Source organism: Lissotriton helveticus, chromosome 3_1 (assembly GCF_964261635.1).
Source record: "Lissotriton helveticus chromosome 3_1, aLisHel1.1, whole genome shotgun sequence".
In the NCBI taxonomy this organism is placed as follows: Eukaryota; Metazoa; Chordata; class Amphibia; order Caudata; family Salamandridae; genus Lissotriton; species Lissotriton helveticus.
Window position 1 is genome coordinate 2,044,924,469 of NC_136061.1, and position 72,089 is coordinate 2,044,996,557.

Genomic DNA, 72,089 nt, shown 5'->3' on the forward strand with positions numbered 1-72,089 from the left:
TGGTACATTGTAATCATAGTGAAGACTACACATCCTGGAACAAATACGGAGCCCGCCATGTGTGTAAGGAGTATTTATTTACAATGGTGACATGTGAGGGGGTGAACATTTACATTGAGGTGATTAGTGTAGCAGTGAGTTGATAGTTATGGTAAATGAGAGAATTGAGTAGTCATTGAGTTTACCATCTGCTCGAGGAGGCTCCTTTAGGCCCGCTCACCGAGGTTGATCGTGGATACGATTCCTTTTGTGAGTGGATCTCTGGGGCCCTCGACTCTCTGATCCCTATGTGTTGGTCGAAGGGTCGTCGGAGAGACCCGAGTCCTTGGTATGACAGTACCTTGGCATCTCTTAAGAGGGCTTGTAGACAGGCCGAAAGACTATGGAGGAAGTCGTATGATCCAGATTTGAAGATCTGTTATTTTGCCAAGATCAAGATCTACCACAGGGCAGTGTGTCAGACACGTGCTTCCTTTTATGCTCATGAGTTTCAGAACTCGGTTAATCCATCGAAACTCATTTTTAAAGTATTAAAGGACCTGATGGTTAAGAGAGCTACTGCGGTGGAAATATGCTCGGACACCCACTGCGAGGGTCTGGCCTCCTTCTTCCACGAAAAAGTGCAAGCCATCTATCGCACTTTTCCTATGGGTTCCCTGATGTTACAGCAGGTTGGTTGCACCTTAGGTGAGGGGGAGTGTCTTTCTATCCTGCCCCCCTTATCTATGGAGGTGTTTGACTCCCTCAGCGTTAAAATCAAGTCTGGCTCTCCGGCAGACCCGCTGAAACCGGCCCAACTTAAGACCCTGGCGCCGGTCTGTCGCACCCCGGTGCTGTCTCTGATCAACCTGTCTCTTTCTTCTGGAGTGGTTCCCGTCAGATGGAAGCAGGCGGTAGTCACACCAATCTTGAAGAAAGCGACCTTTGACCCCCTCAAACCTGAAAACTACAGCCCTATCTCCCTTATTCCTTGGGCCACGAAAGTAGCGGAGGCCCATGTGAATGCCACTCTTTCAGACCATCTTGGTAGGTTTAACATTCTTGACCCTACTCAGAACGGGTTCCGTGCGGGTCACAGAGACAGCCCTTCTCTCTATGGTCGAGCACTTGCGTTCCGTGCTGGATTCGGGTCGAACGGCGGCACTACTGTTATTAGATCTCAGTGCCGCCTTCGACACGGTCTCGCACGGGATTCTGCTTCGGCGATTGGAGGAGGTGGGCGTCTCTGGCCTCGCCTTGCGCTGGTTTCGATCCTTTCTTATGGATAGGTCATTCCAGGTGGCGATCCCGCCCGGCAAGTCGTCATCTTACCCGTTAGACCAGGGGGTCCCTCAGGGGTCATCGCTGAGTCCCACCCTTTTCAATCTTTATGTGAGACCGCTGGCTGCGGTCGTCAAGCGGTGGGGCCTGACCATGGTCTCTTACGCTGATGACACGCAGCTGGCGGTCACACTGAGCGGGGACTCAGGTCTGGAGGCTCCCAGGTTCTGTGATGGTCTGCGGGAAGTGGCTAACTGGATGAATTCCAACTGTCTCCAGTTAAACTCCAAGAAGAGAGATTATGGTGGTTGGTAAACAGGTGGCTTTGTGGGGTGACAAGTGGTGGCCTTCGGACTTGGGTGTGACCCCCCTCCCAGCGTCAGAGTTAAAAAATCTGGGGGTGTGGCTTGACCCCTCTTTGAATTTCATCTGCCATGCCAAGAAGGTGGCAGCTTCTTGCTATGGCATCATTAGAGGACTTCGACCCATCCTCAAATTCTTTGACGCACCCACAAGACAACTGGTGGTCCAAGCATCTGTGCTGTCCAGTTTGGACTATGCCAGCTCGTTACTGGCGGGAGTTAATCAGTTAGAACTCTCACGATTGCATCGGGTTCAAAACGCCACGGCCCGACTGGTGACAGGTTTGCCTAGGCGGTGCCCGGTGTCCAACACCCTGCGCTCTCTTCACTGGCTCCCTGTGCAGCAGAGGATTAGATTCAAGGTTCTTTGCCTGGCATTTAAGATCCTCAAGGGCATATCCCCACAAATTTTGGAAAATCTGTTGATCCCTTACGTCCCCTCCCGCACTCTCAGATCACTCGGCCAGAACTTAGCTGTGGTCCCGCGTTTTAGGCTCAGCAGAGTGGGTGGACGCTCCTTCCGAGTTCTGGCGGCGAGCTGGTGGAATTCGCTGCCTCCGCAAATCCGGGCCATTGATGAGCTCCTTCAGTTCAGACGGGCCATTAAGACCTTTCTATTTATCTAGTCCCTTGTGGTGCCTTTTTTTCCTTTTATTTGCTCTTAATGCTGTGTTATGTCTACCTTTGCAAAGCGCCAGGACGCCCCTTTGCTGGGGCAGCTGTGCGTGGTACAAATAAAAATAACGTAACAAATAACATAACATAACCACATTGATGTGGTCACCCAGGCCAACAGATAGATGCCATTCACAAGTCAGTGTGGGTAAGGACAGTCCAAAAAGTCAAAATGCAGTAGTGAAGAAGGTTTCCTTCATGGCTGGCTCTGTGACTGACGTTTGGCAGCTGCTTTGCCACGGGATACTCCCAGGGATTTCTTGGGATGGCCCCTTTGTCTCTTGGCAGGGGAGCCTCTGCTGTAGGGCCAGTGGGGTCTGAGGACTTACCCCTCTCTGTGACTGCAGGGGAGGATGGTGAACTGTCATCCTGCCGCACACCAGAGGGAGGTGGAGTTGTTGGTTGTGGCGCAGGCCTGTCCCTCAGTATGGTCACTAGCTTTCCCAAGAGGTCCACAACTTGGCCCATGCGGGTACCCATGGGCCTTCCCATAAAGAGGAGCATGTGTGAATCTTCTTATGACTGGCCCTTTTGTCCCTGGGCCTGTTCATAGGCCCCAAGGACTCTGTTGATGTTGTCCTGGGCTTTGGTCCCAGGGCCTGGTTGTCTGTGACTGACCCTTGCCCTCCCACTTGCCCTGCTGCCACAGACCTGTTGCCTCACCACTGTGGGCCCCCGCATCCTCTACCTGCCCTCCTCAGTTGGTGGGGTGGGGTGGTCATCCTCTAGAACAGCAAGAGTTTTGCAGGCAGCACTGGTTGTGGTGGTGGTGGACGATGCACAGTCCATAACAGCAGGGGTCTCTCGATAGGTTGGTGTTGCTGCAGAAGTGGTGGGGGGATGATGATGTCCTGGGACCTTTTGCTCTCTGGCACACCAGATGGGCCGGCTTCGAGCTCCTCGTCCTCTGAATCCCAGGAGTCAACATCAGAGAGTCCATATTCTGAGGGGTCAGACTGGCTCTGCAGGTTGCTGGTGTTGTCCTCTTCAGTCAGTTCTTGGTCACCTGTGCTGTGGACAGAGGGTAAACTGTAATTGTATTGCACCCACAAGCTTTGTGTTAGATGTGCATTATTCACTGTTTGTACACCACACAGTTGACTAATCATCACATTGTTTGTATGCACACTACTGTGCCTCCTGGCATGATGTTGAGGTACATGCATTACTTGTCCATGGTGTGATGTGTTGAAACGTACCATGCACCACGTTTATATTTTGTGATTACAGGGATATGTTGCCATCCAGTGACTAGCGCAACAAATAATTTATGTCAGGCCTCTTTGTTGATTACTCTGCCTGCCAGATGTTACATCTGAGCTTGAACTGGCCATTGTCATCTCATGCATACCTTTGTCATGTCATGTGCAAATCGAAATTTGTACCACCAACCTTTCTTTCTTTGCTTTCATATGGTCCTTGATGCTCTGGCCAATTGGCACTTACACATGGCATTCCGTGCTGTGCATGATTGTGCACAGATTTTCTTCTACATGTGAATTGGTGTGTCACACTTTCGTTGCTATGACAGTTACATTTGTTTAGCTGTCTGCACACTGTCAGTGGCAATAGGATCTGTGTGTATTTTTGAGTGATCGGAGGGCTGGTGCTGTCATATGGCACCATGCTTTTTGAGAGGAATGGCTGGGTGCATGTACTGGCTACTTACCTGTTCTGTTTTCACATTTGTGTTAGATTTGTGAAACATCTCTTTGTGTGTGTGCTGGAGGCTTCCATCCTGCTCAGGGGTGGGACAGGGGTGTCTGGTGGGAGTAGTATTACAGTCCTCCCACCCCTAAACAGAACAACCTGGTAAGATGGCTACCTACCTGTTAGATGAGGGTGAACAATGCAATGGCTGCCACATGCATCTGGGTGGGTGGGGAGTGCTCCATCTTGCTAAGCTGGAGAACAAGGAAGCATGCTGGGAGTAGTAGTGCAGGCTTCCTACCCCCAAACAGTACAACCTCATCTAACCTACCTGTTAGATGAGGGTGAACAATGCAATGGCTGCCACATGCTTATGGGTGGGAGGCAGTGTTTCATCCTGCTCAGGGGTGAGACAGGGGCATGGTGGGACTAGTAGTGCAGGCCTCCCACTCCCAAACTGCCTTCTCTAGGAAGATGGCTACCTGCCTGTTAGTTTGAAGTGTACAATGCAATGTCTGTCCCATGCATCTGGGTGGGTGGGGAGTGCTCCATCTTGCTCAGCTGGGGAACAAGGGAGCATGCTGGGAGTAGTACTGCAGGCCTCCCACCCCTAAACAGATCAACCTGGGTAGATGGCTACCTACCTGTTAGATGAAGGTGAACAATGCAATGGCTTCCACATGCTTCTGGGTGGGGAGGTGCTCCATCTTGCTGAGCTGTGGCACAAGGGGGCCTGGTGGAAGTTGTAGTACAGGCCCCCACCTCCAAACACCCCTCCCTGGGAAGATGACTACCTACCTGTTAGGTGAAGGTGAACAATTCAATGGCTGCCACATGCTTCTGGGTGGGGGGAGTCTTCCATCTTGCTGAGCTGTGGAACAAGGGGGCCTGGTGGGTGTTGTGGGGCAGGCCTCTCCACCCCAAACACCCCTTCCTAGGAAGATGGCTATCTACCTGTTAGATGAAGGTAAAGAATGCAATGGCTGCCACATGCTTCTGGGTGGGGGGGTGCTCCATCTTGCTGAGCTGTGGCACAAGGTGGGCTGGTAGAAGTTGTAGTACAGGCCCCCACCTCCAAACACCCCTCCCTGGGAAGATGGCTACCTACCTGTTAGGTGAAGGTAAACAATTCAATGGCTGCCACATGCTTCTGGGTGGGGGGAGTGTTCCATCTTGCTGAGGTGTGGAACAAGGGGGCCTGGTGGAAGTTTTGGGGCAGGCCTCTCCACCCCAAACACCACTTCCTGGGAAGATGGCTACCTACCTGTTAGTTGAAGGTGAACAATGCAATGGCTGCCAGATGCTTCTGGGTGGGGGGCTCCATCTTGCTCAGCTGGGGAACAAAGGAGCATGTTGGTAGTAGTAGTGCCGGCCTCCCACACCCAAACAGAACAATCTGGGAAGATGGCTACCTACCTGTTAGATGAAGATGAACAATGCAATGGCTGCCACATGCTTCTTGGTAGGGAGGTGCTCCATCCTGCTGAACAGTGGAACAAGGGAGGCTGGTGGGAGTTGTAGTGCAGGCCTCCCATCCCAAACACCCCTCCCTGTGAAGATGGCTACCTACCTGTTAGGTGAAGGTGAACAATGCAATGTCTGCCACATGCTTCTGGGTGGAGGGAGTGCTCCATCAGCTGTGGAGCAAGGGGGCCCGGTGTGAGTTGTGGGGCAGGCCTCTCTTCCCCAAACACCCCTCCCTGGGAAGATGGCTACCTACCTGTTAGATGAAGGTGAACAATGCAATGGCTGCCACATGCTTCTGGGTGGGGGGAGTGCTACATCCTGCTCAGGGATAGGACAGGGGTGCTTGGTGGGAGTTGTAGTACAGGCCTCCCACCCCTAAACACCCTTCCCTGGGAAGATGGCTACCCACTTGCTAGGTGAAGGTGAACAATGCAATGGCTGCCACATGCTTCTGGGTGGGGGTAGTGCTACATCCTGCTCCGGGGTGGGACAGGGGCATGGTGGGAGTAGTAGTGCAGGCCTCTCACCCCCAAACTGCTTTCTCTGGGAAGATGCCTACCTACCTGTTAGTTTGAAGTGTACAATGCAATAGCTGATCATGCATCTGGGTGGGTCAGGAGTGCTCCATCCTGCTCAGGGGTGGGACATGGGTGCCTGGTGGGAGTTGCAGTACAGGCCTCCCACCCCCAAACAGCACAACCTGGGAAGATGACTGCCTATCTGTTAGGTGAGTGGGAACCATACAATGGCTGGCACATGCTTCTAGATGGGGGTGAGTGCTACATCCTGCTCATGGGTGGGACAGGGGAGCCTGTTGGGAGTTGTAGTGCTGGTTCCCTAGAGACGTACAACCCTGTATGTTACATCTGTGGGACATGTGTTGGATATTGTGGTGTATTTGAATATACTTGTGCCTCTGAGATGTAGCTTTGTAGTTGTGCGGGACAGTACATAGCAGTGTGATGGTCTATACTTGTTTGTACTTACCAGCCTACACTTCACAGGGTATTCCTGTGAGACTATCTGGATGCAGAATGGCAAGCACCTTCTCCTCCCATACATTGAATGTCCTTGGTGGAATGGGAGTGCCACCACCAGTCCTCTGAGCCAGCTCACGGTTATTGTTCCTCTTTTCTTAGACAATCCTCTTCAAGTCATGCCGCCGCTTCATGATTTCCTGCTTGGAGCGCGGGGTGGTCCCTACTGCAATGACTTTGTCAACTATCCTCGCCCACATTTGTGCACTTGTGGCTAATGGAGTCTGTTGGACCAGTCTACCAAACACATGTGGTTCTACTCTGCTTATCTCATCTACCCTGACTGTCAACTCACTCTCTGTGAATGTGGGCATTTTCTGTGGTGCCATGGTGTGTGATGTGCAGGGGGGTTAGAGGTGCAGGGGTATAAGTGGTGGAGTTCGGGGTGATGTGTATGGTGTGTGATGTGCAGAGGTGTTGGAGTTGCAGGTGTGGAAGTGGTAGTGGTGCTGTGTGTGGTGTGAGTAGTGATAGAGTGTTCATTTGCATCTACTTTCAGCTGTGGTGTATGTCCCTTCACTTCTGGAGTGTTGCAAGGATTGTAGTCAGGAAAGGTGCTGGTTTTATACTCAGCTATGTGGGTGTGTCAAAATGGGGTATTGCTGTCAGGTGTGTTGTGTGGGTTGTCCTGGGATTTGTATTTTTGTAGTTGCCATGTATGTGTGCCATTGGGGTGTGTTAGGTGTTTTTGGGGGCAAGGCTAGTTTGCTATGTGCACTTTGTGGCCTTGTTGTGAGTTTTTTCTGTCAACCACCATCTTTGTCACGGAGCGTCAGCAGCGGTGGCCATACTACAGTTCTTCCGCCGGCTCTCCAATTCTTCACGGTTAGCTAACGCGGCGGTCGGAGACAGTGGAAGGCACCACGGTCATATCGGGGATATCCTAATTTCCTGTGCAGTCTCTCCGCTGTCCTGGCGGCGGCTTGGTGATTTTCCGCCACAAATTGGACCGCTGCGGGAGGAATTTTGCCTTCCCTGGCCGCTACGGGAGGTTTTTCGATGCCTCGTTCCGCAGCGGTCGGATTTTTTGGGCAGTTGATCCTGATTGTACCGCCATTTTTTCTGCGGTACTGGTGGGCGGTTGATTTCCACTACCATGGCGGTCGGGGTGGTTTTCCGACTGCCATCCCCATGGACCTCTAAGTGATTTGCCCAGAATTACAGGATGTTAAGCGTCATTGCCAAGACTCGAGCCCAGTTTCCCAGCTTCAAGGTCGACCGCTCTAGCCGTAAGGCTACATCCTCCCCCCAATGTATCTGTGAACTATATTACAGTATGGTAATGTGTGTGTCGCATGGTATGAATGATCACTAGATAACCAGCCATATCATCCCAAAGGGCACTAATAGGGACTCTCAGATCCTGATGAAAGCCACTGTTTTGGGGTATGTGGCAAACACTAGTTGATCATATTTAGGGCCAAGGAGTGATCGTAATTCCATTTAACTCAACTTCCCCAGTTTTTAATCTTGCCAGATGTACACTGGAATAAACATAGATATGGGCACTGCTTAGGGAAATGTATCCATCACTTCATATAGATACCACACCCTTTTCCTTAAAAACTACTCCATTATATGGAAAGAGGCATAGCATGCCGATCATCAGAGTATCTGGAAGAGCTCCATGATGAAGCATGTCAATGTATCTTAACTGTAGGAATTCAAAGTACTGGATTCAGAGACCTAGCATGTGTGTTTGTCACTGAGCAGATATTATCTGTATAGACCAAACGGTGACATGCTTCATCATTGGGGCCATCCCAGTTCTCTACGAAAAGGGGCGTGCTGCGACTTGCGAATTACGTATACTTGGTTGTGAAAGACTATGTGTGGTATGAGTGAGATAGTGGTGGAGTGGGTGTGAATGATTAAAAATACCGTGCTAGTGGGCCTCAACAAATTTATTTTGCTCCTAGTTTAGTATAATAAAATGGGGTATGACACTGCAATTTAACCTTTAATGGAGATCAAATCAGTGTTCGGTCGACATGTTTCAAGCTCCCCAAAGCTTTTCATCAGGACCATATAGGGGCCAGCCCTATATTCACCACTCATATGTTCCCCTAATGGGGTAGTGCATTATATGTTAAATAAAATGATTTTTAACGCTGTCTATTCTAAAACATGCGTTGCATACATACGTTTTTTAACTGTTTCGTAGTTTCTGGAAAAATAATGACACATGGTTAGTGGCAAACTTACCCTTTCTGAAAGAAAGGGTTTTCACAAATTTTTTCACGTTTCATATCCAAGAATATGGTGTCCCTTTTGCACCTTATTGGTGCGTGCAGGCTCTCAAATCTTGTGCACGATAAAACATAAGGAAGTGTAAAAAACGTAGTTGTGGATTTATACAAAACAACACAAGACTTAACGTGACTGTTGACTGACAACACACAAAACCCATTTAGGCAGCAGCAGTATATTTACATGTAAGGGTGCCTAATAGCACAGCATGGTCGCTGGTAGGGGGCAAAAAAGATGCAAAAAAGAGAGCCAGTAATAATGACAGGGAGGCCTTGTTGGAACCCAAAGTGAAAACGCCAACAGAAAGTAAAAGACCTATCTGCATCACAACTTTCAACCCAGTATCTGACACTGTAACTAAGATAGTGAAAAAACATTGGTCTATGATCAACAGTAGCGGATTAACCATACCGACACCAATGTTCAGTCATCGACGAAGCCGGAATCTGAAAGACTACTTGGTACATACCCGAGCTCCACCCACAGTTTCAACTCAGAAATTGCAACCACTACCGATTGGGCACTATCCTTGCAATAATTGCAGCGTGTGCCACCTGACTGAGGTGTCTAAATCTATCTTCTTCAACAACAACATGAAATGGGAGCTACGTAGTTATTCCAATTGTAATACCTCCGTAGTCATCTATTTGATCACCTGTACATGCAACCTACACTATGTAGGTATGACCACCAGGAAGGTGAGTACCCGAAATAGTGGAACACAGGTGCAATATCCGATGCAAACGTGCCACCACTCGGATGACCAACCACTTCATTGAAAAAAAAAACACACACCCAATGATTTGACATGGGTGGTGTTGGAAAGTGTCAAGAATAAAGAAAACATTGAGAGGATTCTGCATGACCGGGAACAAAGATGGGTTTTCAAACTACGTACGGATGTACTGGGTTTGAACGATGACATTCCTTGGGGTGCTTTTGGGAACTAACCAATGTGGTGCAAAAGGTCCCTGACATTTATCTATGAATCTTGTGGAGTGCCCCATTTTTGCAGTCTTGTACAAACGTTCCTTTCCTCTGTGTAAAAAACTGAACTCGAAACCTCTGGATGTCCATACATGTAAGGACGCCTCTACTGTATATGCAATATGGAACTATTTTTTAATTTGTTAGTATTTTGTTCTGTCAATATAATGGATTCTATTTTCTAATCAGCGTTTTTGCATAATATCGATCGCTCGTATTTTTTAACGTTAAATTAGTGCAATCGTACGGTTGTACTAATATAAATTGTCTGAACGACATTAGGAAATAAAAAACTAACCCAAGTAAACTACACTGTAGGTTTGTTCTCAACAACTTTATTGTTACCCCGTTTTGCATGCTTCTAAGATGGCCACCACGGACGCGCTGTCTAGTGTTTACGGCCCAAACCCGGAAATCCAAACGCTCAAAAACATTTCTCCCAGAACCGGCTCTAAGATGCGGTCCGGAGGGGCAACAGCTAGGTATCCCAGTGCGGGTTCTCCGTAAAGGAAGTAAGTACGGCATTTGAGATATACGACGTGGAGGTCTCCGATTTTGTACCAATGGCAGTAAGTTCGACCTTTGGAACAAACCGGCCGCTCATTTACCGTTTCCCGTACTTTTTTCCATCTACAGCAATGTTTCCATAAGGCGATCCTGCCCCCTACCAGCGACCATGCTGTGCTATTAGGCACCCTTGCATATAAATATACTGCAGCTGCCTAAATGGGTTTTGTGTTTTGTGTGTTGTCAGTCCACAGTCCACGTTAAGTCTTGTGTTGTTTTGTATTAATCCACAACCACGTTTTTTACACTTCCTTATGTTTTATCGTGCACAAGATTTGAGAGCCTGCACGCACCAATAAGGTGCAAAAGGGACACCATATTCTTGGATATGAAACGTGAAAAAATGTGTGAAAACCCTTTCTTTCAGAAAGGGTAAGTTTGCCACTAACCATGTATCATTATTTTTTCAGAAACTACGAAACAGTTAAAAAACGTATGTATGCAACGCATGTTTTAGAATAGACAGCGTTAAAAATCATTTTATTTAACATATAATGCACTACCCCATTAGGGGAACATATGAGTGGTGAATATAGGGCTGGCCCCTATATGGTCCTGATGAAAAGCTTTGGGGAGCTTGAAACATGTCGACCGAACACTGATTTGATCTCCATTAAAGGTTAAATTGCAGTGTCATACCCCATTTTATTATACCAAACTAGGAGCAAAATAAATTTGTTGAGGCCCACTAGCATGGTATTTTTAATCATTCACACCCATTCCACCACTATCTCACTCACACCACACATAGTCTTCCACAACCAAGTGCTCCTACGTAATTCGCAAGTCGCAGCACGCCCCTTTTTGTAGAGAACTGGGATGGCCCCAATGATGAAGCATGTCACCGTGGGGAAACCCCGGTGAGTGAGGGGACACTAGAAAGACATTTTTCTTTCTTTTTGGTTTATACAGATAATATCTGTTCAGTGACCAACACACATGCTAGGTCTCTGAATCCAGTACTTTGGATTCCTACAGTTATGTTACTTGTTTAGGAGGCTGACCTAGCCTTTGTTTTCCTCCTTCTCCCTCCCTTCCCTTACTTCGCATGTCAATGTATAACATTCAGTGAGTCAGACTTCACGTGAGCTGCCTCCCTTCACAAGATCCAGGGTTGACTCTCTTTTGGTTGCTACACTATATAGAGGAGGATGAGACATGAAGGAGGGTGAGTCTCAACCTCCTGTTTCCCTTCTTCCTCCCTCTCTTGATCTTTATATAGGTTACAATGTATCAAGTTATTTAGTCATATGCCCCTGCATTCTGGCAAAATATTTCAAAGAGAGAAATAAAGGACCAGGAGGTAATTTAAAGAGTTGTTCTTAATCCAGTAATATATCAGCAACAATTTGATTTCAATGTTCTCACCCCATGGTATTTTAACCTTAGTTATTTTAAATCTCAACTGTAATTAGGAGCCACTGAAGACTTTCAATACTTAGCAAACCTGTTTGCTGCCAAAAAGATGTCACTCTGCTTCTCCACATTAGGATTCCATTGTGCTGTAGTGATGAATTTCGCTCATAAGTTCTGCATCATATGCACTGTGCAATGTGTTTAATTCCTCAACATATTCTGTAAAACGAATTTAAGAAAGTAAGCTAGCACGTCTTTCACTATTATCACATTATTTGTCAATATGTTTCATTTTTAGCCTCTCACGGTCTTACTCAGGGGTAAACAAGGGTTTACCCATAAGTCACAATAAACTTGCCCACTCATAATCAGGCCCAGAGTCTGTTCAGGATGTCCTGACAACCCTGAGATTGATAAGTGGGACAAAAATTAAGTTTTAACAGAAGAGTGTTGCAGCTTTGGGTATTAGTGTTTTGTTTAATCTGTTTTGGTGCATTTCTGTGGAGAGATGAGTCACACTCCACATATATGAATTGTTATTTACGCTGAGGATTTGTTAGAATTAATGTATTAATAGAAGAGGTCAATTAAATTAAACGTAATGATTAAGGGTATGACCATTTTACAAGGTTTAAAATGCAGAGCACAAACATTTTAAATATAGTTAGCAGGACTAAAACATGCATAGTCTTATGGCCAAGATAGGTTCAGAAAAATAAAGCAAAAAATATGCATGAATACCACACAATATATGGCCCTTTCCATCACCAATTTCCTGTGGTATCTTCCCTGTTTGAGTCTCCTACTGGCTGGTAACAGCACAATTTACAATGTTAGTTTTATACCCATACAGGACGGTATATCCAAGTTCTCTTCACAATCACTTGATACAAGCTGTATCAGATTCTTGTCAAATGTATCTAGTCTACCCATCTCTAGGTCGAATAAAAATTAGGCAACATGTGTATTTGAACCAAGCTAGTAACAAGATCATAACTTCAGTAGTGACTGCTACCCCATTGTATTGGTGCAACTGCCACCGTTGCTAAGGTGAGAAGAAGGTTGGGTTCAGGGAGTGACAGTAAGAGGTGCAGCAATTAGCAATAGTTTTGGGCCTCTATGAGTAGATAGGCCTTTTCTGGTCTACCATGGATGTTATTGCTTAAGAAACAGTAATGTGAAACAAATAACCAATTCAAATAAATAGAGTGACAATTATGTATATGTAAACATGTCTTTCTTTGCAGAAAACTCCACAACAGAATTTTCAACATCACTCATCCAATAGCTCTGTAAATCTATCAAACCAACATTATCCAAACAGACTTATCCAACACATCACAAAAACAAATACACCTCCTTTAACAATCCCTTCCTCTGTAAACTACCGAAAAAGATAGCTGAACTGGCATAAAAAAATATTAATTTTCCAAAACTGATGTTTTTTCTATTTCTGACTAACCAGCAGGAAAATCCTCCTGATCTTCAAAAATGTTTCACACTGGGCGGACAACATCATGCTTATATTCAAAGGTGATAATGGGTCCAAGCAAAAGTATTTGGCGTTTTTGAGTAGTTTGAATTGCTCGCCGGGTATAAAATTAACAAAAAGAAAACTGAAATAATCCAGTTTGGATGCAAGCCCGATGTTTACACCATGATATTTTGTCTTGTCTAAATTCTAAACCAAAAAGATATCTGGGGGTTTATTTTCTGTCACAAATCTCTGACTTGTATGATTTAAATGTTGTCCCGCTTCTGCGGAAAGTACAGGAATTACTGCATTGGTTGAACTCGCCCCAGTTAACTATTATGGGGAGGGTCTCATTGATCAAGATGTCTGTTCTCCCGCTATTTAATTTTTTCTTTTTGGCAATTCCATGTGTTTTAACCGTACCTTTCTATGCCTAATTAGAGTCCATGTTTACATCCTTTCTTCGGGCAAAGAAAACCACAAAGCACTTCATCTGAGGAGTTGGAGAATGGTGGGTTAGCTTTCCCTAATCTCAGGGAATATTATTTTGCATACCTTGCAGAATATATGTCTAGGTTTAAAGGAGAATCGCATACAGGATTATTTGTAAATTATTTTATACATTTAATTTGCAAAGAGCACCAGATACGCTGTCCATTAAAAATTTTGAATCCCCTAAATTAGTGCTGTAAAAGTGTATGCAGTGGTTCTTTCAGAAACGTCGGGACTTTTACAGAAGATAGACAATCCAAGTAATCAATTCCCCAACCCCGTTATCCGAACTCACATGAGTATTTGGGATTAGAGAATCGACTGACATTATTCAAAATTCTAATTTTATAAGGATCGATTGGTGGCTAAACATTTCCGAAATGTATGATTTAATTCCGAATGATTTTCTTCTTCTCGGGTCATAGAATATTCTTATCAAGTTCCTTAGTAATTTTGATCAGATACAAAATAATGAACGTAAAGATCTGGAATACGTATTATTTGAAGAAATCACAGTGAGGAAACTCGAGCAGTGTAAAAAACTTTTATCAAGGGTCTTGCTCTCGCTGGGAAAGCAATAGCAAATTGGGAAAAAGACAAAGGTTTGGAGATTACAGCGAGTATGTGGTAGGAATTAAATAAACTTAATTTTAGTACGTTAAGGGGGACTAACTGGCGCCGGATGCTATTCTTTAGCAAATAGCTTCTATTTAGAACCCCAAATTTTTGATCTAAGGTCTACCCCAGCCAATCCGGTCAGTGCTTTCGCTGCTTAAATCATCCGATAGCCAATCAAATGCATATTATATTACAGTGCCCTTTAATTCAGTGGTTCTGGAACTACATTTTTTGTTGTTTGGAGGCTGGATGTTTAATCACAGTAGACTCCAAGAATTGGTTGAAAGTCCTTGGCTATGACCCTACTCTACATTTTTCCGATTAGTTGGTTAAACTACTTTATATTGTAATGGCGGTTGCCAGGTCACTCCTGCTTCAGAGATGGCGATCAGACCTGGTACCTACAAAATGCGAGTGAGTTTGGAAAATGAAGCAGGTTAGAAATAGTGAGCGCTTGTATGGATTGTGAACTGGGGGGATTAAGAAGTTTGAAAAAGTCTGGGTGGCCCATTTCGATTACATTTTAAATAAGAGCTTACATTTTATAGGTACTCCTAATATGCCGAAATTTTACCTGATGTGTCATGTGTTGACATATTTGTACATTTTCTTGCACTTTATTGCACTATAGACACCTATTTTACAGCACTTTATTGCACCATAGATACCTTAGTTTCTTTTTTATAAGTAGTCGAAGTCATTATAACATGATGAAACATTATTTATGGCACATATGTTATTTTATTTATTTATTATTTATTTATACCATTTATAAAGCGCGCTGTTACCGAGCGGTGTCCTGGTGCTGAAATGATAGCTCCCCTAAGTATCAGGCCCCTCCTAATGTCTAAAAAGCCAAGTTTTAATATTTTTCCAAAAGGCCAAAAGGTTCGCACTTTGTTTCAAGGCCAGGGGCAGGGAATTCCAAGCAGTGGCAGCTCCTCTAACGAAGCTTCTGCCCCCCCATCGTGCCTTCCTGATACTGGTTGTCTTAATCAGCCCTTTATTAGCCGACCTCAGCTGTCTGCCTGGCGTATACAGTTGGAAGTGCTGCTGGAGAAAAGATAGACCCAGTCCATGTACTGCCTTATAAACAATGCACAGTGATTTAAACATTATCCGTTTGCGCACCGGGAGCCAGTGCAATTTCATGAGCTCCTCTGCAACCGGCGCAAACTTAGGCAGGCCCTCAATAAGGCGCACAGCAGCGTTTTGCTGCACCTGAAGTTTATTGAGCAGCCCTTGTTGGGCCTCAAGGAGAAGACTATTGCAGTAGTCTAAGCGGGAGAGCACAAGTGCCGTCACCACCGTTTTTCTGCTGCTGTCCGGCAAGAACGGAAAAATCTTCCTGATGATTTTCAAGGTCCAGTAAATAGAGGAGATCAGTGCATTGACTTGAGGTTTAAAAGATAGTTGATTGTCAATGAGGACACCTTGGTTCTTAACCTTAGCTACCGGAGTGGGTGGGGTTCCCATGTCATCCGGCCACCACTTGGGGCTCCAGAAGCTGATATCAGAGCCAAAGAGTAGAACCTCGGTTTTGGAGGAGTTCAATTTGAGGCAGTTACCTGCCATTCAGGTGCTAACAGCAGTCATGCAGTCCTGAAACCTGGCAGCTACGCCTTCTTCTCTCCCCGGGAGCAGTGATACAACGATCTGAGTATCATCTGCGTAAGATGTTAGTTCAAATCCGAAAGACCGGATTACCGGAGCGAGAGATGAAAAATAAATATTGAATAGGGTGGGACTAGGGGAGGACCCCTGTGGGACCCCCCCTGGGAGTTTGAAAGTTCTAGACTCAAAATCTCCCAAGGCCACCACCTGGACCCTATTCACAAGGAAGGCTTTCAAGATGTTAAGGGCCCTCCCCTGAACCCCGCAGTCCTCTAAACGATCCACTATAATACTATGGTGGACCGTGTCGAAGGCCGCGGACAGGTCGAGAAGGACCAGAGCTGCACGTCCCCCTGCATCCAATGCCTTCCTGATCACTTCAGTAGATTTATTCAGGGCGGTCTCGGTACTATGATCAGAAGTTCATTGTCCAGTAGACATAACTAAGAGTAAAAATTAACATGGCAAGTTGTGTGCCTTTACAAACACATGCACTTACTGCTGTAGAAATGACAAAATGGTGTCTGTTTTTCTTCTCTTCTAAGTAATACCAGATCAATAGGAGTTAAGTGCAAACCTGTGGCTGTAAAAAATTAAGGCCACTGCACCAGCCTTCCAGATGAGGGCGTTGGGGGAGGAAAAAGCGTCAGCAACCACCAGCGGTGCTGCACACCGCCACTAGCGAGCACACGACTGAAGCCCCTTCACCGCTTCTGTAGTCACAGCCTACATAGAAATAACAATAGCACCATTTTGGCCAGAGACATATATATTTTTTTATGAAAGATTCTTTTTATATTTTTTTGAGAACCATCAAAAATTTACAAATTCAGCCATATAACGCAATATAAATATACAGTAATGAAGTCTTTCATAATAGCCAAATAACGCATAAAAAGACAGCTGAAGAAAAGTTACATAGAATAAAATATAGAATGACCTTGGATAGAAAAAACATTAGAGACCAGATGCAATATAATTTCGTCATTGAAAAGATAATAACGAAAGTGCCCATAATGCATTCAAATGTAAATCCGAGTAAAAATTGAAAATATAGCCGAAAATAAGGCTGCTAATGGTGTTATGGCATAATAAAGATCAGATACGATGTGGTCTGCCTGTTTTAAAACGAGCTAAGGTGTCTATGGTGCATTTGGCATATTAAACTATGAAAAAATATCAACATATTGTAGTGCAGTGTCAAACGTTCTGTAAATGTTAATTGGTCAGATGGAATTGTTGATTGCTTTTCCCAAAACAGCATTAAAGTGTATTATAATCTCAATTCAGTGAAATTGCATTGCCACTTTAAGGAACAAAATTAGCTTTTTCTAGATGCATAATTTAGTCAAGACAGCGTCACAATTTCGATATTATTGCGGCTCAGGTTCAGTGACCCTGTCCTTACCATCCGGGTCCCACAACCTTCCTCCAATGTATTATTCTACCGATAGCCCAACAATATTATTCGTGGGTTAGAAAGCGAGGATGACGTGCATTATAGTAACAGATTATGTAAGCAGACGTGTTCTAATAGTAGGAGCAAGGATTTTGTGGGCTACTTTTATTTTTAGTTAAGGGTGGGTTAGATTATTTCAAGGAATAATAGATGTTGTATATGATCACATTAACTTAAGGAGGAGGAGTCACAAATATGATAAGGAAAGACGGGTTATGGACTGGGTTTAGGGTCCTGGAGGAAGAACTAAGAGTAAGTCGTAATAAATGTAAGTAGTCATCATTTGTCAAAGAAAAATTCAGATGTGAAATAGGAAAAAACTTTAAATCGTATTTTTACCCTTACGTTATTATGTTGTTGACAGACATGGAAGATGGCCACAGCTTGTATTGGAAAGCTTTTGTATTCTACTTTTTTAAGTACACACAAGCAACATTACTATCACAGTAATATACATTTCATGAAGGTCTGGCCTCGCTCTCCATTTCATTTATTTTCTCAACAATACACCAAAATGTGCTAATTGACATTACTGGTGTATTATGGATACTAGCACCTAAAAGCAAATCATTTCTGTCTTTTGTGCTATGTGCTATGCAAATGATGTATAAATAAACACGATCATGTAGCAACAGCTTGAAATCCAATAGTGCAGTGGCTAACAAGGAACCTCGTGGCAGCAGGCTCTTTTTTGCTACTTCTTTTTAACATTTTTAAACATTGTGTAGCTCCACAACCCTACAAACTTTGGATCATATTTATGGGGATTTGGCACAGGGCAGCACAGCAAGTCACCATTCTACATATACTGCCATAGGTTAAAGTGAAAGGGAAGGAATGTGCCATATCTATGGCACACCGTGCATTCCTGTTCTTTACCCTGCACTGGTGCCGTTTCGGCAGCCCAGCCCCAACACAGACACCCTTGCACCATGTTGCAATAGTGCCTGCGTTGCATGCAGGATTGTATGTGTGTAGGAAGGGGCACTCTCCTGCAAAAAACAAACCTGGGAGTCTTTTTCCTCTTTCTATGTGCAGCACACATAGAAAAGTTTACATTGTCTTATAAATCTGGGGATGCTCAAAATGTATGGGTGTTCCATGGGAACCCCCACTGCAACGCCCATGAAAGCCCTCCCTAATGCAGAGGAAAGCAATGCAGCAATTTGCGCTGCCTTGCCTAACTCCATATCTATGAGGCCATTCAAAGCTACACAAAGTGGCTTTGCATGCCTCATAAATAGGAGCGGGGTAAGGGGCTTGTAAATATGCCCCTAGGTATCAGCTAGAAAATCTCATGTGAAGTTGAGAAACATGTAGAGTCCTAAATTAAGCTTAAAATGCAGAGGCACGCTGTAAAAATAGCACACGAAGAAGCATATTTACAAGGGCATTATCGCCGCTTTAGGTGCACTTTTTGCCGCGAAAGCAGCGATAATTTCATTGCCCTATTAACAAGGCGGTGCATGTTAGCTGCCATTTTTGAAACGCCACGCATCTTAGCGATATACATCGCTAATGAGATGCAAAATAGGAGTATCTTCCTGTAACACCATGACAAAAGGTCGCAAACAGGACATCACGTTATTTCCAATGTGGCTCCGGAACCACGAAGCGATGATGAAAGCCCCGCTAACCACGATTTCTGCAAGATCCTTAACCCCTTAAGTGCTGCTGTCGCCGTTGTACGTCGCAAGCACTACCTTTGTAGTGCTGCGCATGTCCAACGGCCGACGCGGCCCCGCCCGTTTTGTGGAAGTGCCGCACTGCCGTGAAATCGCGGCTGCTGCAAAGCGGTGAATGCCTGGTCAAAACTTGATTATGGCATGTTTTGAATGGGAGGTGGATTGTTTGGTTACGTCCACACTCCCCTATTATCAAGCTTTTCATTAGCGTCTGAAATCCTCGCTTGATTTCACACGCTGATGATGAATATCGCTGTCTATCACAGATTTGTACATCGCCTGTGAGCGATGCGTTGTAAATACGCCTGTAACACGGCGATGTAAACTAGTGATTCAAAATCGCGCTAAGCGTGATTTGCGATGTTTAACGTGAACCGTTGATAATATCCCCCCAAGTTATGCAGTCATACCTATACTGCAAATTGGTTAGTAGATACAATCATAACGGGCAATTCCTATTTTTTTCATGTCTGCCTAATGTTCTGGTGCTTCTGCCATTATCAAAAAAGTGGATCACTGAAACAATATCGATGACACAAATATGGAACTACCAAAATATCGAGTAAAAAATATAGAATGCAAAAATATCGACTTCCTATCTCCAAACAGGTAAGTACAAAAATATCGAATCCAAAATATTGTTGTAAAAAAAATAGTGAGTCAAAATATCGAATTTTTAAAAATGCTTAAAAGTAATTAGAAATTAAAGAAATAATAAATAATAAATATAATTAACTTAAACAAACTTAAAATACTTAAATAACCTAAAATTAAGAAATAATTAATGTAAACATTGATTTGTTAATACATATATATATATATGAATGGAATATTAACAAAAAATATACAATATTTTTACCGTAGGATAGCGGAAAGGGTAACATTTACTATTACCACTCCAGTGAGTGAAACAGTAGGGAAAGCGTTGGATAGCATAGGGGTAAAACTTATTATTCCCACTCCAGAGAGTGCAACAGTAGGGAAGCGTTTGATGGCGTGGGGGTAAAAATTACTATTCCCACTCCAGAGAGTGCAACAGTAGGAAAAGCGTTGGATAGCGTAGGGGTAAAAATTACTATTCCCACTCCGGAGAGTGCAACAGTAGGGAAAGCGTTGGATAGCGTAGGGGTAAAAATTACTATTCCAACTCCAGAGAGTGCAACAGTAGGGAAAGCGTTGGATAGCGTAGGGATAAAAATTACTATTCCCACTCCAGAGAGTGCAACAGTAGGGAAAGCATTGGATAGCGGGAGGTTAAAAATTACTGTTCCCACTCCAGAGAGTGCAACAGTAGGGAAAGCGTTGGATAGCGTAGGGATGAAAATTACTATTCCCACTCCAGAGAAAGCAACAGTAGGGAAAGCGTTGGATAGCGGGAGGGTAAAAATTACTATTCCCACACCAGAGAGTGCAACAGTAGGGAAAGCGTTGGATAGCGTAGGGGTAAAAATTACTATTCCCACTCCAAAGAGTGCAACAGTAGGGAAAGCGTTGGATAGCGTAGGGGTAAAAATTACTATTTCCACTCCAGAACGTGCAACAGTAGGGAAAGCGTTGGATAGCGTTGGGGTAAAAATTACTTTTCCCACTCCAGAGAGTGCAACAGTAGGGAAAGCGTTGGATAGCGTAGGGGTAAAAATTACTATTCCCACTCCAGAAAGTGCAACAGTAGGGAAAGCGTTGGATAGCATAGGGGTAAAAATTACTATTCCCACTCCAGAGAGTGCAACAGTAGGAAAAGCATCGGATAGCGTAGCTGTAAAAATTACTATTCCCAGTCCAGAGAGTGCAACAGTAGGGAAAGCGTTGGATAGCGGAGGGGTAAAAATTACTATTCCCACTCCAGAGAGTGCAACAGTAGGAAAAGCGTCGGATAGCGTAGCGGTAAAAATTACTATTCCCACTCCAGAGAGTGCAACAGTAGGGAAAGTGTTGGATAGCGTAGGGGTAAAAATTACTATTCCCACTCCAGAGAGTGCAACAGTAGGGAAAGCGTTGGATAGTGGGAGGTTCAAAATTACTATTCCCACTCCAGAGAGTGCAACAGTAGGGAAAGGGTTGGATAGCGTAGGTGTAAAAATTACTATTCCCACTCCAGAGAGTGCAACAGTAGGGAAAGCGTTGGATACCGTAGGGGTAAAAATTACTATTCCCATTCCAGAAAGTGCAACAGTAGGGAAAGCGTTGGATAGCGTAGGGGTAAAAATTACTATTACCACTCCAGAGAGTGCAACAGTAGGAAAAGCATCGGATAGCGTGGGGGTAAAAATTACTATTCCCACTCCAGAGAGTGCAACAGTAGGGAAAGCGTTGGATAGCGTAGGGGTAACAATTACTATTCCCACTCCAGAGAGTGCAACAGTAGGGAAAGCGTTGGATAGTGGGATGTTAAAGATTACTATTCCCACTCCAGAGAGTGCAACAGTAGGGAAAGGGTTGGATAGCGTACGTGTAAAAATTACTATTCCCACTCCAGAGATTGCAACAGTAGGGAAAGCGTTGGATAGCGGGAGGGTAAAAATTACTATTCCCACTCCAGAGAGTGCAACAGTAGGGAAAGCGTTGGATAGCGGGAGGATAAAAATTACTATTTCCACTCCAGTGAGTGCAACAGTAGGGAAAGTAAATACTTCATACATTAACGTAAAAAAATTTAATAATAATACCAATTACAACTTAATTAAAAATAATTACCAATTTAATATAATATAATAATTAATCAATTAAAAATACAAATGAAAATTATTTATAAAAAATCATTACCTTTAATACAAATTAATTACCAATTTTACAATTAATTAATTAGCAATTGAAAAATAATTAACAATTAATTAAAAATGAATACCAATAAATACATTTAAAAATGTAATTAATTACAGTTAAATTACTTCCCACCCTATTCCCCTATAATCCCACAACCCACTACAGTAAATAAATTATTACAATTATCAATTAATCAATTAATAAATATTAATTACCAATTATAATTTAATTAATTACCAATTAAAAATTAATTAACAGTTAATTTAAGATTAATACCAATAAATTCATTAAAACATTTAATCATTATAATTAAATTACTTCCCACCCTATTCCCCTATAAACCCACAACCCGCTACAGAAAATAAATTAATACAATTTACATAATTATCAATTAATCAATAAATACAAATTAATTACCAAATATAATTTAATTAATTACCAATTAAAAATTAATTAACAAATAATTCAAGATGAATACCAATAAATACATTAAAACATTTAATCAATTATAATTAAATTACTTCCCACCCTATTCCCCTATAAACCCACAACCCGCTACAGAATTAAATTACAAAAAAATTAAATACCATAAAATTCATTCCTTAAAATAAATTATAAAATAAATATACACTTTTCACACATATACTAACATAAAAAACACTTAAAAAAATTCGATATTATTAAAAAATCGATATATTTAACATCTATATTATATACTTCGATATTTTGACTTTCTATATTTATGTAAATCGATATTAACTTACTTACCTCAAATTCGATATTTTTGTTTTCTATATTCTGTCCATTCGATATTTTGTCCATTCTATATTTTTAATTCGATATTAATGCAATTTTATATTTTTTACTCGATATTTTGACTGTATACCCAAAAAAGTCACTATTCACAACAGTAAGCATATGTAATAAAAAGTTATTACTTCAAAGACCCAATATTATATTACTGTGAATGAACTTTAAAATTTTGCTTCCAAAAATGAAAACTTGATATAGTAAAAGATTCAACATAATTAGAATTTTACCCTGAGAAATGTAAAGGAGACTGTCTACTTAATGTACCAAGAAATTACTAGGGTTTATAATGCAAACACAACTCATTATTCCACTTCTTGTGCAAAAAGGAATTCCTGCATTGTCCATTCCTATTTAAAGTGCAAGGATGATTGCAAAGTAGCAAAAACTGGCATTTTACGAAGATGGGGAAGGTTTTGTGACTACTTCACCTGAGTCAATCTTTATCAGCGCCCACTCCTCACCTGCACAGATATCCTAGCAGAACAGTAACTGTGACAGCGAAATATTAGGCAGCAGGGAATTATTTTCCTACCTGTCATTCACTGGTGGTTGCCATTTCCTTAAGCTGCACTGAGCGGCTTAATGACGTGTGTGATAAACAGCGGAGATCATGCTCTGGCAGTCTTTGCTCTAGAACACCTTCTGTCAGCGAGGAAATGGGAATGCTCATCAGGCACACCAGTCACCCAGAGCCACCACTCGTGACACCTACAGAGGAACATTCTCTCAGTCCGCCGGCTGTAGCACCGGTTTTACTTTATCCTTTTAACATCTTTTAAACTGTGCAAGGTGGGCGACTGTTTGAAAAAAAATACTTTGACGCTGCAAAGTGTGTGGCTTCACAACTTCAATGGCAAAGTCAAGCAATAAAAGAAACAGATGATTATGATTTAATTCTAAAGTCAGGAAAGAATAAGTACGACTAATGGCATGGAGCATGGGAGATGGTCTTCCCAGCATAAGTTCCTGGTTGTGATTGTTTTGAAAGATGGGAGGAAAAAAGCAATGATTAATGGTACCAATTGCAGGACGAGTAGAACAAACCCACTTGTTTGTTTTACTACACCTATGGTATCCCTTATGGTTATCCTACCAATGGTTTCTTGTCCTACAAATATTACTCCTTCTATCCCACTTTATTACATATTGACTATCAAATTAAAGGTGTCAGCAGTCACAAAAATATTCACCTTTGTGAACATGTACAATCTGAGTAGGATGACTAGCCCTCATGAGGAGCTACACATCCCCTGCCCAACACTCTTCCCTACCTCTGGCTCCTTCCCGTTCCCTCTAATCACCTGCCTATCAACCTTAGTGTTCTTCCAAAACTATCCCCTCTTGCTACATATTTACATGAACTCACCCATCCTTTATGTCAAAATATATTTTTAAGCTTGAAAATTTAAGACATAGCACTCCCTTTTCACCCTACTGACCTTACTTGCATAGTGCCGTCCCCACCCTACTGTTATGATTTGCGATCTCAAATAAGAAACTAACACACAACTTTACTGAGTTTCTCATTGAGACTGAATGTACTAAACCTCTTTTGATGAAGGGTTGGTGCAGAATCCTGGCTTAAAACAGAAATGTGGTTGGTAGCACAAGACTGAAGTATAGAAAAAGTGTTGGGTGGAATCCTTGAATTTGTAGTGTAGTTCCTATATTTCCAATAGGCTCTGCGCATTGGAATAACATAAACGATAGTTTAGACGTAGGACTTAGGTCGACTAGGTCTCTATTGAATATGTTCGACTTAATATGAATGCCAGCTAGCTCAAAGGTCACTAGAAACTTTCTTGAGTACACAAGAAGGGATTAGTTTCTGACAACCGCATAAACATGACAACTTTGCTCCCCTAGAACAAGGAGTATATCTCCAGAGTCACGGAAACAATATATAACTATTTTACCCCAGTCAATCGTGCATGCTTAGTTTCACCAGAAGTGCAGGGAAACAGAGAGACGGCCGTTTTCAATAAAAGAGGTTATTTATTGAACAGTCTTCTTTCTCATGCAAGAGAAGTGAGTTGCTACAATTGCAATACTTGTCATAAAGTAAAGTGCGTACAGTAAAAGGAGTATTATGAAATAATACTGTAAAAGCATGGTATGGTTTCTAAGCCATACGGTGTTTAAAATAGATAAAATATGTACAATGATAAAATCATGACTAAACGTACTCAACTGGTGCTTCTAAGATACGCCTACCCTGGTGTACCTAACCTAAGCCTAGTACAGGGAAGGAGTAAGTGAGATGTAGTTTGAGTTAAGATAGTTTCTGCCAAGAATCTAAATCAAGAATTCTCTAAGGGTCTAATCAGCTCCGTACCTTGGTTATAGAATGAAGGAGGTCTTGTATCTCTCTCTCAGGACTCGATCTCCCAGCAACCCGCAAGGGTGACAGGGAAACACTGGAGTTGGATTTCTCGGCAGGAGAAAAGACAGCGTCTCTCTCAGTGTGTCAATGGGAGGGTCGTCTTCCTTCGGCACTCGCTACAGCAGGGCGTCGGACAAGTAGATAGCCGATCTGCTCCAAACCACCGTGTGTTTTGCTAGGGCAGATGCTGGTATATTTATACCTGGAAGGTTCCGAGTTTAACATAAGGTTGAACATAAGACGTCACTAAGAACTCGCAGTTCTTTAAGGACTCCAGGAGTTCTAGGACAAATCAATACAGAAGCAGGGGGAATTCCCGGGCTGCTGGAGGCTTGGTTTGTTTAAGAACACGTTGTGCTTTCTAGGAGTCTATGGGAGTAGCCTTGTCGTATTTGGACTGCATTGGCTATGACTTAATATGGGTATGATTCTTATGCCTTTATAAGGATATGATTTGATATAACCACATAAGGGCATTGATCGGGAATATTTTAATAGGGTCCTAGATACGTTTACAACAAATTAATCTCACTCACTGGTAATTACTCGGGCCTCATCCCTTCCCAGTCCATCATTATTTTGCACACCATGTCATCTCAGTTTGGACCCAGGCATTTCCAAAACGGTCTTGACCCTGCTCCAATGAGAACAGCACCACCCGATTTGCCAGACTACGTCCTCCCTGCACTGAAACACAAGCAACTTTGGACCGGTTTTGCTCTGATTAGGGCTAATCAGTCAGGTATACCCTGGTACCAGTGACACTGTATGCATGGGACCCATGTCTGTGCATACCCATCCCAGACAAGGGTCTTGTGCACACGGTGTCACTGCATAATACTCTGACAAATACAAAAGGTGATGGTTGGAATTCTAAAATTAATCTCGACCGCTGGTAATTGCTCAGGCTGCATTCCAGAACATTGTTATTTTGCACACCATGCTACCTCAGTTGTGACCCAGCAATCAGTAAATCAGTTTTGACCTTGCTTCAATGACAACAGTCTAACCCGAACTACCATGAAGTCCTACTGAAGAGGTTTTGCTGCTATGGGGGAGAATGTAGTGGGAGATACAGTGCAGTCAAACCCAGAAGTGAAGAATTTTTTATTGATCGGCTTGCAAATTGGTCCTAGGCTATTAGCAGTTTTTGGTGCTGGTGAGTGTGAGGTATAGCGAGGTATAGCCTGCACTTAGCCTGTGTTTTCAAAAACTGTTCATTTCTATGCCGCTATTTGGCTTTAAATGTTGACAGACTTTTATTCGTTGCTTAAATTGTAGCTATTCAATTTAGGTCTTTGCCTAGGCTGTGCATGGTTAGGGACCATAGCTTAAGGGTGAGGACCAATTAATTTTACTCCACTTCACTTACCGAGCGGGCGTGATGTGGGCGTGTTGACTCCTGTTGCCCCTGCCGCATTCTCGCTCTCACGGTGTGTCTCTGGTCCGCCACGGCACTGACGATTGCGCAGAGCGACACAGATCCGCCCCCTCCCTTTACAAGACAATTTCTGCTTCCAGCCAGCAATATAATTCAGATGCTGACCTGGACGCGCAGACGATAACTGCCGGTGAATTGGAGGTATAGCCCGCACTTAGCCTGCATTTTTAAAAACTACGTGAAGAGACACAGCCCCTCCATCTCCATGACAATTTCCGCTTCCGGCCAGCAACATAACTCAGATGCTAAGCCGGACGTGCAGCGGGCACACCTATGGCGCACTGAAGGCAAGCCCGTCTGCACCCATCCAGCCCAACCGGGACCAGAAACCCTGCTCCTTTACACGCAGGTCTGATGAAATACACGAGGGAGCAATTCTTAGCGCTCAGGTCTCTTAATCTCCCTCCGTGCGAACAGCGGATGGACCTCACCAACCTGCATGGGTCCAGAGGAGACTGTCAGCAATGTGAATTTAAGATACCCGCCCCCAAGGACAAGCACCAAAGGGCCCCAATCCTCAAGACTCTGTTTGGCATCTTGGATTGATTAACTATTTATCACCGAAACATGGATCAAGGATAGTTCGGGGCCCGACATCAATTTGGCACCCCCTCCAGGATACCATATTTACAGATTAGACCGAGAAAATAAATCTGGGGGTGGAATTGCCATTATTTTTAAAAACCTCCTTCAACTACACCACAACCCCAATTTATCTTCCACAATACAAAAATGTTCAGTTCCACATCACTCTCTTGTACTTACTCCGGTGTCCTTGTTTATAGATCGCCGGGCCCCTGCTCCATAAGCATGGGCGGATCTAGCGGATCTCGCGTACGCAAATTTGCGTATTTACGGATTCGCAATCCGCAAAATCCGCGAACTCTCGCGGATTAGCGGATTTTTATGTTTTTTGTGTTGGCGAGCGTTCGAGAGGATTTGTGGACCATTTCGCAATTGCAAACTTACTTTTCGGCTCGCAACGGCCACGACTATGTTGTTTCTACGTCTGGTTTATCATCACAGGTTCACAGCACCCTCTGTTTCACCACTGCCACCCTCTGGTACACCCATGCCACCCTCTGGTACATCCTCACTGCCACCCATTAGATTTGTTTATCACTGTAGATTATGGGGGTGAAAAAAAGCAAGCACACCTGCCCTGCTTCAACTGCCATGAATTAATTTGGGGTTGATTAATGTGTCAGTAATTTTGAAACTTCCAGTCTGGCTGGCACCTGCTTCCTTCCTTATCTGTAATTTGCTTTCTGTTGCAGTGCAATTTTTTTTCACAGGACCTTTATGGTCTACTTGTAGCTATTTTATGAGCCTGCTGTTTGGGTCATAGCAGGGTCATAGAATAGTTGCAAATAGGCAACTGAACTCTGGAGGGGCCCCTCAGGAAGCACTAGAGTGAATGGTTACTAATGTTAAGTTTGAACTTTTGCACCTGCTGATTGCTTTCATTTTTGCTAAAATCGTTTTTCTGCAATTTCGCGCGATTTGCGGGGCGCGAATCCGTGCGAGATAGATTTCGGAAGCCGCGAATTCGTGCGAATACACTTTTTTTTTTTGCGGCGTGTATGTTCGCGTGTTTTTTTCTGTGTTCGCAAGGCGCTTGTAGAGATACGTTTGCCAAGTTACCCTAGCGGTCGTACACGGGCGCGGCCATCTTGTTTGCGTGACGTAATTCCATTTCCGGCCGCTATGTGTAATCTCGCAAAGTGTGCGGCTCGCTAGTACAATTTCGCGCGTGATCGCGAGGAAAATCTTGCGCGAACTTACCCACGCGGTCGTGAACGGGCGCGGCCATCTTGTTTCTCATTCATTGCTATGGTTCTGGGCATGCTTTCTGTATCCTCTCTGAATCTCTGCCATCCTTTGCATGTTTGAAGTTTTTTTGATCTATTTTACTTATTATCTATCCTTCTATTTTTCTAGCTCTATATTTTTGTGTTTTCTGCTACTTTTTGTTAATTTTAAACTATTTTTTTAAACTCTTTTCTTTTCTTCTTCCCTATTCTATTTCTTCTTTATTATTTAACTTCATTTCTGCCCAGACCATGGTAAAGGGAGCCGGGAAGCACCCTGAGAAGGGGAAGGGTCCCGCACCCCGTGCCCGGCTCCCGTGCGGGCGTTTGAGGGGGGAGACAGTGACAGCCTGGGAGATTTTTAGTGCGGAGGAGGTGGCCGCACTAATATTCCACGTACAGCGCCGCCTCCCCAAGACCATCCTGGGAGGCGGCAAGATCGCAACCGGCTACGGCATCCGGGAGCGCCGGAAGCGGTGGGAGAAGGTGTGCCGGCCCATGTTTAAACTCTCTGGGGTCCGGCGCACCTATAACCAGGCCACCCACCGCTGGACGGATGTCATGGACCGGGAACGCGACTTGCTGGACGTGCTCCGCGTAGAGGTCCCCGGGCTTGGTGAGTAGTAGTAGCTATTTCTAGCTATTTCATCACTACTCTGTTTTATCCGGCTCTGTTATTTGCAAATCTTTGTTCTTTACCAAGAGCAATAATGCTGCCGATTACATTGTAGGTAAATTATATTTCAAAATCTTCTATGCATTTCAGGTGCACTGCTCTCCTTCTCAGTAGCCTTGCTACTATGCTTATTTGTTTTGTACTTTGTGTTCATTTCATTGGCCTGAGAAATTATGTATGAGTGTAGTGTAAAGAACTGCGTAATGCTAGACACTAAGGGTCATATTTTCAATTACCGGCGCATCCCTGCAAAGTAGCAGGGATGCGGCAGTAATTGTGCGCCATGCCACCACCACCACCCATGGGCCCAAAACGTCACAGAAGCCTTACTCATCTGTGCCGTAAAGGCGGCGCATTGCTGGAGTTGCGTGCCAACGATGGCGCAGCTCCAGCATAGCTCTGGGGTGCCCTATCTCCCCAATGCTGCATCAAGCCGTACGTCGGCTTCATGCAGGCGCAGGGTTTGAGTCACACATCATTGTCCTAAAAGTGACTGATTGACATCTTGTAGATTTCCCACAGCCACTTTTAGGATTCGTTCCTGCGCAGGAACGCCCTCCCTTGCGCCGGAACGCCCCCTGATGGCGCAGGGCTTTACAACGTGATGCTTCTCCCATATGCGTCATTTTTTTTTTATATATACGCCGCACCATGGCGCCTCTTTTGTTCTGCCGCTGCGTCACAAAAGTCACGCAGCAATGGAGGAAAATGAGCCGCAAGGGACTTCTAAATCAGCCCCAACAGACTGAAGTCCAGTACTTCCTTTAGACACATGGCTATAAGAAGAAATAGTGGTGGTGGTCGGTGGATTGATAGTTTGAGTATTCACTGATCTACAAGCACGATGGACTTTGTCTGTCACTTCGCGTGCTGCGGACTGCTGCCTGCCAGGCCTAGGCAAACCTTTTTAGTAGTCTGTTTAGTGAGTTACATAGGAACTTTCAAAGTCAACGGTCCGCAAATCAGGCAATACGAATAACGTAGTATACCACATGAGATTGGTCAATATATCCCGTGGAATAGTTGTCTATCTATTTGCTATTTCGCCAAAATATTTTGTTATTGTTCTTTTGAAATTTTTGATTTGGTTGACAAATATCATCCATGTTTTCTGGTCTTTCTTTCTTTCATGTTGTACATCAGCTCCCCCCAAGGGCAAGAGGACACAGGAGGAGGAGGGTGCTGTTCAGGAGGATGCAGGCCAGGATCGGGCAGGCGAGGGCTCCTTTGCTGGCCCCAGTAAGTTTTAATTTCAATATAGAGTACCTATTTTTTCCTAGCGTTCCTCATTCAATTTTTTCTAAATCGTCTTTGATCTTCTTGTAGACTGGATCTAAATTCTTATCCTGCCTCGACTATGACTCCCTGTGGTATTACTAGATTATTCTTATTAGTCTGTCTGTGTAGCTAACTAAGATTGCACATTTGGCAATTCCATTGGACTCCCATTCTAGTCAGCAATAGCTCTATGCACTGAGTGCAGTCCTCTGGGATTGTCCATAATGTCTTTTCAAGTCTTCTAAATGTTTATGCTTTGACAATTGCCAACAATAAAAAGGTGAATGACCACCAAGAAAGAATAAGATACTACTTTACTTTTGGTTTGGATAGGAGGACAATCCATTCTACTACTGTTGCAGGGACAAATCTGCACAAACCGAACTATGAACACTAAATAGTGCATTGTTTATCAATTATAATAGGCGCAGGTAGACTTTCTTTCCACATACCTCAGTGATATCAGACTTTGAAGAACCCCCAATCTCCTTACTGACTAGATAGTGTGGCAGAGTCATTTAGCTCCCAAAGTCACAGATGATTGATCCCCAATGATGATTAAATTATCCAACGCAGGACAAGAGTGCGGAGTCAGAGTCAAGAAGTGTCAGAGGCACTCATGCTTGCAAAAATTCCAAAACCTTTAGCTCATCCACTCTAGTCTGGAGGACCAAAAACCACAGAGTCTATTTAAGTTTAAAAGCTTTATTAAAACTAAACACATTTATTAAAATCAACTTTGTCATAAAAGTAAACGTTTAACTGAAAATGGAAAAGTGCTTAGTGCTAACGATTAATTGGACACATTTCTTGTGGTCGAGCTGAGCTCTCACCTGGTTTGAACTTGAGCTTGACCCTGATCGTGTTCTTAGAAGTCAAGCTTCTGTTAGGAGAAAAAGTGGTGTGTGTTAAAAATAAAAAAGCAAGCATTCATCAGTTGTGCCAAAAAGTGCAGCAAGACAACAGCCTTCCCTGGAAAAAGGGACATTTTTACTTTAGAGTAGACAGTTACAAATTATTACATTGTATTTCGTTTTTTTAACATTTCTTTATTCCTCCTAGACCAAATATTATATAGTAGTGAATGGTGTATTCTAACATTCTTAAATGTACTTTGTAGGTGGAACATCTGGTGGCGGGGCCAGCGCGGAGGTGGTAGTGTTGGAGGAGGACTCTGGGGAGGAGGCGGTGCAAGTGCCGGACGTTCCTGTGAGGGTTCACACGGTGGTGGCGGGAAGAGGTAAGCTATATATTCCTTACTTATTGAGATTGAAGACTGCATAGTGTGCTTTCTGCACGGGTGTATTATAAATCAACCAGGTAGTAGCCTCCTCTAAATGTACTTCGACTTAGCTGTGAAGTTTTTGGTGAGAAGAATCCCAATAAGATCTTAGATGAACTTGATGGATGGGATGAACGAAAAGCGAAAGAAGGGTGTAAGTAAGTGTGGAAGGACGAGAAATGTTATGATGGCTGGCAAAGAAGAATGATATGTGTTTGCTTGGTCCCCGATGTGGCTGGGAAGGAAAGAATATGGTATTGTGCATGGCTGGGTCAATGATGAAGCAAGGATGGGTGGAAGGAGAACAGCCTGGGTTGGTGAAACAGAAACTGTATGTGTGCATATACTTTGAATTGATGGATGCCTGGAGCATGGTATTATCTGACTCTTAGATAGCATATGTGTATCTAGAGCGAGTAGATGGTCACTGCACTGGATGAACTAAGTGTTACCTTGAAGAGCATGTAACACCGCACCCGCACGTCCGTTCCAGTGTAGGGAAGGCAAGGAAAAGAAGTTGTAAATTTGTCCAAATACTACCATGAATAGTAGCAGTAGTTTGTATTGCAACTGCAAGCACAGCATATATCCGGTTATTACTGTGGACACTCGGTACCTCTCTTAATAACTTTAGTTTCGTAGTAGTACGTCATTCATGTGTGGGTGTATCACTGTTCACTCAATAATAAGCAAAGCACCTAAAGTCATCCCATATGTCATCAAATACATCCCATGTGAAGTGATAGATAATCAAATTATTTAGCTTCTTCATTTTCCTTTTCTAGTACTCATTTGCACTGTAGGGTGAAAGCTAAATTAATTAAGCAGTAGCCCTTGTAACAGAGTATTCTCAGTGCCACCCATAATAGAAAAGTAATAGCTTCACCACCTGCATGTACTGGACCGGTACAGTAACGCAAGTCTGTCTCACTCATCATGGTGTGCGTCTGTTTTTCTCGGGTGCAAGTTCACTGCGCTGGCATTCTGCCGGCTTGCATAAGATAACGTACCAATTTTCCTAAACAAGAGAGAAGAAGAAGAATAAGACTGGTGTACTGTCATAGTCGACTGTAATGGAAGTCCATAGTGGTCGTAGAATTTGTTCATTAAACTCCCACTAATGTTAGAGCAAGGATGCAGAAGTGGGAGGTTAGATAGATACTGTCCTCAATAGTTATGTACTGTGCTTTCAATTTGCTACTTGTACTGTGACACAACTTTCGGCTCAATCACTTTGTGGTATTAATGTTAAGGAGCATTGGTTACAGACTATGTCTTTCTTTCTTCATATAGTTGCTCCTTCCAAATCGACATCACGGAGGGAGCAGGCTCGAATGGCCCGGCAACGGAGGCTGGATGCCACTGTCGCCGAAAATCGGCGGCTGGTGGCCCTGGAGGAGGAGGACACGCAGTCAACCGGTGGAACCACAACATCCTCCACTGGGACAGCTGCATCCTCCTCCGTGCCCCCACGGGCTGCCAGCCAGCGCAGTGCTCCAGCGGTACGGAGCCGGGCTACCAAAGCCAACCGCCACCGCCGAGCAGCAAAGACATCAGCTGCCCCCCACAGGAGTTGCAAGGCACGCCAACGCCGCTTATCCCTCAGAGTGTCCTACCTGGAGCAGGAGGTCCATAGCTACAAGAACTTGGTGGAGGGCCTCCGCTTCGACCATGCCACCCTCCGCAAGGAGTGAGATGCCCTGGCCGCTAAATTCAACAGCACCCTCCAGTAGTGTAGTGTCCCTTGCCCTTTTTTTAGAGACTTTTGGGGGGTGGGATTTGGGAGTTGGGTTCTTTTTGGGACTTTTGAAAGACAATCGTTGGGGTTAGGGAGGGTCTTGAGGGAGATTATTTTGTTAGGGCTACATAAATATACTTTTTTAAACTTTATCTGACCATACCTGTTTTTTACTGCTTTTGAGTCTGGTGGGTGGGGGTTTAACAGTAAGTTTGTTTTCCTGAAGAGTCCTAGGACTTTAGTAGTACTACCGTCAATCTCTCGTCTAGTCCTAATACTCCATTATACTACCTCCCACCAAAAGCTTATCTTACCTGTAATTTGTGTTTGAAAGTAGGGCTAGACCCAGGGCTGGCTCCACGGGAAATGGGGATTAAGGTTGGCAATCCTGGGCGGATGAAATGTCCTCATTGCGGTGGTACTAGTGGTGTGACACAGTGGCAGTTGTATGCATATGGAAAAAAAGAAAACGAAACCTGGTTTGTCCTTACTGTAGCATTACAACGGTTACGGTCCGATAGAGAATATAGCAGGTGACAGTACACTAGAACAGTGCCACAATGTAGCCTAACAAATGGTAAAGTATTGCAAGTATAACTAGTACTTGCGTTGAATTTATTTGACATTGGCTCCTACTACTACAAGAAATAGTACTGAAGCTGAGTAAGTCTAGAATATATCCTCGGATTCCTTCACCAGCCTGTTGCTATGACCTTATCCTCCCCAGCAAGTGTGTGGAATTATTGATGTCATTTAGTCACACATCAAGCAAAACCACACAGCCCGGGGGAAGAGGGTTAGGGTTTGGAAAATGGATGGGAATGGGGGTTTCTTTTTGGGTAGGTTTTGTTGAGAGAAGAAAAAAAAAGCACAGCATGGACAAACAATAATTGAAGATAAAGAAATCTTTGGGTACAAACTAAAGCTAACCACAAATCTTTTAAGTGACATAAAGGAAGTGCATGCCCTACTGCATGCATTGTTACTGAAAAGTAAGTAGTACTAGAATGCGACAGTACAGGGCTGCAGCGTTTTCACTAGCCTATCTCTGCACTCAGAGAAACACTTCTTACATTAAATTAGGTTTAAAAATTAGCCGAAGTAAAACCTATAGAATGGCTGTAGGGATCAATTTAGAAGCAGAGAGAGATCCAAGAAATGCAGTCACACTCATAGAAGAAAACAATGGATACTGTATCTGTATGTTGTTGGAGTTGTCCTGTTGAATTTGGTAAGTAAGTTGCATGCAGCAAACAATTCCTCTTATTAGCGCACTCCTCCATTCCAGCTGACGCTTCGTCCATCAATGTTGGTGACCACTGACAGAAGACACCCTGTCCACTGCCTGCCTGGCGGATGTTGAATTGCGGCTCGTTAATGTGAAGCCTGACTCCATCTTTTTTCCCCATTGCACAGACTGAAACCCGGCCTGTAATTATTGAACGGAAAACAGTAAGTGCTATTACAATACCACTGATAAATAAATATAAGGTATGTACGCTGTGTGGTGCAAAAAGTCACACTTTGATTTTCCTAATAGACAGTACAATATTTTTGAAAGTGCGTACTCTGTCTGAGTCACCTTTTGAAGGATAAATAAGTATGGCCAAATTAATTTAGCGGATCTTTCCCCTCAAGCTAGGTGTACTGTAAATTGTGTTTTAGAACAAAATTAGACCTTCCCAGCAGTGCTCCCACCCAGGCCCTTACTAAAGCCAGTCGCAAAAATGTAGAAGACCCCCAATCAGATCTCAAAAAACGCGGCCTAGCAGAAAACTGGTGACAGTAAAAGTAGGCCCAAATACCCCCTTACCCACCGTGGATTGTATTCAAACCACTTGCAAGCAAGCAAAAGTATCCATAGCCATCATCGCTCCAAGAGTGCTCTAAGACCCCAGAACTCATTTACAAATATCTAGAACACCCCGAAACACATGCAATCCTGCTGCTAGGGCTAACCCTAACGAACCCTAAGTTACAAAAAGTGCCAAAAGGCTTTTCCTTATGGATTTTGTCCAAACCACTTCTATCCGGTATTAGGCCTTCCCAGGAATGCCCCAAGACCCGCCAACCCACCCGCAAAAAAGCACGCGACCACACCCCCAAACAGCCAAAAAGCAAAATCTCATACTTACAATATCTCTCGGCCTTCGGTCCAAACGCGCTGTGCAGCTAGGTCATCATCATAACTCCTGTTTTCCACCACGGATTTCCTGAAAAGCAAATGCAATCTAGATTAGACTGTCGCAGCAGTGCTCCGACAGAGACCCCGAAATCCACCCACAAACACCAGGAAGCCCCCCAAACAGGCCCCCGAAAATGCTACATTGAGCAAGATGTCAGAAGAAATAGCAAAAAAAAATTCTGCATGGATTTTGTCCAAACCACTTTTATCCGGTATTAGACCTTCCCAGGAATGCCCCAAGACCCGCCAACCCACCCGCAAAAAAGCACGCGACTACACCCCCAAACAGCCAAAAAGCAAAATCTCATACTTACAATATCTCTCGGCCTTCGGTCCAAACGCGCTGTGCAGCTAGGTCATCATCATAACTCCTGTTTTCCACCACGGATTTCCTGAAAAGCAAATGCAATCTAGATTAGACTGTCGCAGCAGTGCTCCCAGACCCGAAAACTCACCCACAAACACCCGGAACCCCGCCAAAGAGCACCTCAAAGGCAAGCAAGTCAGCAAAAACGGCAAGAAATTTCCGCCTCATATTTGGTCCAAACCACTTTTATCCGTTATTAGAGCTTCACAGCAAAGGCCCCAGAGCCCTCAACTCACCCACAAAGAAGTAGAACACCCCCACAAGTGCTGAGTATTTCTTCATTGGGCGTAATCCAGCCCTCTGCTTTGAGGGAAATAGGAGTCTGGAGGAGGAGGATAGAGGAGCATGTTCTTCTGAACTTGTGAACCTGAGGAATGTACACTGCGGCACCTTCAAATCAATAATCAAACAAGTGAAGACAGTTCTGCTGATGGGCTTGTTTTTGTCATTAGGTGATTAAAGTTTGAATTAAATTAACTGTGCAAAACAAAGAAAGACAGACACACAGGAATAAAAGTGAATAAGGACGAAAAAGAAAGTTATTGATTCATTGTCTCATTTTCAGGGCTCGGTGTCAGGGAATAAGAATAAGAGTTCGTCATCATACTCTGCGAATTCAGGCAGGATGCGGTCAGTGTCACCGAACAGAGAACAAATTCCCTCATCTACGTTGCTGTCCTCCTCGTCTTCATGTGGCGTGGTTTCTCGTACTTTGTAATCTGGTGGTATGAGGTGCTGATTCATCTTTATCATTGTTAACCTCTCCACATTTTTGGGCGAGAGGCGGCTCCGTTTGGGAGTTACAATGCCACCAGCAGCACTGAAAACACGTTCAGAAGACACACTTGCGAGTGGGCAAGACAAGTAGTTTATAGCCAGGTTGGAGAGCTGTGGCCACAATTGTATTTTCCCATGCCAATACTCCAATGGCTCATAATTAAGAAAGACCTCTGTTGAGTCATTCAGATAGTCCTGCACCATCGACTCAAGGTCCTCAACGGTTCCTCCACTTTGCTTACTTTTTGCTGTGCCTGTGACCTTTTTTCGAGAACCATACCCAAGCCAAGATAGCCAATCCTCTTCAGCAGGCAATGTTACTCTTGTGTGTGGTGCAGATGATCCGGTTGCCGGTGTCTTTAACGGCTGAGAGGTCACTTGTGCCACAGCCACAGGTGCAGAAGTGGATTCTTTTGACTGGGGATGGCCTGCTGATGCTGATGCTGATGTACTGCCTTCTCCTTCAATATCCTGCCGTTCTTTTTCAAACCTCTTGGCTGACCTGGCTAGCCAAAGTTAGTACTTTTTAACATCTTCATCAGCAAAAGGAAAGAATGCTTGGCCTGCCAGCGCCTTTTTGTAGCGTGGATCCAGAATAGTAGCACAAATGTAATGCTGTTCTGAGTTGATCATTTTAAGACGTTCATCACCACGTAGGCGCTCTAATAATTTCTCCGACAAAACAAAAGGGTCTTTGTTTTTTTCATCTTTTTCTAACTCAGAAGACACCGCTTTCAGTTGGTGCTCCAGCATGCACAACAATGGGATAGCTTTTCCCAAATTACAGTCCTCCTTGCTGACTGCACGCGTGTAGACCTCAAAAGGACGAAGCATTTCTGTCATGCTTTTAACTATGTCCCTTTGCGCCGCATCCATCCTCAGGTCCTTCTGAGCTGTACCCTGTTTTAAGAAATAGTGATCGAGTACCGTATTCTGCTCATACAGACGCTCAAGCATGTAGAAGGTAGAGTTCCAACGTGTTGACACCTCCTGGATGAGTGCTTTCACTGGCATTCGACGTTGATGTAGCAGGCTCCTCAGATGCTTCCGGGCCTTAAAAGAATGGCTGAAATGGTTGCACATTTTTCGGCAGGTGGCCATTACCTCGCACGCTGGACTGTCTTTATCACTCAAGAATTTTTGAACTACCAGGTTGATACAGTGCGCCAAACACGGCACTCTGAAATAGTCACCCAGCGCCATGGCCTTAACTACATTGGCATGAAGTTGTGCCCTCCTCTGAACAGGTGAGAGCATCCCTTGATGCACTGCTATGTAATCCAACTGGGGATTGCCCAGCGTTCCACAAATTAATTCACATGAAAGTTTATCAGTTCATGTCATTATTTATTTCATGGTTTTTTGTCATTCATCTTCTTAGATTAAACGCTCTGAATATGCATATATTTACATCAGGTCAGTCCAATGCATTTCGGTCTTTATGACCTTCATCAGGGATCATATGAGCTGAAAACAAGGCATAATGATATTTTATATCAATAACTGAAATAATATAGTATCACATACCAAAAAAGCATATATCATACTTAATTGTCTGTACGCATAAAAACAGAATGCAAATAATGTGCTCAAGTTGTAGTGTTCCAAGTGAAAACGTACTCAGTGCAAATTTAAAAACCGAAAAAACGCCAAAATGGCACCTGCTTATAATACTCCTTATGCTGGTTACTCAAACCTTTATGCTACTGTCTCAAGCTAAACAAGAGACAAAATCATGTCAAAAACCCACGCTTACACTAGAAACTTAAACCTCTGGCAGTTAACAGGCTCTTTACGAGTGCAGAATTACTCACTTCATGTGTTTGAAACACGTCTATTTCATGCTGGTCGCTCTTCCGTAATGTCAGTGCCGGCATTAGCGCGATGCCGGACCACTTACTCCACATTTAACAACCATCTGCGTTTGCGTTTATACATCCGTCGTTCTCATTGGTTAGGCTCCCGATCACATGATCGGGGCCACAGCCAATGGGAGCGACACAAATTCTCCCTGTTCGTGTGGAACCTGCATGTGTATCCTAAATATAATGGAACGGTTAAAGTGCGCTGGCTGAGTAAGCTTTAAAGCGATGTGAAACAAAAACATTACAATGTGTGTGAAATATCAACAAAAATATATGGAATAACATGCAAACTTGTAAACAACACTACGCAATGGAACATAGCTGTATGGTGACACTGCTACACCTATGTGCTATAATAATAAAAATAATAAATGACTCAAGCCTCCAAAACATGTAGGAAAAAACGAGATACGTGTATCTGTGCCAGTTCACAATGTTCAAAGATAGCAAGTGAATTCAACGCGATCATTGAGCCCAAAAGGCTTATGAGAATTTAATAGATACATCCAACTGTTCTCACGTTGAAGAAGAAATTTATTATTATCCCGTCCTTCAATTTTGTCGATGACTTCCAAAACTACGAATTGTAGTTGAGACACATTGTGTTTTTCTTCCTTGAAATGAGCTGCTACTGCTGACTTGATGTTACCTGTCCTAATATTAGACTTGTGCTCATGTAGTCTTGTCTTTACCTTGCGGGTAGTTTTTCCCACGTAAACCTTCCCACAGGGGCATTTCAACATATATATGGCATTTGCCGTGTCGCAAGTTGCATTCACGCGAACGCAGATGGTTGTTAAATGTGGAGTAAGTGGTCCGGCATCGCGCTAATGCCGGCACTGACATTACGGAAGAGCGACCAGCATGAAATAGACGTGTTTCAAACACATGAAGTGAGTAATTCTGCACTCGTAAAGAGCCTGTTAACTGCCAGAGGTTTAAGTTTCTAGTCTAAGCGTTGGTTTTTGACATGATTTTGTCTCTTGTTTAGCTTGAGACAGTAGCATAAAGGTTTGAGTAACCAGCATAAGGAGTATTATAAGCGGGTGCCATTTTGGCGTTTTTTCGGTTTTTAAATTTGCACTGAGTACGTTTTCACTTGGAACACTACAACTTGAGCACATTATTTGCATTCTGTTTTTATGCGTACAGACAATTAAGTATGATATATGCTTTTTTGGTATGTGATACTATATTATTTCAGTTATTGATATAAAATATCATTATGCCTTGTTTTCAGCTCATATGATCCCTAATGAAGGTCATAAAGACCGAAATGCATTGGACTGACCTGATGTAAATATATGCATATTCAGAGCGTTTAATCTAAGAAGATGAATGACAAAAAACCATGAAATAAATAATGACATGAACTGATAAACTTTCATGTGAATTAATTTGTGGAACGCTGGGCAATCCCCAGTTGGATTACATAGCAGTGCATCAAGGGATGCTCTCACCTGTTCAGAGGAGGGCACAACTTCATGTTTACATAGGGCACCCAAGGCAAGAGGTGCCGCTTTGATTGCACGCTGAACTTGAAAAGAGGAGCTATTGAACAGAGATAATCATAAGTGTTAAGAATTGCAGTGCGCTCACAGCCTCTAAAAACTGCCACAGCTCCTTAACTACATTGGCGCCATTATCCGTGGAAACATAACCAATCTGGCATTTTTTTGGGGACAGCCAGTGAAAGATCTTTTTATTAAACTCGTCCAAAATGTTTCATGCTGTGTGACGTTTCTCCAAGCCAAACATGGCTAGTGTTGCATGTTTCCGAGCAGCTTTAAAAACTTGGTCCGGGTCAACACCTGCGTTTAGCTTTGCTTTAACCCCTGAAAAAGAGACCCAGTGTGCAGTGATGCACATGTAATCAGCGCCTGCGCCACTGGTCCACATGTCTGTTGTCAGATGTATAGTGTGAACAACACTCTTCTGCAAAGCTGCCCCAATCACCTCCAGCACATGTTCATGTAGTGCTGGAACCGCAACTCGGGCAAAATAGAACCGGCTAGGAACCTTCCATTTAGGGCAGAGCGCTGCCACTAATTCTAGAAAACCTACCGCTTCTACAAAAGAAAAAGGGAGAAGGTCCAGAGCTAGCATTTTAGCCAGCTTAGTGTTATACAGACGCGTCAGTGGGTGGTTGCGTTCATATGGCGCGTCTGAACAAAACATGGTTCTAATGTTGCCCTGGACCAAGCATTTACGGGATGATAATGACTTCTCTGACCCAATTTTACTCGCTGGTGAACTTTTTCGCATTGGTGTCTCACTCGCTCCAACACTCTTAGTGTGCCTCACATGGGGTGTGCTGCTGACAGGGGTACTGGGTGTAAGTGAAGTGTTTGACACGTCTTCTTCCTCCTCGTCATCATCAGATGAAACATCAACGTTTTCTTGACTTCCAATTCGGGCTTCCTTGATCTCCTTCAGGTGAGCAAACCATTGGACATGGTGCTGTCTCCTAAGATGACCTCTCTGGCCTCCGGTACCATAGTTGGTACCAAACTTACCACGACTAACTGCAATCTTACAAATGCTACAAATGGCGAACTTTTCCCTTTTTGGGCAAACAGTAAAGAAGTCCCAAACTGGGGACTTGAATTGTCTGTGGGGGCCGGAGGAGGCGGCGATACTGAAGGTGGTGGTCATGCTGCTAATGCCAGATGAAGTGGAGGATGTGGATTGCCGAACTTTAGTACGTTGTGCACTTTCACCGCCACTAATTAAGGTCGAGGTGGATGGAGGTCCCTTCTTGCGAGAAAGAAATATGGAAGCGGTACGAGTTGGTGTACTACTTAACTCAAATGATTGTGGTGTTTCCACTGCCTCCTCGTCGACAACATCATCATCATCACGCTCAGCAACTTTTCGGGCTAGGGTCAAAATGTCTGTTTGCTGCATGCCCACTGGGGCTGCAGTGACCTTTATGATGACTGGGTCGTCGTTGTCAGAGTCTTCATCAGCAGCAGTATCCGCCACTTCTTGTTGAGCCTCATCACACTCCATAACTCTGAGACTTTGGACGAGCTTCCTTTTACGCTTAACTACCTTTGTCAGATCATGGTGTGCCTCACTCTCAGACGGCAGTGGTGCTGGTTCCCAATTTTGATCTGTATCATCAGAAGGAGGTGTGCTTGAAGAAGATGTAGACACCACCCTTGATCTCTTCCTTGCTAGGTGTGTGGAAGACAATGAATGATCATCAGGAGGAGTGGCTTCCTCAAATGATACCTCGCCTTGATTGTCGATTTCCTGATGTGCCCCTACTTCGGGAGGAACAACTATTGTGGGCACTTGTGACCCTCCATGCACCTCTGCTTGCGCATCTCCTTGCGCTGCCTCTCCTTCCACATGTACTTGGGCTTGTACTTGCACATGTGGTTTTTGTTGCGGCTGTGGTTGTTCAACACTCGTCAGATGAGTTACAACAACCTGTGTTGATTGAGGGACATTGCTGCTACTTTCTTGCGATGAGCCAACATCACTGGTCGATGGTGATTGAACAACTAGACTAAGTGCCTCTGCAGCAGTGAAGGGCTTGGACTTAAGTTGGCTTGGTGGTGGTGGTGGCACTGAGCCCAATGGAGCGGGGGTGCTGCTCCCAGCTTGGTCCCCAGCAGATCCAGCTGCTGCTGCAGGCATACTTTTTTTTTTACTCCCAAAAAAAGGGGCGGCCGGCACACCAGTCTCCTTGGTAACTTGTTTCTTCTGCTCCTTACTGGCAACTTTCTTGCTAGAGGAGCTACGGGTAACTTCTTTTGGGGCCATCTTCTTCAGAGCAGGTCAGAACAGCAGGCAGCAGTTGCACGAGTTGCAGAGTTGTCTGTGTCCAGACGTGACGTCGCGTGATGTTATGCTGCACACACACACCGCTGCAGGACTTCTTCCTGGCACTGGTGGTTCTCTTGAGTCTTGTGCACCTAAAAGCAATGGAAGACAGAGGAACATCAGTTCAGTTATACACCCCAAAAAATCGAAAAACACAGAAAAATCAGCACAATCCCATGCCATCCATGATGTTTACATTCAAGAAACCCCACAGAAAGACTAGGCCCATGCAACACTCACTAACCCTGGGCATAAAGGTTGAAAGCTAAGCAAAATGGTTGCAGACCTAAGAACACTGCCTGCATTCAAAATGTCAGCCTGCCTCCCAGCACATGGCCAGGGCCTGCCTGTTGCAGCACTCAAAATGGCCCCCACCCACATGGCCAGTCCCCATGAACACCCCAAAAAAATTCGAAAACCACACAAAAATCAGCACAATCCCAAGCCATCCATGGCCTTAATGATGTTTAAATTCAAAAAGACACCCCACTGAAAGACTAGGCCCATGCAACACTCACCACCCCTGGGCAAAGGGCCCCACCAGCAGACCCCAAAAAATGACAAAAACCACAAAAATCTGCACAATCCCAGCCCATCCATGGCCTCAATGGTGTTTAAATTCAAGAAGACACCCCACAGAAAGACTAGGCCCATGCAACACTCACCACCCCTGGGCAAAGGGCCCCACCAGCAGCCCCAAAAAACAACAAAAACCACAAAATTCAGCACAATCCCAGCCCATCCATGGCCTCAATGGTGTTTAAATTCAAGAAGACACCCCACCGAAAGACTAGGCCCATGCACCACTCAATACCCCTGGGCATAATGGATGAAAAGTAGGCAAAATAAGTGCAGGCCTCAGACACTGCCTCTCTTCAAAATGGCCCCTTGCACCCCAAGCACATGTTGCCTGTACCAGCACTCAAGATGGCCACCACCACCACCCACATGGCCAGTCCACATCAACAGTACACCCCAAAAAAAATGAAAAACACCCAAAAATCACCACAATCCAATGCCATCCAGGATGTTTACATTAAAGAGAGTGAGACCCCACAGGCACACTCAGTCCATGCACCACTACCCCTGGGCAAAAGGCCACACCAGCAGCCCCAATAAAACGACAAAAAACACAAAATTCAGCACAATCCCAGCCCATCCATGGCCTCAATGGTGTTTAAATTCAAGAAGACACCCCACCGAAAGACTAGGCCCATGCACCACTCACTACCCCTGGGCATAATGGATGAAAAGTAGGCAAAATAAGTGCAGGCCTCAGACACTGCCTCTCTTCAAAATGGCCCCTTGCACCCCAAGCACATGTTGCCTGTACCAGCACTCAAGATGGCCACCACCACCACCCACATGGCCAGTCCACATCAACAGTACACCCCAAAAAAAACGAAAAACACCCAAAAATCACCAGAATCCAATGCCATCCAGGATGTTTACATTAAAGAGAGTGAGACCCCACAGGCACACTCAGTCCATGCACCACTACCCCTGGCCAAAAGGCCACACCAGCAGCCCCAAAAGAAAACGACAAAAAAGACAAAATTCAGCACAATCCCAGCCCATCCATGGCCTCAATGATGTTTAAATTCAAGAAGATACCCCACCGAAAGACTAGGCCCATGCAACACTCACCACCCCTGGGCAAAGGGCCCCACCAGCAGCCCCAAAAAACAGCAAAAAACACAAAATTCAGCACAATCCCAGCCCATCCATGTCCTCAATGGTGTTTAAATTCAAGAAGACACCCCACCGAAAGACTAGGCCCATGCACCACTCACTACCCCTGGGCATAATGGATGAAAAGTAGGCAAAATAAGTGCAGGCCTCAGACACTGCCTCTCTTCAAAATGGCCCCTTGCACCCCAAGCACATGTTGCCTGTACCAGCACTCAAGATGGCCACCACCACCACCCACATGGCCAGTCCACATCAACAGTACACCCCAAAAAAAACGAAAAACACCCAAAAATCACCACAATCCAATGCCATCCAGGATGTTTACATTAAAGAGAGTGAGACCCCACAGGCACACTCAGTACATGCACCACTACCCCTGGGCAAAAGGCCACACCAGCAGCCCCAAAAAAACGACAAAAAACACAAAATTCAGCACAATCCCAGCCCATCCATGGCCTCAATGGTGTTTAAATTCAAGAAGACACCCCACCGAAAGACTAGGCCCATGCACCACTCACTACCCCTGGGCATAATGGATGAACAGTAGGCAAAATAAGTGCAGGCCTCAGACACTGCCTCTCTTCAAAATGGCCCCTTGCACCCCAAGCACCTGTTGCATGTACCAGCACTCAAGATGGCCACCACCACCACCCACATGGCCAGTCCACATCAACAGTACACCCCAAAAAAAACGAAAAACACCCAAAAATCACCACAATCCAATGCCATCCAGGATGTTTACATTAAAGAGAGTGAGACCCCACAGGCACACTCAGTCCATGCACCACTACCCCTGGGCAAAAGGCCACACCAGCAGCCCCAAAAAAACGACAAAAAAGACAAAAATCAGCACAATCCGAGCCCATCCATGGCCTCAATGATGTTTAAATTCAAGAAGATACCCCACAGAAAGACTAGGCCCATGCAACACTCACCACCCCTGAGCAAAGGGCCCCACCAGCAGCCCCCAAAAACGACAAAAAACCACAAAATTCAGCACCATCCCAGCCCATCCATGGCCTCAATGGTGTTTAAATTCAAGAAGACACCCCACCGAAAGACTAGGCCCATGCACCACTCACTACCCCTGGGTATAATGGATGAAAAGTAGGCAAAATAAGTGCAGGTCTCAGACACTGCCTCTCTTCAAAATGGCCCCTTGCACCCCAAGCACATGTTGCCTGTACCAGCACTCAAGATGGCCACCACCACAACCCACATGGCCAGTCCACATCAACAGTACACCCCCAAAAAACTGAAAAACACCCAAAAATCACCACAATCCAATGCCATCCAGGATGTTTACATTAAAGAGAGTGAGACCCCACAGGCACACTCAGTCCATGCACCACTACCCCTGGGCAAAAGGCCACACCAGCAGCCCCAAAAAACGACAAAAACCACAAAAATCAGCACAATCCCAGCCCATCCATGGCGTCAATGATGTTTAAATTCAAGAAGACACCCCACAGAAAGACTAGGCCCATGCAACACTCACCACCCCTGGGCAAAGGGCCCCACCAGCAGCCCCAAAAAAACGACAAAACCCACAAAAATCAGCACAATCCCAGCCCATCCATGGCCTCAATGGTGTTTAAATTCAACAAAACAGTTGCATCATGCACCCATAACCAACCCTGGTCCTACTGGATACTGTGGCTGCCCACAATATATTTTATTTAATGTTCTGAAAAAGTTCCAAAATTGAAGTTGCAGCAACTGTAATGCCCCAAACAAACTTACTTGTGAAAGTTGATTTCTAATCCTAAAGTGATCCAAAGAAAGTCAAAAAGGCCTCAAATCCAAATATCCAGCAGCACCCACAAAAAGTAATCCTTCCAGGTCAAGGTCCAAATGAAAGTGACCAGCACATGAAGAAAGCACTGGGAGGAGCCTGCTGGACAGGAACAGGAATTTGGAGACTGTGGGGCACTTCCTTCCTCCCCCCCCCAAAAAATGGACTCCTTGCAAAAACAAAGTGCATGCAAATGTCAACCTGAGGAGTGATTCTGATACAAATCATCATTTTCTCAAGGTTTATGCTGTTTGCTGGTGGATTTCTTGTGCAGAATTGCAAAATCTCTATTTCGCGAGTGCGAGATTGTTCCTGTCCGCCGCAACTACGTGTTCGCAATTGCGAACTCTCGCGAGGTGCTCTGCAAGGTGGCAAGCCGCGATTACGTATTCGCGGGCGCCAAACTCCCGCGGGATCCCGCAGCAAGATCCAAAATGGCGCAGCACTCGCAAAATATGATCAAGAAAAACAACTCGGCAAACGCTTAATGACGGAAAGTGAACGCCGTGCACCACGCCGCGCGCCGCAATATTGTATCACCAAGCAAAAAATCCGCCGCGAGCGAATTCACGGATTTTCGACAAATTCGCGAGAGTTCGCGGATTGCGAATTTGCCGAAAATACGCAAAATCCGCGAGCGGAACGGATTTTACGCCCACGCTTACTGCTCCATCTTCCTAGAGGCATTGCCTCATACTTTAGCTAGCATGTCCTTAGCAAAAAGCTTCACAACCTTGTTAGGCGACATCAACCTACACTTTGAAGTACCGGACAACCCCTCCACCAAAAGATTACAGGATGATCTGGAATTTACCAAACTGGTCTCTACACCCACCCATGACAAAGGGCACACATTGGACCTTACGTTGATCCAGCGAAAGGCTAGGATGAACATTTCGCAATCAACAAATTGTCGTCGAAGAGGACCCCCAAATAACAAAAGGTATTTACCCTCGAAACCTCATCACCGTTACAAAAGAATGACTTAGATTTAAGTTTTTTACGCTGTTTCCCCACTACCATATAATGTGATTTACTGATATATACTTCCAGATCCAATGATTCCATAAAGACTCCAAAGGAGTCGAATACTCTGAAGTCCCACGCCAGTGCGGGCTAGAAGGACCGCATCGTCCGCGTATAGGAGAACTGGGACGAAAGATTCACCTACACGCGGCACGTCCGCCCTACAATTGCCCAAGAACTTTTCCAGGCCATTAATATAAATCGTAAAGAGGAGGGGGGCAAGGATACAACCTTGCCTCACCCCCCTCTCTGACCTAAAATGGTTTGTGCGTCTCCCGTCCTGGGTGACCCTCACGGACGCTGTCAGATCCTTGTGTAAAGCCGCTAAAAAACGTACTAAGGGAGGGTCAATACCCATTTCCAGCAGGATCGACCAGAGCTTAGCCCGGTTAACCAAATCAAAGGCCGAGGACAGGTCCATGAAGGCCATGAAAATAGACCCGTCCTTTGCCACCGTGTATTTACTAATTATAAGCTGGAGATTTAAGCACTGGTCAAGGGTACCCCTCTTCTCTCTAAACCCATATTGCAAATTAGATAGGACCCCACAACCGTCTAACGCTTCCCTGAGTTTGTAAAGTAACACCCTGCCCAACTGCAGAGTCGATCAGGGAAATGGGTCTGTAACAGAAGGGATCACCCCGCTGGCCCTTTTTAAAAATTGGAATAATGACTGAGGTTGCCCATGAGGCAGGGAACATATTACCACAAGAGGCATTAAAAACATTTATCAGAATCCTAGCCTACAGTTTTGAGGAGGAGCTATATAAATCCGCTGGCACCCCATCAGGAACTGGGGCCTTATTTTTAGATGGATCTTTGATTGCTTTCTCCACCTCCTCAGTGTCAAAAAGTAAGTGGGGCAGCGTCTGTTGCTCAGGAGGTGAACTCGTTAAAGGACAAGAATCGACCGAGCCACATATGTTACTAAAATGGAGAAACCACTGATGACACAATCAAAGTCTGTATCATCCGTGGTAGAGAAAAAAGGGTGATTAATGGTAGCCCAGAACTTCCCACTGTCTCGAAGGACGTCAATTGAAAAGAGATTGTCCCAGGCTTCCCTTTTTATTTCACTTTTCCGCCTAGCAATAGCATGTTTATAAGCCCCCCTTAGCTCGGCGATTACATTCCTGTCCCTAGGTCTAATTTTTAATGTATACCACAGGGCCCGACGGGCCCTAGAACAACTAGCATCAAACCATCCAACATGCTGCCTACGTCTAGGGGTGTTAGTGGTGGTCAGGTCCTTGGAGATCTGAGAACAAATTGCCTCAAAGGCACTGACCACCTCAGCTGAGGGCGTATTGTTATTAAGGCAGGTGGCCAGGGGGCCATCAGTTTTGACCCATAGTTCCTCTAAAAAAGTTGCAGGGACCACCTTTGCCCACTCAAGCCTCTTCCCCTGAATTTCGGGATCAATGAAGATCCACTCTGGTAGGTATGAGGCTTAGAGGCCAAGATATCACCAAAATCCAACTCCCAATACACCGGATTATGATCACTAAATATGGACAAGACCACCTCAAAAGCACGGGTCCTGTTAAAGGCCCCCGTAGACAAAAAGATGTAATCTATCACTGTCCCTGGATTAGTGCCTTTATATATAGCAGCCCTCCCCTCCACCTCGATAAGACCAGACTCAAAAGTATTGGTGCAAGCCAGGAATTCCTCTAGGGCCTCCCGTGCTTGGTGTGCTCAAAATGGGAAAACACCGCACACGGTGGCCCATCATATGCCTCTTGGTCCCTACAGTGACAATCAGAACCGCAAGGATGAACATTAAAATCGCCCATGACAATAATCTCGAAACCAGTGTTTTGTTTTAAGCTATACTCTAAAATGAAATTTTGCAAAGCAACTAAATGTTGATTAAACTCAGGACATTCTCTGGAATTGCAAAAATGTATCAATCAAATTTTCAGCGAGTGAGAGACAGACCATTCGACAATGAGGGTATTGTGCGAGTCAGACTCCAACAATTTTAGACTACCCTCCAGGTGTAATGAGAAGAGAAATATTAGGCCGCCTTTGGCACCCCCACCACACCCTCAGCAGCCGGTGCCGAAAATCTGGTATGGCCATCCATACTAAAATTAGTTGAGGAATCCCACGTTTCCTGCATGGCAATTATATCATGTTTAGATATAAAGTCGAGCCAGATCTGATACGCCCTCTTTGCTCTAATACCGGCAACGTTCCAGCTAATGACTTTACATCTGGCCACTGTATCAGTATTGGGGGTACTAAAAAGGGTTGGCTGATCCAATGCTGCCAGTCAGTTATTTGCCTCCACATCGGTCAGTGGGCTATAACGATTGATCAGGGTCATACTGGGTGCGTGGGAAAAGAGACTGTTGGTGGATAACTGTCCCTCAGCAGGCACTAGTTTGTCCCTAAGGCTCTGGGGGGATTGGGGAGTAATCTGGGTGGTGGGGATGGAGTTTTACGTGCCACACGTTCTGGGAGACTGCGTATACCAGAATAGTGTATAGCCTGAGGCGGATAAAAATAACCCAGGGGACTGGTCTGGTTCCTGTTTGGGCCACTTCTGACCCATCCCAAAACAGTCTATCGGCTAGGTCAGGGCTGTTAAAATTCACAATCACACAATCCCCCACAATCCGCTTCTGACGCCTCCCAATCCACCCCACCCTTCTTGTCATAATGATGTTAGAGGAAATGACCCCACCTCCACTGCTGTAGTCTGAGCACCAACGTCTGGCCTCCCTCATAAGATCGACAGTTGATTCTGCCTCACCACCGCTAAGAGGAGGGACCCCTATAAAGACAGCCACCATAGGTGCGGCATCCGGTAGAAGATCGAGGACAACCTGACAACCCCTTGTCTGCGTCATGTTCGTGACAGGGGGAAGACTGAAGAACCGCTAACCACCCAGGGAGCACTCCCAAGGCTGGATCTACTAGGTGGTTGTTGGACAATATTAGAAGGTGGGTCCACAGTCATTATTCTGCCCATGGCATTACCATTGAACCAGTGACTTATATGGCTATTAGAGACAACTGAACCTCCTTGCTCCCCCACTGAACCTTGGGTACACCGTTTGGCCTGTCTACCCTCGTTTTGCTGTACACTGAGCTCTTTAATTAGAAGATCAAATTGGGTAAATGTTTTAAGGAGGTCCGCCATACAAGCATTTAGAGTCTCAACAATGTCTTTGGCAATGCCAAACAGTATCGGTTCTATCTGTGAGGTGAAGAGCTCCTCCATTATGTCCCCCAGTTTATAAGATGTTTTGCCATCGATAATCGCAGAAACCCCTTGCTTTTTTGCCCCTTTAGAATTTTTTCTCTTTACAGACCTTGCATTCCTTGCATTATTATGCACGTTAGACCCCTCATGTTTGGTGCCATCCGATGTAGAGTTAACAGGCTTGGACGTGTGGGAAGCATTCTTTACGACCACCATGGGCTTCTGAGGTATGCTAGGGACAATCGCATTATTGTTCACATCCAGGGGTGAATGGGGAGCTGTTCAGCGTTAGCAATTTCTTTAGTCAAGACCCCCACTGCAGAGGAAAAGTATGATATAATTCATTCTGACTTCCTAGTTACCTTAGCCTTCGTGCCCTCCTCCTCAATATTAGACTGTTGTTTTCGCTTACCCATGACGAAGCGTTGGTGGAGTGGCCCGCCCCGGCCTCACTTGGCCTCGGACGGCCGTAGACGGCCCACCCTTTGCCCGGGCTTAGCCCGGCGTCACCGGCGTGCGTCCCGCAGGACGGGAGGCGTTCCAGTGTTTAATAGCGCCTCTGGGCTCAGCCAGTGACGTCCCGGGTGTGCCGCCAGTCCCTGGGGCACCTGGGAACTGTAGTCCTTCTCTGGGTGGGCAGAGCTGCGGTGTCGGTCCAGCCGTTGCCCTCACGGCGCTGTGCAGGTGAGCAGGTGGACAAGATTAAGCAGAGCCATTGCCCTCACGGAGAAAATGTTACGTGCCTTGGAAGAGCCCCCCACAGAGCGCTCGGCGCTCCGGTGTTTAATAGCGCCTCCAGGCGCAGCTAGTGACGTCTCGGGTGCGCCACCAGTCCCTGGGGCACCTGGGAATTGTGGTCCTTCTCTGTGTGGGGAGAGCTGCGGTGTCAGTCCGGCCGTTGCCCTCACGGCGCTGTGCAGGTGATCAGGTGGACAAGATTAAGCAGAGCCGTTGCCCTCATTAGGAATGGATAGATGGAGAGACAAAGACATAATATATCATACATTTGCAAAAAGGTATGCAAATTTCAGACAGAAATATAATTACATACTAGTGAAATGGGAAATGGGAAACCCAACCCCTTGCCAAAATGATTGGTGGAGGTCACCTGATAAAGAATCAGGAGACAAAGGCTATAGGAAAAATGTCGGATAGGATTATACTTATTACACCTCTCTAGAATCCAAAGTACCGGAGCGCGTCCCTCTCTTACACTCTCTCCCTCCTCGATATTCTTCCACAATTCTTCAATCTATTCAGGCTGTCTTTCAGTATTGACTCTTCACAGTCTGTTCTTCTCCAGCAGCAGCTCTCTCCCACTCCTCACTCAGCATCGACATCTCAACCACCATTAACCTTAAGTCACCCTTTAATTCTGCATGTCCCACCCTCAAAAGTTGCAAGTATTCATGAATCCTGGACTGCGATTGGGCAAGGGCAGGGATGTAGTCCTCACCTCATGCTGTCATTCTTGATTTCTTAACAAATTCTTTGTCTAGTAACCCTTCCCATTTAATGTATTCATATTTCAGAAAAACTTCCTTTCACAAACATTCCTAAAACAGATTAGATACAAATGTATATAATTCTTCAGTTAAGAAATGTTCCCAAGCATCTGTTCTTGGTTCTTGGCAGCCGGTCAATGATTCTGTCACCAGGTCACTCCAAAAAAAAGTTGCAGACTTAACTTGTATTATGCCCCAACCACCATCTTTTCTTTTGGCTTAGCACATCAGGCCCAAACACACACTATAAATAAAAGAATCATAAACAGATGTTATTTTCTCAAATATGTTATTATCACTGTTCACCTCCTACTTCTACTCTATCCCATGTTATTTTCTTCTTTGTTAAGCATAAACATTAGCAGCGATAACTCCTTTAAAATCCAGGCAGGCACATGCCAGGCACGCGTTACCCCAAGATCTACAGTTAGTGACTCTTTGCACATGCGTGAGAGTTTCCCTCTCACATGGGTTAATCACATGATTATCACCCAATATTAGTTCGCAAATGTGCAAGACCATTTTCGGTTTAAAGCTGGATTTTAGTTATTCTTTTTATTTAAGCCAGCAGAAAGCCTTTTTCGCCATGTATGAATGTTGTGTGTATGTTCATTTTCTTTTATCTTCTATTTCTACTTGTTAGTATCTTGTTAACGAGAGGTTGATCCGAGCAAGTTTCTTTTCCTCGAATCCTTGCTCCATCAATATTCTCACATGACCCCAAGGTCATGGTATCAGATGTCATCTCAGTCCCCTGGTCTGACCACTGACTCATTCGGTTTGGGCTATCCAAACCTGCCAAACAGACTAAGGGCAAGGCCGAGTCTATTGTAGCTAGGAGTTGGTCAAAAATCTATTCAGATTTTTGGTCTAGTGCCCTGAAAAACACACTGCCCAACTAGCCCGGCATCCAGCAATGGGAAAACTGGATTGGCCAGTCGCTGGAGACCCCATGAAAAAAATACCCAAGCAAAAATATCAGACCAGGAAAGCCCCTTGGTTCAATAACCATTTGCTATCATTGAAGAAGCATTGCAAGAGATTAGAAAGGGATAGGAGAAACGAGTACGACCCTGGAAAAAATCAATACCAAAACCTCTATCAGATGCTATCATAAAGAACTAAGATCAGCACAAGCTACATTTTACGAGGAGAGAATCAACCAGGCACTCAACTCTCCAAAGGAACTTTTCAGAGTAGTGAAAACTCTGACTACTACCGAGAAACTAATGGTTCTCTTAAGGCCACTATAAAAAGATGCAACCAAATAGCATCTTTCTTTCACAAGAAAGTGACAGACATTTATAGTCTCTTTCAGAACACCACTCAGCCAGCTCAAGAAGAGCCTCATGAGGTCGGTGTACCAGCTTCTACCCCAAGTCTAACACAATTCCCTAGGCTTGAGGAAGAGGCTATCCTCAAGCTGTTCAAGACCATCAAATCAGGTTCCGGTTAGGCTCTGCACCCCCGCACGCTCTTCTCAGGGTGAATGAGGACATACTTCCCCCTCTAATGAAGTCACTCGAGTTTGGTTTGGTCCCCCAATCTTGCCATAATTAGACCAATTCTGGAACAAATTCCATCTGGATCCTGACATAATTGGCAATCTACGACCTAACTCGCTTCTACCTCTCCTTGGTAAACTCATGTAAAGGCATGTCAATAAGACATTAGTTAACTACCTGGAGGAGAACAGGCTACTCCACACTACGCAGATGGATTTCTGTGCCCTTCATAGTACAGAAGCAGCACTCCTGGTAGTTACTGAGGAACTTAAAGCCATATTAAATAATGGAGGGACAGCCGCAATCATGCGTCTTTTGATACCGTCAATCATGCCATACTAAAAAACAGATGGAGGGAAATAGGTATCCAAGACAAAGCAATGGATTGGCTAAGCTCTTTCTGGACTATCGGTCTCTCCAAGTGATGGACCAGGACTGTTTCTCGGGCAGCCTACCAATAAAATTTAGAGCGCCACAGGGCTCCTCCCTTAGCCCCACAATATTCAATATATACGTAAGACAACTTGCCACTATCATGGAGGAGTTTGGCATCATAGCTGTATCATATGCTGACGACACCCAGCTGATCGTTTCTCTGTCTAATGATCAAAACCAAGGTAACCTTCAATTGGGTTCCTGCCTGAACAAACTGGCCCACTGGATGATCTAAGTACCTGATTAAGAGGCTCCAGATCATGCAGAATGAGGCGGCTAGGCTCCTGCTCAAACTCCATAGCCACACTTTGGCAAGAGAATCCCTTGAACAACTACACTGGCTGTCAATAGCTGTGAGAGTAAAGTCCAAATCCCTTTGCATCGCCCACAGGGCAGTAAATAATAAAGGCCCAGAAAAACTCAGATGTCTGATCTCTGTGCATGCCCCAATCAGGTCACTAAGGTCCTCACATTTAAAAGTCCTCTGCACCACCAAAATAAAAAAATAAAGATCAGGAGGCAGATCCTTTTCACACCTGATTCCTAAACTCTGGAATTAGGGGCGTCTGACCTAAGAGTGCTGCAAAATGAACAGGCATTCAGGAAAAAACTGAAGACCTGGCTATTTCCCTTAAACCACTAATGGGCTCCTTCTCTTACCACAGCTCTCATCGTCAGTGCGGGGAGGCCTTAGTGTAGCCATGCACTATATAAATCCCAAAATAAAAAAAGTAAAAAATGTAAGGCCCAGATTTTGGTTTCTGATAGAAGTATGCCACTCCAGCACCACAAGAGGGGACAAGGATTGAGGGGGTAAAACTTATTTGGTTAGGACACACTCAAGCAGAAGCCAGTAGAAGGATCCAAAGCATCAGGAGCTTGTTATGTCCCTGTAGTCCAAACAGGAGGAAAGACAACAAGCCCTTGCAGTCACTCTGGTGTTCCCGGGTTCAAAGAACAGGCCCAGTCCTGCTACTTCAAACAGTAAGGCAGCAAGACAGTCCTTTCAGAAGCAGGACAGAAGAGTTGTCCGTCTGGAAGCAAGGCAGTCCTTCTTGGGAATACCGACACATCGAGTTTCACTTTCAATTAATTGGCTATTGTTCGCAAAGGTCATCAAGAGTTTTTCATTGCTGATTGTTATTGTGATTTACCTTTTTTCCAATGATGTTTGGGGCGGTAATCTCTGAATATATGGTATTCCAATCCCTACTACTAAGAATGGGCATTACAAATACTGACCCCAGGGGCTGTATTATGAAAAGGGGGCACTTTTCTAATTTTCACCACAGGACACCTTTATACAGGTGGGCAGGGTGCAAACAGGGAAAATCCACCCTATTACAGTGAATGCGCTACCCCAGGGAAGCAGCGTACTTGCACTGCCCTGGGCAGCACATTCAAGTGAAATATGGTGTGGATGCCTCAAGGTGCTCTGTGTTTACTGTGCAGGCAGCAGCCTGCCTGTACTTTGAAGAAGGGAGAGCGATCCCCTTGCAGGCAGGTGAAATGAGTGACTGCTCTCACCTGCAGCTGGATGTTTGGGAGTGTTCATGGTATATCCTTTCACCAGTCCAGTAAGCTGTCCTCAGGGGCCGTTCATGTGCGTCGATTCACCAAAATGCCAGGAGTAACGGAAGTGACATCACATACTATCTGAGCTCAATGTCATCACAGGTACTGACATCAGATGACCCCTTACCCTGATTATATTCCAGGAAGACATGTCAAATGACTTACCAGGTGTATTATACAGAACACATGCAAAGGGGGAAATGCCTTATAGGACAGGGACAGATTTAGCTAACACAATGCAAGAGAACTTGCTGCCCTGCACTGCATCAATGGGGGAGGGCAGGAATAAGCAATATCTACCAAGATATGGCGTGTTACTGCTCTCTGCCTTTGGTAGTGCACAACTCACTGCCTAATGCCAACACAAGCACACTTGCACCGTGGTGCAAGTCTGTCTGCATTGCAGGAAGGATTGCTTATGAACAGTAAAGGACATCTTGCTGCACATAAACAATTCTCTGAGGCATTTTCCTCTTTCTAAATGTGGTGCATAATGCAGCACAATTAGAAAGAGGAAACACTGAGGAGAAATAAAGATATTTCTCCTTGTTCAACCTCCCCTGGGAAGGTGTAGCATTTTGACCTATTGATAGGTTTAATAGTATTGGTAAATCTGGAAATTGCGCCAAAATCCATAGTTGGATGTGTGGGAACACCCACACTCCCCCATGGAATGCATTTTCAGGACTGAGTATCGAAAGGTACTGACCTGCACTGCCTTGCATTACTCTACATTTACCAACCAACATAAAGATATGCAAAGTAGCCTTGTATTGCTTGATAAATCTAACTTAGGTATTGCCTGGCCCTTCTGACACCATGTAAGGGCAAGACAAGACCATGATAAATCTGACCCATAGTTTTGTAAAAGAAAGACCCCTTTCGGTACAAAACGCATGTTTCAGAGAAAGCACACACCTTGCACTCTGGCATATTGGTATGTGCATTTACCCAAGACTGCCAAAAGTGCACCAGTGCACTGGGAGAAAAAATGTGCCACATCTTGATAGATATGGGGCATTTTTCCTTTCCCCTTTCACGCAAGGCAGCGCAGCACCTTTGGTGCAGTATTGCGTTGCATCAAAGAATAATAAATCTGGGCCTTAATCTCACACAATCCCACTCACTACCTGTCACTTGACTTTCACTCACACACACATGATAACACATAGAGAAAGAAACATTTTGTCACACGTATGAATGCTTTTTCTCATTTTAACAGGCTGTCACTTGCAAGCACACATACAACATACATTTAAACTATTTTTATTTACTAAAGCTGCTACCATAGGTCCTAATTGTGCTAATTTGTTTATTACACTAATAATGAACAATAAAATATTATTCACTATTTGTATAATGAAATACAGGCAAATAATAAGGAATACGGAGCCTCCTGCGTGTTCTTGTCACTGATTCTTCCACCCCTGAGGCCAGGGGTTGCAAAGGCAGTGCCAGTGGTCACAAGGGGGCAAGCCTGGGGTCACAGCTGTGACCACTGGCAACCCCTAAATGACACCTATGAGTGCGCACTAACAATATGCCTTCTTTTTGTGGCGCACATTCAGTGATCTTTCAAGGGCATGTTTGCCTCTGCCCGCGCATCGGTAATACAGTGTAAGCGCAGAGGAAAGGTGATTTTCTCCCTTTTTGCCTCATGCTATCCACTCAAGCAAATGACGGAAACCCTCACACGATACAGCTGGTGCTACACGTGCACCAGTGCTATCAGTGCTACAGAAGTGGACACACAAACAACTATGGCCCCTTCTGTAATACCAAAGTTCTCTGCTACTGAACAATGCAGTTGCACATGAACTTTGCTTTCTCAGGTCAATTTCTATAATACTGCCCCTGAATGGAAAATTACATGCAGACATTGGAATATTGGATACCTTGAATCCTATCATTTCTGTCAGAAATTGGGTTATTCATTGAGGGGGTGGCAGCCCCATTCAGGCAACAACCACAATCCATATTTGAGTGAACCATAAAAGTCACTAAATTAGCCTGTGCAAACTGAACTAAGAGGCATGAGGATTTATGCAGTACACACCCAGTAATAAAGTAAAAAACAACTCAAGAAAAATACCAAGCAAATTTGGACAAATAGAGGACATTTTATTTAAAAAATGATACCAGAATGCAGGGCCGGACTGGCCATAGCGGGCAACGGGCAATTCCTCGGTGCGCCGCATGGGTGGGGGCCGGTTTTGGGCCCCTGGGAGCAGTTTTTGTTACAGTGCCATTTTTGCAGCATAGCTGCAAAATCGGCCCTGTACCAAAATCGGCCGAAAACTGGCCCCGGCAGAGAGCTCGGCGGCTCCTCCAACACCCCCGAGTGGGGAGAGGTGGGGCCAGCCGAGCACTTTGCCAGGGCCAGTTGTGGTTCCAAATCCGGCCCTGCCAGAATGACAAAAAATCCAAACAATAGAACCGAAGACATTACATTTTCATGTTTTACTAAAAATATTGCTTAAAAGCACTCACGGTTATCTGGTCATTCAAGAACAGGGAAGCTCACAAATCCAGTCCGACCTCTATGGAGCACAGGTTGGATACAGGGATCAGGTTAGTTCCACTAAGAAGTTACTTCCTAAGCCTAGTGCGAACATTCTTGGTGGAGGAGGTTGCCAGGAGAAGACTGAGTGACACAGTAGCGGAAAGTGTAGGCCAGGCATTGCTCACAGTCATCGCTGTAGCACAAAAAGGGAGTCCTTGTTATAGCTTCATGTTGTTAGTCGCTGCAGGATGTCATTGCTGTAGTGCGAAGTGAGGGTCTCGCATTGCTGCTCGTAGTACTTAATAAATGTTATATACTAACCTAGTGGGAGAGATACGCCTTTAGAAGATTTTCTCTGCCAGGACCTAAGCACACACTTCCTGCTTTTTTAATACAATGCATCCGTTAAGTATTAAAGTTTAGGCCTGGCAAAAAAGGTTTATTTTGACAGGTGGAAATGGCAATTTAAAACTGCATTACAGGCAGCAGTGGCAGGCCCGAGACAGGTTTTGAAGTGCTACTTTAGTGGGTGGAGCAATGAGTGCTGCAGTCCAACCAGTAGCATTTAATTTACATGCCTTTGAATACATGTAGTAAATTTAATGTATCAAGTAGGTGTAGTCCAATTGTACCATGTTTGAAGGTGAGAGCAAAAGCACTTTAGCACTGGTTAGCAGTGGTAAAGTCTGTATAGTTCTAAAGCTAATAAAAATAAATTCAGCAAACAGGGAGAGGGGGCTGAAGGCAAAATGTTTGGGTGTTTCCAATGAAATGCAATCTGCAAAAACAAAAAGTCAATATGAGTATAGATCATCGCATTGTGACAGAATCACTGTTTATTATTGGAGCAGATCCTGGTGCTAGCTCTGCCTACAACAGTTCTCCTTTCCAGCTTGCCTGCAGTCTGCTATTCTCTGCAGCCTGTCTACCAGCTGCCCTCTGTTTGCCTCCTCTGCTTGTATTTTGCTCTGTTTTGTCTTTTCTGCTAACTTTTCTGCCCTCTGTTTTGTGTTACTCTGGTTGTTTTTCTGCCCTCTGTTTTGCCTTTTCTGCTACTTTTTCTGCCCTCTCTTTCCTTTTCTGCTCGTTTTTCTGCCCTTTGTTTTGCTTTTTTCTGCCCTCTGTTTTACATTTTCTGCTCTTTTATTTGTCCTCTGTTTGGATCTTTCTGATCATGTTTTTGCCCTCAGTTGTGCCCTCTTCATCTCTATTTTGTCTTTTCCGCTTGTTTTTCTGTCTGTCATGTTGCCGTTTCTGCTAGTTTTTCTGCCCTCTATTTTGCCAATGCTCCTCGCTCGTTTTATTGCCCTCTGTTTTGACATTTTTTGTCCGCTTGTTTCTTCCCTCTTCCCACTGTTTCCTCAAGACCTGGCTATCGACAGAGACCTCGCACCCCAGTGTACAGACACCCCCAATGGTGGCAGTGCTACGCTCTACAGATGCAGATTGTCTGGTGATTAATTATTATGCTTCAGTGTTAATTTGATGGCAGATATCAAACTGAGGACTTCATGCAAAGTATAAAGACTATATCACTAATAATTTGGTATGAATTAAGTCATTTATTAGTGCAAGCCAGAATTCCCATGACCTGGGTGGCTTGCCATCAGGTTAATCTAAACAACATTTTTATTTCAAAACACAATAATGCCATCAAAGTCTCCCTCGAGAAGGAAAATATTCTTGCCAAGGATTGATCCCAGTTTTTCTCCTCTGGGTCTCTTTTATGCGTGGTGTAGAAAAAATACATGAGTTTTGTATGGTTTTAGGGTGCACGCAAGAATTAAACTGTGTGCAGTGCATTTTGGAAATTTCGTAAGCAGATTGTGGTGAAGAAGCGAACACATGACGAGGTAAGAGAAGAACGTTTATTCTTGAAAAATAACCCACGATGCAGATGATCTGCCAGCCTCGGATCATAACCACTCGCTGCCAATGGTGGAGGAATCCCAGGCTCTCATTCCATCCACAAACATGGAACCAATACATGTCATAGAAATAATATCCTAGAACACTAAGCAAACATAAACAACATACACTATATCACCTCCCCCCTTTTAAAATAAAGTCTTAAAAAAGGTCACAACAAAGACAGTATGTACATCAGTATATTTGAGGGTAAATCAGAGTTCAATACATAAAATAGTTATTATATTTTCACTCTGCCTTTTCTTTTTGTCTACAGGATTGTGTTGTCTAATGATGTTTCTTTCTGTACGGTTTCATGATTTGGTTGTGGCATTACCAATGCCTGAGTCTATGGTCATTCTCCTTCCAATATTTTCAGCCTGCTGCTGAGTAAGTTTCACAAGCAATCTCCCATTCCACCATCCTTTCCCTTCCAATAATAATACACCCTTGCCCACTTTGATAGCCTTTACTGGTGCAGTAAACTTAGATTCACTTTTATTGAATCTGACTGGTCTTTTGAGTAGATATCAGTCTCCAACACTGAAACAAATGTCACCTATATTATGTTTCCTATCAGAGTAACTTTTCATTTGAACTCAGTGCACATTAGATGAAGCCTCACATCTGTTATACTGCTTGAAATCATTGCTCTTGCAGCTTATGTCCTCAAGCCATCCAGGAAACATACCTGTATTAAATGTTCTTCCTGTGAGAAGGGAGACAGAGATATGCCAGTTGTGCAATGTGATGAAGTGTTGTGACTGTCTTCTGAAAAAGTTCACTCACATCTAACCCAGCCTTAAGAGCAGTCTGTGTGCCTTCCTTAATAAATGATTATTTCCACGCTCCACCAACTCGTTTGAAGATGGCAAGAACAATGTAGCCTTTAAGTGTTTGACATCATGAATCTGCAGGAAATCAGGCATTTGGTCAGATGTGAAGGTGGCTCCATTTTCCGTCACACTTTCCTTAGGGGACTTTCCAAAAATGAATGCATTTTGAAGTAAACTGAAAACAGACTCCTTGTTAAGGGATTCCACAAAAGAGAACATCCATTTTGACTAATAATTGATTAGCATAAGTAAATACCTTATTTTAGGTGTGAGTGCGAAATATAGCCCCCAAATATTCAGGCCTGTTTTTTCCCAAGCCCCACCTGGAAAAGGAACTGGATGTAACGGTGCACTAGCAGGTTTCCAGTGTTTGTCTGACAGTAAACATGCAGACCATTCAGACAATTTTTCAATCACAAATTTGACCTCGTTGTCTTAAGATGGCCACCAAGAATGTTGCTTAATTCTTTTACAGGTATTGGTTAACCCCAGGTGTTCCTGATGAGCCAGCAACAGGTACCCTTGCAGGTAGACCAAACAATGTGTCCCTCAAATGTAAACCATTTACTAATGGCAACTCTTAAAAAACTTGGCCGAAAGGCTTCAATTCACGCGTCAGAAATCTGTTTTCTGGCCAGTCTTTCATGATAAGCCCAACAACTATCTGTAAATTCTCCTCTCCATCATATGCATCCATCCGTTCTTTGTCAGTTATGATGCCACCTCACTCCACATGGAACAGGGTCAATACTAATTTTCACATGGCTGGGTCCAAACTGGGGTGGTGTGGTGAGCAAAAGAATAATTGATTAAACCCAGATCCTTGTGACTGGGGGTGAATGTTTGCATTGCCCAGCATTTCGTCCATCAATTGTTTCTTTTGCATACCTCACTCTTTGATAGCATCCACCACAGCTACATCATATCTAGTTTCTTCCGAATCATCACTATCTCTCAAATCCTCTAAGAGCATGCTGGACAGATGTTTGACAACAAACTTGTATTCATGAAGTTTTGAAACTAGTCCAACTAATTTTGCAGACAGATTATATTAGTCACTTCCACTCACCATGTGTGCAAGAGGTCGTTGATCAGTTATTAGTTCAAATGCGTGCCAGTACTTCACGCTCAATGGTGAATTCACGCTGTTTTAAAGCTCTGGATGCAAATACTACTCTTTGTTCTTTCCCAGATACCCTTTGGCTTAGAATGGCACCCACACCTTACAAACTTGAATCAACCGTGATCACAGACGTGCAATCTTCCCAAAATTCACTCAATGCAGGCGCTTCTACAATCATCGTTTTATGTTATCAAATATCCAGAGTGGGTTTGTATCCCCTACATTCAGATAAAGATGTGGTGAAGAGACAAACACAGGATCATTTAAAGGAAAAAGAAGTAAGTTTATTCTCGAAGAACAACCCATGACGAGACGACCTGCCAGTCTGGGTCACAACGGCTCACTGTCGGTGGTGGTGGAATCCTAGACAGTCATTCCATCCCAGGGCATGGAAGCAATACATGTCATATAACTGAGAATCTAGAACACCAAACACACATAAACAGCATACACTAAATAGCGCCTAGTGAAATGATTAATCAGGATACCTGTCTCATGGTCATAGATATCACCTCTGGGATGAATAGAAATATACCATAGCCATATATTTTCTAACATTAACCCCTCGTTCTATGGCTTTATGTCATACCTCCCTCACTCTGATTGGCTGGCTGGGAGAATGTTCCAGAATATGATTATTCTTCTTTGTCTTTTCTCGAGCAAGAACATATCCCTGTCACAGTTTGACCCCCATTCTTTTTTCTCTCAGTACCACACATGTAGGGGTTTTCTTTGGGTTTGAGGTGCATTAGGGAAATTTGGAAAGCAACTATAGGTGAAATGATGGTTTAGTATACATGCCATTTGGCTATAGGTACCTGAGCTTCATTGAAACATCTCCATCTGTATTACTTTCATTCCGTTATTTGAGATATTCTTCTTCAATAATTCTTTAGCTGTGGTTACCGTTTTAGTGAGGTATATATCGTGAGGCCTCCTTTCAGTTGTCAGAATTTCGAGCTTCTGCTTGCTGGAAAGGATTAGAAAAATCTAGTTGCCATATGGCTCTATAATTGTCATAGGACTTTGTGTCTGTGCTCCAGAGTGGAACCAGATACTGTTTTTTGTGAACTAAAGAAAATCCAAATAGAATTTGACTCATGCACACGTACATAGCTCCTGTCTCTCCCAGTTCACTTTTTTCATTAAGAAGCATTGGGCGAGGGTGTAGTGTAGTTCCTATATTCCCAATAGGCTCTGCGCATTGGAATAGTATATCCTATAGTTTAGACGTAGGACTGAGGTCGACTAGGCCTCTATCGAATATACTAAACTTAATAGTGAGTGCCAGCTAGCTCAGAGGTCACTAGAAATATTCTCAAATACACAAGAAGGGATTAGTTTCTGACAACCACATAAACATGACAACTTTGTTTCCCCAAGAATAAACGTATCTTCAGAGTCGTGGAAACAATAGGTAAATATTTTACTCAGTCAATCTTGCATGCTTCGTTTCAAAAGAGGAGCAGAGAAAATAGAGAGATGGGCATTTTCAATAAAAGGATGTATTGACCATTCTTCTTTCTCATGCAAGTAAAGTGAACTGCTACAATCGTAATGCAGGCTGCAAAGTATAATGCATACAGCGAGAATAGAATTATAAAATAATACTGTAAAAGCATTGTATGGTTTCTAAGCCATATAAAAGTACATACATAAATACACAGACTAAAATACTCAACTAGTGCTATCTAAAATACGCCTACCCCAATGTCTGTAACCTCAGTCTAGTACACGGGAGGGAGTAAGTATATGTGTAGCATAGGTTTGGTTTTCTTTGCCAAGAATATATCCAGGATTTCTCTTAGGGTCTAATCAGCTCCATACCTTAGTTTAGAATGAAGGAGGTCTGGTATCTCTGTCTCGGGATTCGATTTCCCAACACCCCGCAAGGGGTGCTTGGAAACACTGGAGCTGGATTCTTGCCGAGAAAAATGCAGCCTCTTGATCAGTGCGTCAGCTGGAGGGTCGGCTTCATTTGGCACTTGCTGCAGCGAGCTGCGTCGGGCAAGTAGATAGTCGAGCTGCTCCGAACCACCGTGTCTTGCTAGAGCAAGTGAAGGCATATTTATACCTTGAAGGTGCCTAGTTTGACGTAATGTCGGACATGATAATGTCAGGAAAGAACCCCAAGGGAATAGTAGTTCTTTGTAAAGTCCATGAGTTCTTGGACAAATCAATATTCAAGCAAGGGGAAGTCCCTGACTGCTGAAGCCGATTTGCCAAGAAATCGTTGTGACGTCTTGGTACGGGTGGAAGTAGCCATGCCTGTATTTGGACTGCATGGGCTATGTCTAAATATGGGTATGATTTCTATGCCTATATTAGGGCAATGTGAATTATAAGGGCATGAATCGGGAAATTTCGCTCGGATCCTAATACGCCATACAACAAGGGAGGAGCTATCTGAAACTGAATTAAGTGAAGATTTGAAGGGGAGGGATAGGAGTAATTCTAGTCCCTCCCCTTCGTACCTCCAGTTATTGTTTTCTTTCCTCTGTTGGCGTACTGGCAGGGTTGGTGGGAGAAAGGCTGGAAAGAGATGGCCTAGTCTTCCCACCGTTTCTCCCAACACCCTCCCCTTCATAAACAAAAGAAATAACTTTGCCTTTGTGAGTTTGGCTGGGAAAGAGCATGGTGCAATAATAGCTGTTTCTTTCCACTCTCAAGCACTGCCTACCAGCTTGCTCTTTGGATGGACTTGGAGTGGTCAACGAATCCCTCCTAGACCCATTTGATATGTCTGTAATGTGACTCATGATATCACATGAATATAATTGAACACTGGGCCACTCCATTCTGTCAATGGAAGGGTCAAGAACAGATTTTCCAGGAACTTGACACCTGTTCAATCATGGTATGTACCATGCAGAGTGACACCATAGTTGCATGCTATTCTGTTTTTCTAAAAGCTTTATCAATCAGGGTCTGGCTATCAGTACATATGAAGTACTTCACTACATCAGAATTGTCTTGATCTCTGTTATGTAATACAATTATGTTTAGTAGCAGAATACCTGTTATTTCAGACCTTCCTTTTTTTGCTTCATACACCTCACCCAATGTTTGCATTATAAACCTCATTTGTAAGTGAATTTTACAATCCACGGACACAGGTACAAGAAATTTCATCAGCACATGCTGTTCCCACAATTGATCTGTTTTTGCACAGTGGTATCCAAGTTCTCCTACTTAGCTTATACATTTGTAAAGGAGGACTATTTACTCATTGTTGAAATTCACGTTTCCAATATTATACCGGCGTAAAAATTGCATTTTTGCTCATTCAGAAATCAGTTGAACAGTAAAAGTGCATTTGATACTTTTTTGTATCTTCCTCCCTGGAGAACATATTCGTCCACTTGCAGAAACTCTTTCTCCAATTCTGTCCTCCAAGTTTGGACTGTCTCATTCCCGACCAGCCATTACCATGACTAAATGTTTGACATTTTCAAGGGATCCTAGGTATCATTAAGAAATCTGTAAATGTGCACACATATATGTTTGTAGTGTCCTGTCACCACCCTATTGCTTTAACGTATGAAAAAGTTTCTAATGCCAAGGGTAAAATCATTGACTGGCCTATACTCAAGGACCTATCTGACAATGTGCAGTATGGTTTCCAAATCTTGATAAGATTTCCATGGGGGAGCCTTGTAACTTTTAACGATTCATTTTACTGGTTCACATTGCATCAAAGAGTTGATTTCCATAGCTCATTATGGGAAATACTTTACACCTTTAATATTTACTGAACTCAATAATAATAGACTTCATAACTATAGAATTTTTATTGCTAAATCTTATTTTGTTTTTTATTTAGCCTGGGCGTGATATAGAATTTTTTAATTTGTAAATATGTATTCTTAACATATCATATATATAGCTGGAGTATATATGATAAGGGCAAGCTACCGATTTTCTGGGGACGGAGTGGTGAAGCATTAGGGCCAACGCTGACAAATTCAGAACTTGGAGCCAAGGCTTGAGTGGTGTTCTCGGCTCTATGTCTTGTGATTCCTGGCAAACAATTAAAAACAAACTTATCTTGTATACTGTAACTCGTGCTCATTGAAAACATTCAAATGCACAAAGGTTGATAGGATTTATGCTCACAATTTTCCTGTCCTCAGCCTATCACTCAGGTTAGCATTCCAACCCAGTGTTCTTTTGTCCACCATGCCACCTCAGTGTAGACCCAGCCATATGCAAATCAGTATTGACCCTGATCCAATAATTACAGTCCAACCTGAACTGCCAAACCAGGTGCTCCTACAACCAGAACACAATAGATCCAAGACTGGTTCCACTCTTATTAGGGTTCGTCAGTCTGATATAGCTTGGATCTAAATGTGCAGCGAGCATAGGAAACATATCTAGGTGTACCCTTGCCACCTAGGTGAGGGGAGGAATGCTTGCAGTTTGTCTCATCCCTAGTGATCGCTAGTTTTCATGCCCTTGCACCGAGTGCCTGCTAAACTCTAGGGGCCAGATGCATAAAGTATGTTTCTCCTTGCAAATGGGAAGATCACAGAATCAGCCTAGTTGGGATTGCAAAAAATGTTTTTGCGATGCATCAAACTCAATTTTGTGATTCGGTAACCTTTTACCGAATCACAAAATTGAATCAATCAGTTTTTTGGAGAATTCCAAAGTTGGATCTCCCGGTAATGAATCATAGATGTTGGGATCATTAATATGGGCCTCAATCCGTTGTTCGTAAAAAGTGGTGTCCATGACCACCAGCGCACCGCCTTTATCCGCATTCAGGCAGGTAATATTAGGGTTGTCCGCCAATTTTTTAAGAATGTCTCTCTCCTTTTTGGACAGATTCCCATGTTTCACAGAAGATTGAAATGGTAAATGTGAAATTTCCTGTCTAACCAAATTCTCAAAAGAATCAATGATCTTATGGCTTTGCGGTGCCAGGAAAGTACTATGAGGGCGGAGTCCTCTAAGCGTATCTTCTTCCAATGAGGGTGTAGGACAAATATTCTGAAAGTAATGTCTCAAACGGATGTTCCGTACTAATTTGAAAATGCTAATTTCTAGCTCCAAGGTGTTGGACCGGGTGGTAGGCACAAATGATTGACCTTTTTGTAAGGTGTTGATTTCTTGAGTTGATAGAACAGTGGAAGAGATGTTGATAACAAGATTTTCCTCCGGTTTTATCGTCGTCTGTTTGTCTTCTTTGGTTTCGTTGTTGGTAGATTTTTTTCGGATTCCTCGGCGGGTTTTTCCCCCCCGGGTTCTTTTTGTTGTGCTTGGCCTGATTCTAAAAAATGAACCGCAGAGTCGGTGGATGTACTCGGTGTTTGAGGTTCAGCATTTGATGTCTCGCGGGTTGGCCTTTGTCTGTTGTCATCCTCGGACGATGAGGTCTCGTTACCAGAAAAAGGATTGTAAACTTTGTTAGGGCGTCGGCGGGCGTACACCTCTGCCCAGGTGTACACCTCGCCGAGCTTATAGTCAATAGTGTCTCTCATAAATTTGCGAAGTTTTCTTTCCTGTGTCTCCTTGATGTGTTTATCAATTTGAATGTTTAAATCTTCCAACATTTTGGTGAGTTCATCAACTGGCATGGCTTCGTCAAGCTCCTTTTTTACGCTCGTGATCTCTTGAGCTAGTTCTTCCAAAGTTTTGGATAGCTCCTCGACGATCAGGAGGATCAAGTCGAGGGAACATTTGTTGAGGATGGAATACCATCGCTCAACGAATTTGACATTGTTCTTGCAGAGTAAAGGTTTTAACGGGACTCTCAAGCCCCGGGGGATCCGTTGTGCCCGATGGTACCGAATCAAAGTACTGGCATGTAATTTCTGGTTGGATTGTTTTTTTAATAAGTAGAGTAATTGTCTGATGTTACTCTCCGCACTTCGAGAGTTCCCTGTGGAAGTGATGTCATCTTGAATGAGGCCATAAATTTTGTCTGCATCTGCTGCTGTGAATGCAAATGTACTCGCCTTAAGGTCGGTCATGCCAGAGACCGAATCGAAATTCATCATCAAAGCGTGCTGAGGTCCAGGGGCAGAAATCAGTGGATACTAGAATAGAAAGGGAGCGGGCACAGCTGAGGGTTATCAAGGTGATGTCTTTAGGAAGGTGAGTGTGCAGCAAGAGGGAACACTGTCTGCACAAACAGTGTAGAAACCAAGGTACTCGTACAAAGCTCACTCAATTGAGAGAGCACCTCTGTGCACAACAATAGAGACCAATAGGTCTAGTTCAATTGAACATTAAAACGTGATGATGGTAAATCAGTGTGAAGTTTTCATCAGCTTTCACATTTTATTCATGTTTCAAAAGTGTAGATCAGGTAAGGTATCCAAAAGTAAGTTTCCATCAAAAGATAGGTCTGTTCCAAACAAATAATCACACATCCCGATGCATTTCGGGCCACTCCCTTCTTCAGGGGATTACTCTACAAAAACAATCCAAAAGGAAACAATTCAATCTTGTATCCAAATATAACATACTCAACTGCTAACATCATTAAATGTGTGAAAAAATAAAATCCAGGGTAGTGGTCATGCGGAAAGATAAGAAAATGATGATAAAACGATGATAGAACTAGAAGATACTTAACCCCCATCAATCCCAGACCTCCTGTCATGTATATGCTCCCTAAGATGCATAAACATCCGACCAAACCTCCGTTTCGGCCGATTGTATCTACGAGAGGAAGCATACATGAGAATACTGGCAAATTTCTGGATAGGTATTTGCAACCGTTTGTACTTAAAACCCAGTCACATGTTCGAGACACAACAGACTTTTTGTCCAAGCTTGAACCTATCATGAATGATCTCAAAAACACAGATTTGATTATGTGCACGGTGGACGTATGTTCACTTTATACCTCCATCCCCCATGATGGCGGTATGGAAGCCATTGAACAAACACTAATCACATCAGATTTGGACTCTGACCTGAAAGTTTTCCTGATGCAACTCACTATGTATACGCTGTATCATAGTTATTTCACCGTACTAGACAAATGGATACTCCAGTTGAATGGAACTGCCATGGGCAATTCGGCAGCTCCTTGTTACGCTTATATCTACATGAAAGTGTTTGAAGAGTTGCACATTCTATGCCAAAACAGCTGGCTTCGACATGGAAAATTGTACCTACGGTACATCGATGACGTTTTTTTGCTATGGGAAGGTACTTCTGAAACCCTCGTCAGCTTCCTTGAATCATGGAACAATGTGAATGAACGTATTCAATTCACTTGGGATTACAATGACAAATGCATCCACTACTTGGATGTGGAAATACATCGAGAACCAAATGATTGGTTCACTACCATATATCGAAAACCCACAGACAGGAATTCTATTCTACATTATAGCAGTTTTCATCGGCCTAGCCTCAAGAACAACTTACCGTTTGCCCAACTACTAAGAGTGAAACGCATAGTTTCCAAAGATCAAGAGTGTAAGCAAGAACTCAGAAACACATTGGAGAGACTCAAAGCACGTGGGTACCCCACACCCATTTTGGACCTGGCCATGGAGAGTACCGACAAGTGTGTTAGATCGGAACTACTCAAACCCAAACCTAAAAAAACTACTGACCGCATGGTCGTGGTTTCTAAACATTCTAAGATGTCTAACCAGTTTCAATATATCATCCGGAAACATTGGCCTATACTCGCAATGGAACCTGATTTCAATGGCCTATTCAATCAACCTCCGATGTTTGCTTTTACCAGAGGCCGTAATGTCAAAGAGTTATTGAGCAAATCCACTTTGATTACTACTCCACTTGTTTACAACGGTCTAAAACCTTGCTACAATTGCAGCAACTGTGGGAATTGTATCCCTGGAAACAAAACTACCCACCCCATGAAAGGACATGTCATCAAACTGAGAGTGAATGCTACATGCAACAGTAGCAATGTTATCTACATGCTGAAGTGCCCTTGTGGCAAATGTTATATTGGTCACACTGAGAGAAAGATCCGTGTACGCATTCTCGAACACAAAAGCAATATACGTACACGCAATTTGAAGTCAAGTGTGGCTACCCACTTCATGGAACATAGACACAGTGTGGCCCAATTGAAATTTCAAATACTTGAACAAGTTAAAATTACTGGGAACAATAAGAATACCCTTTTGAAAAGAGAGAACTTTTGGATCCGCCTTATGTCCACCATGGCACCGCATGGTCTTAACGACCGTATGGAATTTTTGTGTTATCTGTAATTTTTTCGCATATATGCCTGGTTACTGACTGCTTGTTTTCATTTCTTTTCTCATTATATCTCTTCTGTTACCTTATTCTGACAGTGTCACCTATCTATAATGTTGTTTTGGCTTTCTAGCGATTATTTTGTCTTTCCAATATGGCCCCCTCCCATTCACCACTTCCCCTAGAGCCACATTTGACTCTTAGTCCTTTGTTTATGTTTCGGGTCACATTCGTCTTATTGCACACTGTTACGACGGCTCCACTGATAGATCACCGACTTCGCGGCTCTCCGTGTAGCTTGCTTCACGCTTGCACGATGTAAGTACCCTCGCCGGGACTTTTTAAGCAGCAGGTTATGTTTGGTCACTCTGGTTCTGGTGTACGAATTCTAAACTGTGCCACAGTATTTTTCTTCTACACGTTTTTGTTCACTTTCGGCTCTTGCCATAGCGGGCTGTTCGAGGGCTTTCAAAAACTGTCTCACTCCATTGTATGAAGCGGCACTTTGACCTTTCCTTCTTTTTTTACCGTCTATACACCTGGGGTGTACATTCTGGCTTGAACCTGTTCATTTTCTTATCTTTCCGCATGACCACTACCCTGGATTTTATTTTTTCACACATTTAATGATGTTAGCAGTTGAGTATGTTATATTTGGATACAAGATTGAATTGTTTCCTTTTGGATTGTTTTTGTAGAGTAATCCCCTGAAGAAGGGCGTGGCCCGAAATGCATCGGGATGTGTGATTATTTGTTTGGAACAGACCTATCTTTTGATGGAAACTTACTTTTGGATACCTTACCTGATCTACACTTTTGAAACATGAATAAAATGTGAAAGCTGATGAAAACTTCACACTGATTTACCATCATCACGTTTTAATGTTCAATTGAACTAGACCTATTGGTCTCTATTGTTGTGCACAGAGGTGCTCTCTCAATTGAGTGAGCTTTGTACGAGTACCTAGTTTTCCATCCTAACCATTTAGGTGCCTGCAGCCTGTTCCTGGGTCACATGATATATATATATAATATAGTTGGCAGCTGGACTTTGTTTATTTCTCCCAGATAGTTGCACATTAGAGGGATTAGGCATGTCTGGATCAGCTATCAATAGCAGGATGGGGGATGGAATTGGGTACAATATTCTGTGTCATGCATTCACACAAATGACTTATCGCCACTGCATTTTTCTAGCTGCCAGCTTGGAGCCAAAGCAAGAGGATGTAGAAAACTTCAGGAAATCCTGAAGAAATTCCCTGGAAACTTTTCTTACTTCAAAGAAGGCATCAGATATTAGAATAGTACTCTAAGACCCATTTTTCAGTTGACATTATGCACTCTCAGTATACTGCCTGCTGCTGTGGTCTGCTTTATACTTCAGATGACTTCTTTGCTGCGCCTGGAAGGACTGCTTTGTTACTGGAAGCCTTTCTCGAATAAAGCTCGAGCCCTGTTCCTCTTCTTGAACCCAGGACTATCAGAGTAACTCCAATGGCTAGCTGGTTTGCGTCCTAATCAGAGCCTCAGTGACAGCCTAGCCCTCCAAGTTGTGCCACTTGAGTCCTGGACCAATGGTGGTGGTCTAAAAGTTACCCAGATAGTCAAAATCTAAAACATTGCTTTTGCAAAAAACTGGTCTGAGAGTTGAGATGAGATTGAGACCCACCTGTTCCTCAATCCACATCCAGGGTCGGCCTGACTTCATGGCAGCTCATGCTATGCTGTTCTTTGCAGAAGCAACAGTAATTTGGGTTCAGCGATCCTTCACCAAAGAGGTATCTGGATTAGGGGAACTCTTTTCGGATACAGCCTCCAGCTTCATCTCACAGGAGATGTTCGATTCTAAACAAGAGACTAAGGTCCACATTTAGATCTTGGCAGTTGGATTACTCAGTCACAACTGTGATGAATATCCCATGTGGTGAAATATAAATCCCATTATATACTATGGGATTTACATTTTGGCATTATGATGGAGTAAACGATCCCCCAAGATCTAAAGCAGGCTCTAAGTCCAAATGGAGAAATCTTCACTGCACCTTTGTCTAGCTGCTCCCCGACGATGACGTCTCCTCCTCAGACACCTCCTACAGCCTTGCCCTGTTAAACTTCTACCTTCTCAGTGACTTTTTGTTCAAAGTTCCTCTAAGTCCAAAGGTGCGGGCTGACCAGGTTCAATCCACTCCTTGTATTTGACTTTTGCTCAATCGCAGTCAGCTCTATTTTTTAATTTTCACCCAGTCTTGTGTGAGTAGATGTCTGCCATTAGTGCTTTGATCTTCCAGGTGTTAGTTTTTATCTTAAACTTTAAAAATTGATAACTATGGTTCTATTCATCTTTTGGTGTTAAATCATTTCTTAAAAGTTGCTCTATTTTCCTAAATTGGTGTCGGATTTTTCTTGTATTGTATTTTTACTATATTGCTGATTGTGTGCCACATAAATATGTTACACATTGCCTCAAAGTTAAGATTGACTGTTTTTCTGCAAAGCTACCAGAGGGTTAAATATAGGTTAATTTTGTGAGGTTGTGGCTCACCCTGACAGGGATGGTGGCTGTTGCTTGAACTGGTTTAAAATCCCGCTCAACCAACAGTCTGATAT